This window comes from Eucalyptus grandis, chromosome 8 (genome assembly GCF_016545825.1).
Source record: "Eucalyptus grandis isolate ANBG69807.140 chromosome 8, ASM1654582v1, whole genome shotgun sequence".
NCBI classification, from domain to species: domain Eukaryota; kingdom Viridiplantae; phylum Streptophyta; class Magnoliopsida; order Myrtales; family Myrtaceae; genus Eucalyptus; species Eucalyptus grandis.
This window is the reverse complement of record NC_052619.1, coordinates 36,955,278-37,015,325: the sequence shown is the minus strand read 5'-3', so window position 1 is coordinate 37,015,325 and position 60,048 is coordinate 36,955,278. Positions and strand designations below refer to the sequence as shown.

Genomic DNA, 60,048 nt, shown 5'->3' with positions numbered 1-60,048 from the left:
ATTCTAGGGAGATTGGGTCGGTCATTGGTCATAGAATTCATGGATCAGCACTGTGCGGGTTGGTCCTCGGTCCTGAGAGTTCCAGGTCGGTCCAACCCGAACCAACCCTGATTATATATATCTAATATATTACTTATAATTTTTTATATAGAGAAAACCTTAAAATAAACTGCGTCAACAATATTAAATAACTCTTTAGTGAGGAGTTCAAGTAAATTTACATTGTTCTTTAATAACTTAGATTTTTAATGTTTTTTTACAGCGTCAATAGTCATAATTTACGATGGAGGAAAATGTTTTTAGGAGAAGTCCTCACGGCGTCTAAAAATGCATAAATAGCTCCTTATGGCATCATCCTCTAGTATTTGTTCTCTTCTGTCTTATTTGTCCTCTTAGTCTTCAATTTGCCAAAATCGAAATAAACAATTTCTCCACTTACCACTTGACACTCGCCTCGCTCGTTTTGGGTCACTCATGCCGCTCGCCGCTCAATGCTTGCTTGGCTTGTTACTTCTCAGTCGGCATTCAATGCTTATTATGTTCGATGCTCACCCCACTTGACCCTCACCGCTTGCATTTCTTAGCTGATCTCGCTCATCATCGAACTCATTGGGTTAGTATAGTCCTCAGTTGCCCTTTTAAGGAGTACAAAATAAAAAATTATTGATTGGTCTTGGGTTGACTTTGAAATCGGATCAAACCTATTGGGTTAGTTTGGTCTTCAATCGTTTTTTTTTTTTTTAAGGAGTACAAAAAATACAATAAAAACTTATTGGTTGGTCTTGGGTTGACCCTGAAATCGGACCGAACCCATTGGGTCAGGTCGATTCTCAATCGCTTTTTTAAGTAATACAAAAATGAAATAAAAAATTATCGATTGGTCCCTGGTTGACCTTGGAACCAGACCGAACCCATTAGGTCGATCCAGTCCTCGGTCCTAAGCTCAATAGGGTTGATCCTTGGTCCCAAAAATTGAGGACCAACACTGTGCAGATTGGTCTTAGGGTTAAGGGGCGGACCGGCCCAACCCGGACCATGCACACCCCTAAGTGGTTACCGTTCATCGACTCTCTCTAGGGGGCGAACTTGGTATTGTTCATCGATTCTGGCGTGCGCTCGGCCTAGGAGATACAAGCATCCATCTGCTCCAAATTTTGGAGGGATTCCTCCTAACCCATCGATCTTGCTCCTCACCGAACGAATTGCCCCAACTCTTTTGCTCGGCAGAGATCTAGCTTGCCTTCCCAAGCGTTGTCTGCTAAGTCACTAGATCAGCTGCTGCGGGCCTGCGCGAGTGGCTCCTAGGGTGAAGCTCGGCCTAAAGGAGGGGGTAGGGGTCGTCCACCATCCTCCTCCCTGCTAGTTGGCCTGGAAGGAGTCCTCCTAACCCATCGACTTTTGTTGAGTCGCTGGGGTCAGCTACTGCAAGCTTGCTTGAGTGGCTCCTGGGGTGAAGCTCAGCCTAGGAGGGGGTAGGGGTCGTCCACCACCATCATCCTCCCTGCTGGTTGGCCTGGTATGGACTCTTCCTTCTCGGCTGTGCTATAGAAGACGGAGCGACTATTTTTGCTTGCTGGAGTTATGGCGGCTTCTTCGGTTGAGAAGGCCGTTGGCTTTGGTAGCAGGAAATGCCTCAGCTCCCCTCCTCCTAATGGTGTAGACCACTTGGCTAGAAAGACTCAAGTTCCCCGAACAGGTGGGAGTGCACCGAAGGGTGTGAATAACAAGGGGGGTCATTCCTTTAGGCCTCCTCGGATTGATAGATCAAGGGGCAAGAGTCGATTAAGGGCCTCTTCCAAACGGGCCCCAAGCAAGCATGATCACTCCTCCAAGCCACCCCAATCCCGATCATGGGCAAATGTTGCGTGATTGGCAACAAAGGGCTTTGAGCTCTCTTATGTTCCACCGACTCTTGTGGATGGGAAACCGGTTGTCAATCAAATGAAGGAGGTCCTCTAGGTTGCGGATCCTAAATGGAATGAGTTTCTAGTTTGATACTTTTTTGGGAAAAGACTCCCATTTCAGCTTATGGAGCAAACCTTAAAAAAAAACTTGGGGTCCGAGGCTAGTTGATGTGCTGGCTGACGACCAAGGCTTCAAATCTTTTTGGAACAATGGAAGCCATTAATGGAATTGAAGAAGGACAAACAATCCGTTGTCCTAGTTTGGGTAAGGCTTAAGAACTTGCCCCTTGACCTATGGTCCGCACCTACGATTGGTGCTATTGCTAGCTCTGTGGGGAAACCACTCTTCGTGGATCAACGCACCAAGGAGAAGAGGATTATTTCTTTTGCTCGCGTATGTGTTAAGATTCAAGCAAACCAGCCCAATGTCTCTTCGGTGGAAGTAAATGTCGATGGTGTTCCTAGGGCCATTGCAATTAAATTCGAGTGAAAACTAGTGGAGTGCCAAAAGTGTGGGGTATTTGAGCACAAGTGTGCTACCCCTGCCCCTGCTCGATCCCCTTCATCCCCAACGAATCATCATCGTGCCCCTCCTGCTTTGGAGACGGCCCAACCTTCTGCCTCTGACTCGACAGTGCCTAGTGCCCTTGATTAGGGCTAGAAGAAGGTTAAAAGCAAGAAGAAGAAGAAGAAGAAGACCGTACCTCCGCTTCTTGATACCTCGTCTACCTCGATTGATGATGGGAGGTCCTTGAAGCTGAAGACAATAGTGGTTGAGAAGAGACTGCCTATATCCTACTCTCGAAAGGGCCAAAGAGGACAATTGATCATATCTGAGCCGAATGAAGATGCCCATTCTTTAGACGATGAGGTCTTTCTATTGGAGCATGATGTTCCTAATTTGGATGGTCCGGGAGAGGGGGCTGAGGCCTCCGACCTCATCACTTCCTCGGATGACGACATCCTTTCTCCCTGCACCTCTCCAAAGACGGATGTGGATAGGAGGCTTGCCCTTGTTCCAGACCCACCCCCTTCCTTGATGCACGACCAGCTGCTCGCCTTAGCTCCGGATCCCCCTTCGGAGGCACGGCCTCCTCCATCTGTTACTAGGTGAAGCTCCTCTAAAAGGAGGTAATCTTTCTCCCGTCTCCTTTGTAAATATGTATATAGGGTGTTGGAATACTAGGGGGCTTGTTGCTCCTATTAAACAAGCGGAAGTGAGGAACTTTATTTTGACGAACCGATTATCCTTGGTCGAGTTAGTCAAGACTAAAATACCTCATCATCTCTTTAATACTATTACTGGCAAGTTGATGGTGAACTAGTGCTGGCATGTCAACTTGGAGTTCTCTGATAGAGGCAGGATTTGGATAGGCTAGGATCCTGCTGTGGTTTCTTTGGAGCCTCTTTCGATCTCGGATCAAGCATTTCAAGGGAAAGTTCATTGGTTGGATTCTAGTGAGACCTGTGTTGTCTCTATTATTTATGTTGAGCATTCTTTTACGTCTCGGCATCCGTTGTGGGAGGTTCTAGTGATTAGGAGCTCTTCCCTTCAGGATGTGCCTTGGATTGTCATGGGAGACTTTAATGCGATCAAGGATCCCTCGGATAGGGTGGGTGGCTCTGACCTTTGGTTGCCATCCTTTGACGAGTTTCGACAGTGTCTTGATCAGGCAGAGTTGGAGGACCTCGGGTATATGGGTTTCCGGTTCACATGGTCCACTTCTTCAGGTCCCACACGTAAGAAGAGGAAGATCGATAGAGTTTTGGTGAACTTGTGCTGGAGCTAGGTGTTCTCCTACTCTGAGGCTTCCTTTCTCGCTCTTGGGATCTCAGATCATTCGCCTATGCTGGTTAAGGTGGAGAACCCAGTTCTTCGGAAAAGACCGTTTAAGTTCTTTGATTTCTGGATGCATCGTCTAGACTTTGATTCAATCGTGAAACAGGTGTGGGAGGCTCCGGTGTTGAGAGTGCCTATGTTTAGGCTTGTGTGTAAATTGAAGGCCCTCAAAGGTCGTCTTAAGCAGTTGAATAAGGAGTCATTTGCCAACATCTCTCTTAGAACGTCTGATGCGAGGGAAGCCTTAAAGCAAACCCAAGTGGACCTACTTCAAGATCCTACTAATATAGTTCTTGCGGACCTAAAAAGGGTTCAACACCGGGCCCTATTAGAACTTCGGTCCCAGGAGGAGTCATTCTTTAGGCAGAAAGCTCGTATCAGATGGCTCAAGGATGGTGATCGAAATACCAAGTTCTTTCACAATTATATTAGTAAAAGACAACTGAGGAATAGAATTCTCTCGGTGGTGGATGACTCAGGTAGCCAAATCACTGACCTTCATTTGGTCCAGCAGCATTTTGTGGACTTCTTCTGTGACCTTCTTTTGCCTCAATTGGATCAAATTACCCCAGCGGTGTCAGAGCTTTGGGATGTTATTAGGACCCAATTGAATGATGAACAAGTCCTCCTCCTCGATCGGTCGGTTTCAGACCTTGAGGTGCGAGACACCCTCTTCTCCCTCAGCCGAGGGAAACCGCCCGGACCAGATGGCTTCACGGTGGAGTTCTTCAAGAAGAATTGGGATACAGTGGGTCAACTGGTCACAGAAGATGTAAAAGATTTTTTCATTTCAGGGAGGCTCTTGAAGGAAATCAATAACACCATCCTGGTGCTGGTTCCCAACGCAACTACGGTTGATGATTATAGGTCCATTGCTTGTTGCAATACGATATACAAGATCATTGCTAAAGTGTTGGTGAATAGGGTGTCTATCGTGCTCAAAGCTCTGGTGAGCCCCTACCAAAGTGCATTCGTTAAGGGACGATGAATCAGGGACAATATCCTCTTGGCGGAGGAACTGTTCACTAGTTTTCATGTGGGGCCTCATACCCCAAGGTGTGCGATCAAGGTTGATTTTAGAAAGGCGTATGATACCGTGAATTGACAATTCCTTGAGAATACTCTACTTGCCTTCAAGTTTCCGAATCGGCTAGTTCAACTCATAATGACTTGTGCCAGGACTCCTCGGTTTTCCATTGCGCTAAATGGAGAACTTCATGGCTTCTTTCCTAGTGGGCGGGGCCTTCGTCAGGGGGATCCCATATCTCCTTACTTGTTCACGCTGGTGATGGAGGTGCTTTCTGGGGTTCTTGAGAGGTGCTCGATACAGTCTAAGTTCAAATTCTTCTAAAGGTGTAAACCTACTACCCTTTCACATCTTTTCTTTGCAGATGATGTATTTCTTTTCTGTGAGGGCCACATGCCTTCGATCAAGCTTCTTAAGGAGGGTTTGTAGCAGTTTTCGGGTTGGAGTGGCCTCCTCCCAAATTCGCAAAAAAGCGAAGTGTTCCTCTCTAGTGGCCTTCCATCTCTTCGAGACCATATCTTGAACGAACTTGGCTTCCAAGAGGGTTCACTTCCAGTTCAATACTTGGGTGTTCCAATCATCACTTCAAGGCTTAGGAAAGTGGATTATGCCATTCTGGTTAGGTGTATCACATCTAGAGTGCAATCCTGGACTCTTTGATTCCTATCCTTTGCTGGTTGTCTTCAACTGATTAGGTCAGTTGTCCATGCCATTTAGGCCTACTAGGCTAGTGTTTTCATTCTCCTTGCAGCAGTGCTAGATGAGATGGAGCGGATTCTTAGAAAATTCCTGTGGAAAGGACCTCACTTAGGGAGAGGGGGTGCCAAAGTTTCCTGAGATGACGTCTGCCTTCCTAAGGTGGAGGGGGGCCTAGGTATCCGGAGACTACGCAAGTGCAACAAGGCGGATATGCTTAAGCACATCTGGATCCTATTCTCTAATAAATAATCTTTATGGTGTAGATGGATTCACTCGACCTTCTTAGAAAGGAGAAATTTTTGGGTGGGGAAGAAGCCGACTTTGTGTTCTTGGGCTTGGAAGAAAATTCTACAACTTAGGACAGAATTCCGACTCCGCTTCCATTGGAGGATAGGTGATGGTCTCGACACTTCGTTTTGATTTGACAATTCGCACCCTAGGGGTCCTTTGAACTTAATATTCACAGATTCGCTTATCTATAGATCTGGACTTTCAAGGCAGGCTTCCGTGGCTGACCTTTTTTCTGAGGACGACCATGCTATACGGTCAGTGATTGCAACTTGGGGTTCGCCACTCCCTTCTTTGACTGATGCTAAGGATCGGTTTTGTTGGAGGGAGAATTCCTAGGGAGTGTTCTCGGTGGCCTCGGCTTGGGAGCTTATAAGGCAAAAGAAGGATCAAGTTAGTTGGAATGGTTTCATCTGGAACAATGACATCCTACCGCGATATCAAATTAACCTTTGGCTCATTACCAAGCGAAGGCTGCCTACTCAATCCCTACTCATGGCTCATGGTAGGATCGATGATGCATTCTGCCCTTTCTGTGAAGAGGAACCTAATTCAATTGATTTTTTATTTTTTGGATGTTGCATTACGTCGCGTATTGCTTTCTTTTGGGCGACCAGATGCGGACTCCCTTAGAGTAACAAGCCTTGGGAGGAAATGTTGACTTGGGCTACTACCTTCCTTGTGGGCAAGGAGTTCCATAAATGTATTACTCGCTTTTCCTTTGGTGCACTCTGTCACATCATCTAGAAGAATAGGAATAATATCCTTTTCAGGGGTGAGCCCGTTTCTACCTCGACCATGAAGAAGCACATTCTCAAAGTCGTTCAAGATAAGGCTCTCACCTACAGGAATGTGGACGACTCCACTAGAAATAGAAGATTACAACGGTGTTGGGTGTTAGATCCTTCCATATTCTCCTCTATTGTTTGTACTCCGGCTGGTTAGGCCCTTGGTGTTTTTTGGTCGTGCCAGTGCCTCTTGTGCTGGCTTTGGTCCTTTACTTGCTGCTTGGCCTTTTTTCTATCGGCTTCCTTCCACTCTTAATGAGCATGTTCATTGAGAGTGTAAGTTCTTTGAAGCCGAGGGTTGTATAGCTTTTCCTTCCCCTTTTTATTATATCTCTTACCTTACCACAAAAAAAAACTATACAACCCTCAGCTTCAAAAACTTACACTCCCAATGAACATGCTCATAAAGAGTGGAAGGAAGCCGATAAAAAAAAAAGCCAAGTGGCAAGCACAAGGACCAAAGCCATCACAAGAGGCGCTGGCACACCCAAAAAACACCAAGGGCCTAACTAGCCAGTGTATAAACAACAGAGGAGAAGATGGAAGGATCCAACTCCCAAAACCATTGTAATATTCTATTTCTAATGGAGTCATCCACATTCCTGTAGGTGAGAGCCTTATCTTGAACGACTTTGAGAAAGTGCTTCTTCATGGTCGAGGTAGAAACGGGCTCACCCCTGAAAAGGATATCATTCTTATTCTTCCAGATGATGTGATAGAGTGCACCAAAGGAAAAACGGACAATACATTTTTGGAACTCCTTGCCCACAAGGAAGGTAGTGGCCCAAGTTAGCATTTCCTCCCAAGGCTTGTTACTCCAAGGGAGTCCGCATCTGGTCGCCCAAAAGAAGGCAATACGCAACGTAATGCGACATCCAAAAAAAAAAATGATCAATTGAATTAGGTTCCTCTTCACAGAAAGGGTAGAATGCATCATCGATCCTACCATGAGCCATGAGAAGGGATTAAGTAGGCAGCCTTCACTTGGTAATGAGCCAAAGGTTAAATTGATATCGAGGTAGGATGGCATTGTTCCAGATGAAACCATTCCAACTAACTCGATCCTTCTTTCGCCTTATAAGCTCCCAAGCCGAGGCCACCGAGAACACTCCCGAGGAATTCTCCCTCCAACAAAACCAATCCTTAGCATCAGCCAAAGAAGGGAGCGGCGAATCCCAAGTTGCAATCACTAACCGTATAGCGTGGCCATTCTAAAAAAAAAAAAGTCAGCCACTGAAGCCTGTCTTGAAAGTCCAGATCTATAGATAAGCGAATCTGTGAATATTAAGTTCAAAGGACCCCTGGAGTACCAATTGTTAAACTAGAGCGAAGTGTTGAGACCATCGCTTATCTTCCAATGGAAGTAGAGCCGGAATTCTATCCTGAGTTGTAGAATTTTCTTCCAAGCCCAAAACACAAAGTCGGCTTCTTCCCCACCTAGAAATTCCTCATTTTTAAGAAGGTCGAGTGAATCCATCTACACCATAAAGATTCTTTCTCAGAGAATAGGATCCAGATGTGCTTAAGCATAGCCGCCTTATTGCACTTGCGCAATCTCCGGATACCTAGGCCCCCCTCCACCTTAGGAAGGCAAACGTCCTCTCAGGAAACTTTGGCACCCCCTCTCCCCAAGTGAGATCCTTTCCACAGGAATTGTCTAAGAATTTGCTCTATCTCATCCAGACTGTTGTAGGGAGAATGAAAACACTAGCCTAGTAGGCCTAAATGGCATGGAGAACTGACATAATCAATTGAAGATGACCAGGAAAGGGTGGGAATTGAAGAGTCCAGGATTGCACTCTAGATGTGATGATTGGAACACCTAAGTACCGAACTGGAAGTGACCCCTCCTGGAAGTCAAGCTCATTCAAGATATTGTCCCGAAGAGATGGAAGGCCACCAAAGAGGAACACTTCGTTTTTTCTCGAATTTGGGAGGAGGCCACTCCAACCCGAAAACTATTGCAGACCCTCCTTAAGAAGCTTGATCGAAGGCATGTGGCCCTCGCAGAAAAGAAAGACATCATCTGCGAAGAATAGATGCGAAAGGGTAGTAAGCTTACACCTCCAGAAGAATCTGAACTCAGACTGTATCAAGCACCTCTCAAGAACCCCATAAAGCACCTCCATCACCAACGTGAACAAGTAAGGAGATATGGGATCCCCTTGACGAAGGCCCCGCCACTAGAAAAAAAGCCATGAAGTTCTCCATTCAGCACAATGGAAAAGCAAGGAGTCCTGACACAAGTCATTATGAGTTGAACCAGTCGATTAGGAAACCTGAAGGCAAGTAGAGCATTCTCAAGGAATTGCCAATTCACGGTATCATATGCCTTCCTAAAATCAACCTTGATAGCACACTTTGGGGTACAAGGCTCCACATGAAAACCAGTGAAAATTTCCTGCACCGAGAGGATATTGTCCCTAATTCGTTGTCCCTTAATGAAAGCACTTTGGTAGGGGCTCACCAGATCTTTGAGCACAGCAGACACCCTATTCGCCAACACTTTGGCAATGATCTTGCATACCGTGTTGCAACAAGCAATGGGCTTGTAATCATCAACCATGGTTGCATTGGGAACCTTGGGAACCAGCACCAGGATGGTGTTATTGATTTTCTTAAGGAGCCTCCCTAAAATAAAAAAGTCATTTACGGCTTCCGTGACCAATTAACCCACCGTATCCCAATTCTTCTTGAAGAACTCCACCGTGAAGCCATCTAGTCCGGGCGCTTTCCCTCGGCCAAGGGAGAAGAAGGTGTCTCGCACCTCAAGATCTGAAACCAGCCGATCAAGAAGGAGGACCCGGTCATCAATCAACTGGGTCCTAATAACATCCTGAAGCTCCGACATCGCTGTGGTAATTTGATCTAACTGAGGTGAGAGGAGGTCGCGGAAAAAGTCCACAAAATGCTACTAGACCAAATGAAGGTCAATGATTTGGCTACCTGAGTCATCCACCACCGAGAGAATTATATTCCTCAGTTGTCTTTTACTAACATAATTGTGAAAGAACTTGGTATTTCGATCACCCTCATTGAGCCATCTGATACGACCTTTCTGTTTGAAGAATGACTCCTCTTGGGATCAAAGTTCCAAAAGGGCCCGACGTTGAACCCTTTCCAGGTCCGCAAGAACTACACTAGTAGGATCTTGAAGTAGGTCCACTTGAGTCTGCTTTAAGGCTTCCCTCGCATCGGACATCCTAATAGAGATGTTGGCAAATGAATCCTTGTTCAACTACTTAAGACGACCTTTTAGGGCCTTCAGTTTACACACTAGCCTAAACATAGGCACCCTTGACACCAAAGCCTCCCACACCTATTTCACGATTGAATCAAAGTCTGGATGCTACATCTAAAAATCAAAGAACTTAAACGGCCTTTTCCGAAGAACCAGCTTCTCCACCTTAACCAGCATAGGTGAATTATCTGAGATCCCAGGAGTAAAAATGAAAGCCTCTGAGTAGGAGAACACCTGGCTCTAGCACGAGTTCACCAAAACTTTATCGATCTTCCTCATCTTGCGTGTGGGACCTGAAGAAGTGGACCATGTGAACCGAAAACCCACATACCTGAGGTCCTCCAGCTCCGCCTGATCAAGACATTGCCGAAACTCATCAAAGGATGGCAACCAAAGGTCAGAGCCACCCACCCCATCCGAGGGATCCTTAATTGCATTAAAGTCTCCCATGACAATCAAAGGCACATCCTGAAGGGAAGAGCTCCTAGTCACCAGATCCTCCCACAACGGACACCGAGAAGTAAAAGAATGCCCAGCATAAATGATAGAGACAACATAGGTCGCACTTGAATCCAACCAACAAACTTTCCCATGAAACACTTGATCCGAGACTGAAAGAGGCTCCAAAGAAACCGCAGCAGGATCCCAGCCTATCCAAATCCTGCCTCTATCAGAGAACTCCGAGTTGATGTGCCAGCACCAGTTCACCATCAGTCGATAATAGCATTAAAGAGATGATGAGGTACTTTAGTCTCGACTAACCCAACCAAGGATAATCGATTCGTCAAAATAAAGTTCCTCACTTCCACTTGTTTAAGAGGGGCAACAAGCCCCTTAGTATTCCAACATCCTATATACATATTTATAAAGGAACCGGAAGAAGGATTACCTCCTTTTTTTAGAGGAGCTTCACCTAGTAATAGGCGAAGGAGACCGTGCCTCCGAAGGGGGATCCGGAGTTAAGGCAAGCAACTGGTCTTGCATAGAGGAAGGGGGTGGGTCCGGACCAAGGGCAAGCCTCTTATCCCAGCCGTCTTCAAAAAGGTGCAAGGAGAAAGTATGTCGTCATCTGAGGAAGAGATGAGGTTAGAGACCTCAGCCCCCTCACCCAGACCATCCAAAGCATGAACATCATGCTCCAATAGAAGGACATCACCATCCAAAGAAGGGGCATCTTCATTCATTTTAGATATGATCAACTGGCCTCTATGGCTCTTTCGAGAGTAGGATATAAGCAGTCTCTTCTCAATCGCTATTATCTTCAGCTTCAAGGACCTCCCATCATCAATCGGGGCGGACAAGGTATCGAGAAGAGGAGGTACGGTCTTCTTCTTCTTGCTATTAACCTTCTTATAGCCCTGATCAAGGGCACCAGGCGCTGCCGAGTCAGAGGCGGAAGGTCGGGCCATCTCCAGAGCAAGAGAGGTAAGGTGATGATTCGTCGGGGACGAAGGGGATCGAGCAAGGGCAAGGGTAGCACACTTGTGCCCAAAAACCCCACAGCACTCCACTGGCTTCCACTCAAATTCAATTGCAATGGCCCTAGGAACACCATTGACATTTACTTCCACCGAAGAGACCTTAGGCTGGTTTGCTTGAATCTTAATACATACACGAGCAAAAGAAATCATCATTTTCTCCTCGATGCGTTGATCCACAAAAAGGGGTTTCCCCACAGAGCTAGCAATAACACCAATCGCTAGTGCGGACCAAAGGTCAAGGGGCAAGTTCTTGAGCCTTACCTAAATCAAGACGGCGAATTGTCACTTCTTCAGTTCCATTAATGGCTTCCATTGTTCCAAAAAGAGCGAAACTCTAGCAACAGTGAGGGGACCCTCTTCCAAAATTTTCCTACAAACCAACAGTTAGGAATATGAAAATAATAGAAGTCTTGGTCGTCAGCCAGCACATCAACCAGCCTCGAACCCCAAGTTTTCTTTAAGGTTTGCTCTGTAAGCTAAAATGGGAGCATTTTCCCGACAAAGTATCCAACTAGGAATTTGTTCTATTTAGGATCCGCCGCCTAGAGGACCTCCTTCGTCAAATTGACAACCGGTTTCCCATCCACAAGAGTCGACGGAACATAAGAGAGCTCATAGCCCTTTGCTGCCAACCGTGCAACATTGGCCCATGATCAGGATTGGGGTGGCTTGGAGGACAGATCATGCTTGCTTGGGGCCCATTTGGAAGGAGCCCTTAATCGACTCTTACCCCTTGATCTATCAACCCAAGGAGGCCTAGAGGAATGACCCCCCTCGGCCTTCTCACCCTTCGGTGCACTCTCCTTTGTTCTACGGGGAACTTGAGACTTCCCAGCCAAGTGGTCTGCACCATTAGGAGGAGGGGAGTTGAGGCCCTTCCCGCTACCAGAGCCAACGGCCTTCTCAATCGAAGAAGACACCATAACACTAGCAAGCAGAAACAGCCACTCTGCCTTCTACAGTACAACCGAGAGGGAAGAATCCATACCAGGCCCACCAGTAGGGAAGAGGATGATGGATAACCCCTACCCCCACCTTTAGGCCGAAGATTCGCCCTAGGAGCCACTCGAGCAGGCCCACAACAACCGACCCCAGCAACTCAGTAAACAACCCTCAAGAAGATGAGCTAGATCTCCGCCAAGAAGAAGAGTCGGGCCGATCTGTTCGGTGAGATGCAAAATTGATGGGTTAGGAGGAATCCCTCCAAAATTTGGAGCAGATGGATGCCTGTAGCTCCCGGGCCGAGCGCAAGCCAAAAGCGATGAACGGTACCAAAATCGCCCCCCTAAAGAGAGTCGATGAACAGTAACCACTTCCCCGTATTGTTCTCACACAATAGTCAGAAGTTGATCTCCTATTAAGAGGATATCTAGCCCAATCAGCATTAGAGTAGCCAGTGACACTAAGGGTGCATTTGGTAACGCTCCCGAGAACAAGTATTTCTATTCTTTTATTCCCGAGAGTAGAAATAGAATAGAAATGCGTTTTGTAAGTTTTTTTGTTCTCGGGAACAGATTTGGAACAAAAACAAGAAATAAAAAGAAGCTACTTCTTGTTCTAGGGAACAACTCAAGAAACAAGAATTAAGATTTTTTTTTTTTTTTCCTTTTTCTTCCTTTTCTTTCTCATCCTCCCTTCTTCCCCTAGTCGGTCACCGACCTCGGCGTCGGCCGGCAACCGGCCAGATGAGGCCCGGTGACCTCGTCGGCCACTAGTAAGCCCCCCGAGCCTCGTCGTGGCTGGGGAGGCACCTCACCGGCCCTTCTTTGGTCGGTTTACGACTAGCGACCAACTAGAGGAAGGAAAAGAAAGAAAAAAAAAGTAATAAAATTATCAATAAATTAAAAGAAATTATAAGTCATAAAAATATTTGGGGTCGTACCAAACGAATTTCTTTCCCGGGAACAAAAATTTTATATAGTTACCAAATGTGCTTAAATGCTCAGAAACAAAAAAAAAATGTTTCTGAAAAAAAATTATTTCCCAGAACAGAAACGTCACTGAATGCACCCTAAGATGTCCATTATTCTTGAACATAATCCTTTTACCTGATGCTCCCTTCAAGTACTTAAACAACACATAGCGCTGCCTCCTAATATGTAGTATGAGGAGCACTCATAAATTAACTAACCACGCTAATAACAAAACAAATATCTGGTTGGTTGACAGTGTTAAATAATAGAGCTTACCCTCTAATCTCCAGTACCTACTCGGATCATGAAGTAAGTCCCATGTTCTGCATCAAGTTTCACATTAGGATTTATTGGAGTATCAACAAGCTTAGCTCCAAGAAACCAATCTCACTAAGGATATCTAGAACATATTTCCACCATGATAATGAGATACCATCACGTGAGTAGGCTACCTCAATGCCCAAGAAATATTGCAAACAACCCATATCTTTTATACTGAACTCTGTCTGTAAAAATTGTTTAAACTTTTGTATTCCCACAAAATCACTATCGGTGATAATAATATTGTCCACATACACAACTAGGAGAACACATCCTATAGATTAAGTGGAACTAAACATAGAATGATCCACGGTACAACATCGTAAACCAAACCAAATAACTGAATCAGTGAAATGACCAAATTAGACACGAGGAGACTGTTTCAACCCATGTAATGTCTTGCACAAGCGACAAACAATAATAGACTCCCCCCAAGCAACAAACCTCAGGGGTTGCTCCATATATACCTCCTCTGCCAAGTCACCATGAAGGAAAACATTTTTGATATCAAGCTCATGGAGAGTCCAATCATATCGAATAGCAAGAGATATGAAAACACGAACAGAAAGTATCTTTGCAACAAGAAAAATCGTATCATCATAATCGACTCCATTGGTTTAAGTGTAACCTTTCGCAATCAAATGCACCTTCAGACGCTCAAAAGAACAATCCAAGTTGAAACTTCACTATGAAAACCCAATGACACCCCATAACCTATTTGCCAGCAAGTAACGATGTAAGGTGCCATGTCCTATTATCCTGGAGTGCTTGCATTTCATCCACCATAGCTCGCCGCCAACTTGGATGAGCAAGGGCCTCTATAGTAGTACTTGGCACAAACATGGCAAATAAAGAAGCAACAAATGAGGAATATGTAGAAGAAAGACAATCATAAGATAAAAACTGAAAAAAAAAAAAAAAAAAAGGGTTAAGAGTATGTGTATGACAAGACAAAGCAGTATATGGGGTAAACCGAGAATTGGGTTGACCGACGCAAGAACCCATACCTTTGCGCAATATAATGAGAATATCAGTAGTAAGATCAGGCTTAGAAGAAACTGGCAGATCAAAGGCCGAGGCATTAATTGGTGGAGAATCATGCATGTCCAATGCAGGTGACGATTGTACTACCTCATGTTGAACATAACAACGCCGTTGATAAGTCTTGTCAGTAAACTAAAAATTGGGCAACCCCCTAAGTATACCAAACAAGGAGACAAGTGGTAGAGGGGTTGTGGCTGAGGACAATATATTCTCAGAAGGAGTCACCGATTGGATTGTAGATGAGTAATAAGATTGATCCTCAAAAAAGGTTACATCTGCCAAGACAAACAACCGCCGACTAACCGAACTATAACACTTGTACCCTTTCTGAGTTCGAGAATACTTGAGAAACACACACTTCTTAGCCTATGGATCAAGCTTATCATGACCAAGAGCAAGATGATGCACAAAATAAACACAGCCCAAGACATAGAGTGGTAAAGAAAAAAGTGGACTTATATGATGGAGAGTAGAGAAAGGTATGCCTCCACGAAACACAAAGGATGGGGGCGATTTATGAGATAGCATGCTATAAGAATAGCATGCCCCCATAATGTTTTGGGGAGGTTCATATGGAAAATGAGACACCAAGCAACATCCAAGAGATGGCAATTTTTTCGTTTCGCCACCCCGTTCTACTAGGGAGTCAAACTAGAGGAAGCAGCCATATATTCTTTAGCATTATCGAAGCGCAAACATTTAACAAAAACATGATACTGATTGAGAATTTCAAAGTAAAATATACCAAAACAAGAAAAAAAAACTTCAAGTTGATCGTTTATTAAATATAACCACATTAAGTGGGAGTAATCATCTACGAACGTAACAAAGTAATTATAACCAGACATATCTTTGACATAAGATAGTCCCCAAACATCATAATGGACCAACTCAAAAGGACTTGACACACGACTCCGACATGGGAAGGGAAAGATCATCAATTTGGCAAGCATCGCATTGGATAGGACTCATAAACGATGAAACAGGAGAAAAATGATGAAGTATATCAAGTGGTGGATGATCGATATGACAATGCATTTGAAAGAAATCAAAGGCAGTGCACTTCTAAATGGCAGAAGCAATAAGGTCTTTGTTTAGGTAGTACAGCCCATTAGACTCATGCCCTCCACCAATCGTCTGTCCAATCCTTAGATCTTGAAAGACACAACAAGTGGAGATGAATGTCAAGAAACAATTCAAATATCTAGTTAGGGAACTAATAGAAAGCAAGTTATATGGGAAAGTTGGTAAATGGTAAACAGATGAAAGAGAAAGAGAAGGACCCAAGGTTACATCCCCTTGACTAGTGATATGGGACTATGAATCATTAGCAAATGTAACAGAACCAGGTGACATTAGGGTAATACTATATAATAAGTTAGAGTTACCATTCATATGATTGGTGGCACCCAACTGTAGGACCTAGGAAGTGGGCGCAGAAGAGAGTAAACAAGACGAACTACCCGAAGAAATCTGTGTCAAAGTAGCAGTAGGGGTTAAGGAATCCACCACCTGGTGGGGACGTACTAAGGACTCATACTCGACGCAAGACAACAAGATGGTGCTAGGCAATTATTGTGACTGATTAAGAACCTTTTGCACTAGAGGCTTACACACATTGGCATGAGTAGCCTATGGATGAAGCTAGGGATGTTGAAATATAGCAATAAGCCTCAGTATGGCTAGCTCGTTGATAGTGGTTATAATAACATGAACTTCCAACACCTCTACTGCCATCACAACCATGACTTGGAGAGGAACCAGATCTACCATGACCACGAGAACCACACCCCCAACCTCCATGACCACCAAAAAGATTGAGAAACCATAGCACTTGCTATAGGTGCATAATAGAGTGTAGATGATGAAGTAGGCATGTTTCGAAGGTCCTAAGAGAAGACCTCATCAACTGATGGAAGAGTACTCTGAGAAGTAGTCTAGTGTCACAGAGAAGAATGAGTAAGACCAACCACCCAAAGAAATAACCTTTCATATCTTCCTGACGCTTGGTCAACTCTCTAACGTCATCAGTGACAGGCAAATAAGTGTCCAGTCTCTCGCAAAGAGTGGTAAACATATAATAGTAATCGAATATAGACATGTCTCATGTACGTAGATCAAATAACTCCTCCCAAACATCACATACATGGGTTGTGTTATCTCAATCTAAAAATATAAGAGCACATTTGTCCCAAATGGCTTTTGGCTGATGTACACCACATAGACTGAGGATTAATCTTAGAATCCATAGTATTCCGCAATGTCCGAATGGCAGCATCACCAGAGCACCAATCATCAACCTTTGTTTTGTCTAATTTATCCGAAGGTAGAGGTGAAGTCAAATAACTCAACTGTTTAGTAGCCAACGAATACATCTTGACTGCCATAGACCAAGAAGGGTAATTAGTCCCATCTAACTTGACAGAACTCAACTTCAAATTAGTAAGACCGTATCCATGCTCACGCTAGGTTTAGAGTTCTTAGCCATAACTCAATAATAAATAGAAAATTTAAATCGGCATTAAATAATAAGTCATCCCTTAAGACATTAAACTATTCAAATATCCAAAGTGGCACTAAGCCATCCAAAACAAAGTTCTAGATCAATAACAAAACCTATCAAAATTTCATAATTGCAAACAAACCCACATCACTCTTCATTGAGAAGTGAATTCACTAATCATCATATGAAACAAATCAATCAAACTCTCAAATGATTGCATTCACTGCACTTGCAATCCTTGGCCACATCACCTAGAGAACTTCATAATCTATCGCTTCAAAGTGCTCTGAAAGTCCGACACATTGGATGCTCTTTGAGCAAGGATAGGCAACCATGGCTATGGTTCAAATGATGCCAGATCTCGTCACCAAGCCTTGGCAGCAATGGCTAGAGCGTCATGGATGTCACCATTCGATGACTATGGTTTCTTCGACGATGTGACGATGACCGTCGGTGGTTAGGGTAAAAGGTTTACTATTGTGGCTTTGATACCACATAAATGAAAGAGAAGAAATTGTAATTTTCATAATTACGAATTACATTAATATATATAGTCAGTATTAGGGCTCACTGACAATGAAGAAGACTAAATTACCCTTCAACAAAAGAAGACTAAACTACCCTTTAACAAATACGAACATCGCTATTCTCATTTCAAGATAGTATACCTTCGAAACAATGTACCGTAGGTCGAGGGACTGCAGGAAGATCCCTTATTGATGACCAAACTTGACTAGCAATAGAGGAAGACATCCTTGTCTGAGATTTGCCAAAAACTCATACAAGCAAGCTTGTAGTAACACTTCTTACCAAAGAGCACAATCTTGTACCCTTTCCCGCAAGGACAATTGAGATCGAGAGACAAGCAATTGCCAATGACTCCCATGGCCACAGCTTCGTGATTTTCCTCCTCCTCGGCTTCTTCGCACTTCTCCTGCTGCGCAATCTGCAATTCAAAACGAATTAGAATGACAAATTTTGTCCTAATCTTATTACATCGAATGAACATTAGGGCAGTAATTATCATGCGTAACCATATTTCTCCATATTCATGCGCATCAGACTTCTGTGGTTTCGTTGTTGCCTTGTTCAGCAGGTCCATCGTCCTCACAGGCTTCGCTCATCACATGATCCCACCACTTGTGCATCTCCTTAAGGCGATGCTTCATCCTCTCAGTCTCTGCATTGCTCAAAAAGAAAACCCATCAAAGAAATGACTCCCAAATCACCATATCAGAGCCTGTGAGAAATCACAAACCGCTTCAATTGCTGTTTTACTTGATTTTTATTTGATTTTTGTTTTGTTGTAAGACCCAGATGACCAAAACTAGCATAGTTTGCTCCATGTCCCTACTTGCACAACCAGAAAAAAGGTCTAAATGATATCATTCACCAGATGAACACAAAGACCATTCTCGCGAAATAAGCCTGAGATCATATACAGCAATAAAAAGTGTGATTCACTATTGACATGCATACAACTATGCCGAGAAAAGAATTACTATATCCAGAGTCAGTCAACCAAGAGTACCTAGAATCTTGTAATGGGTATGAACATACCCAAAAAAAAAAGATTTTTTACCCATCAAATCAGAGATAAACATCAAGAGAGTTAGAGAAGCCGACCCTGGAGTCTCGCCTCTTCTCAATAATGCCGTGGTTGCCGCTGGAGCCAGACCCTTGGGAGAACGAATTAATGAAACCCGGGGGTCTCGTATGGGGCAGGCTCAGACACCGTACTCTGTAGTGGCAACTTGGGCGGAAGTGAAGATGAAGAGCTTCCTCTCACCGGCAAAGGACTCGTTGCCTTCACTGAACTCCGAAAACTAGCTTCTCTGGCGATGCAAAGCCCATGTTGTCATGTCACGACCCGAACCTCGAGCACATGCCCATCCCTTAATGGTCGATTATTAAAATTTGCAACATCTCAGATATTGTTGCCGACCCATTCCTTTTATTAAGCATGCGGAAGCAAAATCATAAACTCCAAACAACACATAAATGGGATAGCAAACATAAGGTTATATTTTTACAAACCACACATATTTTACAGCAGTGATTATATACAGAAGAGTCTAACACGACATGGTGTATTTCAAAATGAAGAGCTTCTAGGCTAACTACGATCCGAGCTCCTCGTCTATGGGGCCAAGTCTCTATCTATAACCCTACCAGACTCTTCGATAGATCAAGGTGAGTGGTCACCCATTATCCAAATCAGACGGCAGACCCGTCAGTATCTAGCAGAAACTACTGATGCATCCATACATCACTCCCTATAACCCTCTGCTCCTTGCCTAGCGACCTTCCATCTAGGGAGCTGAAGAATTTAGCCCACAACGGGGTGAGATCACATCTCAACGAGTTCATTCCCTAAATCTCAATTAGGAAAATAGTACACTCTACATGCAACCTAGTCACATTTCTCACAATTCTTTTAACCCTAACATTTCCCTGCACATTAGTATCAATCAAATCATACATAACAGTATCAAGATCATATATCATGTTAATATTTCCACAGATGTATATGTAGGAATGTAAATATTAACACAATAGTACGGGCCTCCTATTACCAGACTAAATTGTTATGGTACGTCCCATACCGCACCACCCAATTCCGTCTCCTAATTAGGTCCCTCAAGTTCAATCATTCATGCATCTCGACAAATTTCAATTCACTGGATATGGTCAACCCAACAAATAATGGTCATCCGGTACAGCCGGGCATCGTCTTACACTATTGAGCATGGCAACGTTTACATCTAGACGGCATTCCAATTAGGAGCATTGATCCAGCATTTACTGCAACCGGTATCCGTTGACTTGGGGCATTCCCAAAGAAGTATCATCTGGCCCCAAAAGGTCGTGACGGATTCTCATGTAGCATATGCATTTATCCAATTTCATAATTCAACAATTAATTGTGCATCTCAACCATATTCTAAATAAGCAAATTTCCAACAAGCATTTTATTAAAAACAATCATACATTACTACCTACTCTAACCAGTAAAAACTGTCCATTTGCGCACTTCCAAGTTTAACACCAGAAATCAACTCAAACGAGTTCGAAAAATTCTCAAATTTGAAAATGTGACAAAGGACATGTAAAAAAACATTTTTCATGAAGACGCCGAGACCCAGATTCTTCTGAATTCGTCCCAGTAATTCACTCAATCTAGCACCAAAACCAAATCCATTTCCAGATGGTCTATTTTCCGAAATCAGCTTATTTTGGGGTCCAAAATAGGTTTGTTTGATCTGAAATTCGAGTATGTTAAACTAGAATATGTAACAAACAACTTTTGTGAAGAAACCGTTTGGAACTTCGAACCCTAAGGGTCAGTAAAGACCCCTAGAATCCCAACAGGTCATGATTTCCTATATAGTCCGACTTTCTATGTAAAGATAACAGAGTTAAAATCTTCTTCTTTAAATTCCCAAAAATCCTGAGAAAAATATATGTTATGATTGAAGAGGTTTAAAACATTTCTTTAGAAGTAAATCACTTCAAAATCGCAACACATCTCAGTCTACAAAAATAGCAAACCGCAAGCATCTAAAAATCAGTTCTGGAGAACAGTCTTTGCCTTTGGCTAAACTATCCTCTAAGGTTTTGAGCTTGTTATTTAAACACAGACTAAGCATTTTCTATGGCTAATCTAACCTTTCTAAACTAATACTAAGCTATATTTAATCCCATCTAAACCTTCTTTAGCTTATTTAAATTCCTAAATAGAGGTACACAGCCCATAATCAAGCCTTAGGAAAACAACTCACCTTACTAAGGAAAACCGGAGCTACCGTTACTAACTAAGCAACAACAGCTACACCGCAATCTCCAAGGACGTCGGAGTGGCTCCGGTCAGCTTGGAATAGAGTTAGGAAGCCCTCGGCTCATGGCTGAGAGGGCTGGCTCCCGACCGGTGGAAGTCGAGTAGTGAAAGAGTTGCAACTGCAAGAGCGTGGCTGCGACGCGGCGGCGTTGGCTTGCTTGCCGATGGGTTGGTTCAAACCCGCTTGTGCTCCGATAGCTGAACAGCAACACAATTGAGAGGTATGGGTTTTTCGATGGTGGGGATGAGCTACAACAGAGGAGGGATGAGCTGAGGTGTTGTGACAACACCAGTGGACAGAGCTGTAGAGCTTCCAACACAAGGAAGCTAGAGTGACGCCAGTCTTGGTGAGTTGTGGGCTTGCTGGTGAGGGTGACTAATCACAAACAAGGGCCAAAGTAGTGAAAAGCGAAACATGAAGGGCAGTTCGGATCATGGATGGTTGCTGCTCTAGCTTTGGCAACACCAAAACAGAGGACTCCTCTGTTCTTTCAGTTGTTGTTTTGTTGCTCAAGGTGAAGCTAAAACAGGGGACCGAAGCAGGGGACTAAAGCGTGCGAAAGAGAAGAAGACGAGGCTTTTTACAGTTGGAAAAGAAAAAGAAAGGGAAGAATGAAAAGAAGGAAGAGAGAGAGAGATATATACGCACGGCAGTAAGGGGGGTACGCGCATAAGAGGGAAGAGAGAGGAGAAAAAGGACCATGGAGGATCCCTTCTCTACTTTCCACAACCTTTTGCTGTTTCTTTTCCATGGAATTTGTGTTCCCAACACTCTAAGGGACCTACCATCCTTGGATGAGCTTATCCCCTTCAAACTAAACCCAAATGAAAGTGAAATAGTGGTGAAATCTCTTAGTCTTAGGCCTTCATACGAATTTACCTCATTTCTAGAAGTTTTTCCTTTTTTTTTTCATTTTACCATTTCATAAACTTAGTTAATAAGAACAATTCCTCATTTATGTCCTTATAATTTCTCCCTCCCACGGTTCCATAATAAAGGCTAAAATCCATTTAAAATATGACCTCTCTCCCATTCCTTTAATTTGCTGCATTTGAATTTTTCACCAACAATTCCCGTCGTCAATAAACCTTGGAAAGATGTAACAATATTCCTAAAAATTAATCGTGACACTTTAGAGTCCTCAATTTCTAAAATTGGAATAAATTTCGTAGTTAAATTCAGTCAGACGTGGTTCTAGCGCGACCTAAACTATGGGATAGTTTTTGAGAATTTTCGGTGCAATTGACCCATGGTAGATTATTTTCGAGCCACAATGTACATCTCCGACTCATTGACGATCCTCGGTTATCATGAAAATCTCAATATTTCATATACGAGCACAGGGTACCAAAACGACAGAAAAATCGATTTAGTGCCGATAAACGAGGATTTTGTAATTAAATGGAACCACCTATGCCTAATTACACACCTCAGTCGAATCGACATGTTTCCGGTCTTTGATAGATTTTCAACTATGTCGCAATGACCATTGCAAACTAACATAGTCGAGCAATCGATTCCTAGTCGAATTCTCAAGCCTGTTGCATTAAAATCCCTTAATGGCTTTCCCAACTAGTCTAGTTATCTCATGAATGATCAGCTCAGAGAATAATACTATAGACATGTCGATGAAAAGCCTGATTTATTCAATTGAAAACAGAAGTAGAAAATCAAACTATCACATGTCAACCCCCAAACTGCCGCGATTCTTGCCATTAGGAGCCCTAAAGACCCCATTAACATTCTCGAGCGCGGCCAGATCAGGGGACGGGAGGGTGATCTCATTGAAGCCTCGAAGGGTGTAGTCGATATCCTCCTGGTCGAGGAGGGAGCAGCAGGGCCGCTTCTTAGTTTTCGGAGCAGACGGGTCGTACGCAATTGGAAATGGAATGAGAAGAGAGAGGGAGGGAGGGAGGGAAAAAGAGGTTTTAAGAGGAAAAGATGTAGCTACTTCTTTTCTTGGCGCCGCATGTTTCTTGGTGGTTAGAGGTAGTTATTTTCGTTTGTTGTTCTTTCAATAAGTGAAACTAGATTTCACAATATAGAAAGTATAAAGAAGGTAATCTATAATCTCTATAAATTTATTTCTTGACTTTTAGTGAGTTCGCGGTAATTTAAGATTGAGCGAGGCTACTTCAGTCCTCATATAGCTCAATGCACACATTTTCTTTAGATTAACAAAACACTTTTACGTTAAAACAAACCCATTTTTCGAAACGGCTGATTTTTCTTGGTTTTTTTCGTAGGGGGCAAACACGAACACCAAAAAAAAAAAAATTGAAAGAAAAACACAAACGAAGAGATCCAACTTTTCTGAAATTCACGATAGAAAGAAAAATTGAAATTGCCAAAAGTTCTATGGTGACAACTTCCAAACCCGCTTTAAAAGCACACTCTGAAAGTTCTTCAAAAGTATATGTATGGGGGCATATTTGGAAAAAGCACTGGAAAATTTTTGAACTTATTGCATTGATATTAATTCAGTCATAAACTTTTTAATTGGTCCAACTTAGTTCTAAAAATTTTCAATCGGTATTAATTCAGTCAATTTAGGTTGGAAATCGTTGATATAGATGTCACTTGTTCTAGTGGCATTATCAACACTGATGTGAACATTTTTTTAATAATATTTTAATGATTTTTTTGTGTTTTCTTTCTTCTTCTTTTTTTCCCTCATTTCGGCCAGCAAGGGCTGCCCTCATTGGATGGGGGTAAGGCAGCCCTTGCCTAAGGCCATCGTGACCTTATCAGATGTGTTATGTAAGACAATCGACGTACACAATAATAGTTGCGACCTAAATTGGTGAAATAAACTGAATTAAAAACAATATAATAAATTTATGACTTTTATTTTTGTACTTCCCTAAGTATATTCATATGCCCAACACGATATAGCGACTAGATGGTTGGTTGTAATTTATATGGCCTTACGACCTGTACCACGATGATACTGTCCAAGAAATATTTGTTCCCACGATGTTTTGGGGTCCCAAGGCAGTGTCGTCGCAAGAACGAGATCATTGTTCGTTCCGAAATCGAAGGGTTGCACTTCCCTCCGATCTCTTGTGGGACCTTACTTATTAACAAAATTAAAATTAAAAGTGAGCGACGAGAAGAGCTCATGATTATGACCTCATTAATGAAAGCCCCGATTAGGAAGGAACTCGAAATGGTGAGGGAATATGGTTCAACAGACTCGTTGATTATTGGCGTAAATTGTAATGCCATTTTGATACGACAGGCTAACATAAACCGTGCCATCTAGGCTTTGCCCTTTCGGATGTTGGAAAGATGCCATCCACGGCCCGAACAGACAGTGACTCAAAATTGATGTAAGGCGAATTTGACAAAAGGGCCGTTCAAAAAAACAAATTGGAGAGCCGCCCCTCACGCTTGCGGAGCCCGTCGCCACAGCTCAAGACCGCCATAGGGAGGAACTCGCTGAAGAGGTCGAGGGAGAGGGCGGAGGCAGCGGAGGGAGGAGGAGGGAAGTTGGTCTTGGCATTCGAGCCGCAGAGGCTGCCAGCGGCGTCGTCTTTGGCGAGGGCAGCCTCCTCGGGGTGCCGAAGGTGCCGAGTCGGAGCGGCATCTTCTTCAAGGGGTCACGTATCTCCACCACATGGTGGCCTCACGGCCTCTTTGCAGATGACGCCATACTGCCCCTCCTAAGGCGGCGACCGCGGCTACGGCTGCAACAGCAGCGGCGACGGTGATGAGGTTAATGACGAGGAAGGTGCATATAAAGAAAAAGCAGGGTGGGACACACTTGCTGTCCACGCCCGTGATCTTCTGCTGGGACGACAACGCCGTTGGTTTTGTAACACAAAGCACAATCAAAAGTACAAAACATCGTCAAAAGAAGCGCGAGATCCATTTGTTTGCCATTTCCACGACTTCGTTTCCCTAGTGATCTAGTTACTTATACCCGAGCCGACTCCACCCGCTTCCCTCGCCACGGTGCCGAGCACCACGAGTTATAGCAGGTATGGACCTCTTCTTTGTCTGGCCGTATCTACTTGAGCTAAATGGATCAAGACAGTTTGCTTCTTGTGTTCATTTTATTGTGTATTGTTTGACTATGATAGTCGTTTACTGGCAATCTAAATTTGGCATGATTTTCTTTTGTTAAAGTAATATTTCCTTCATTTTCACACATATATTTGAATAACAAAATGAATCATCATAATAAAGTTAGAGGTTGTATGCTTAAAGAGTAGATATGTGACTTTTTCAAACCAAAATCATCGTTTGAATACCGAATTTGTTTTCCGTAATGATGAGCACAGATCGAGATCTTTGACTATCGCTATGATTTTGCCTTTCAATAATGTGCACCTAAACTCGGCGTCCTCAACACCATCATCATTCATAGTAATGAGGTTGAACAAATATAGATCTAACACTTGTGAGAGTGAAACCTTCATAAAGCTCTTCTGGTCTCCTTTGAAACTAGATTTGTGCATCAATGAAACATGAGAGAAGTGAAACCCAAAATAACAAGTGCAAAAATCCCTAAATATGGACTATATCAAGGTAGAAATCTCACGAGAGAGAGGGGAGAGAGAGAGAGAGAGAGAGAGAGAGAGAGAGAGAGAGAGGCTTCTAGATCTAGAGTAGATCAAAAAGGAAAAATTCCTCAAAATGGGAAAAAAAGAACAAATTGAAAAGAGAACATAGAATCGAATTAGTCAAAGAAAAAGAAAAAAGAGTAACATGTAAGTATAAACCACCGAGCGGAGTACAAATAAGCAAACACATTCGAGTCTCTTGCGAGGTCAATTATTGCAGCCGTTTTGCCGATCGAATCTTCTGTCTTGCAGTAGGAGGAAACTACTCCTTTTCAAAAAAATTTCAATCTTCCAAGCCTCTTATTTGTTTTACCATTAGGCGTCTTTTAACTTTTGGATATGATCAAAGGCATTTATCTAAATTGGCACTAGGAATGAATTGAGAAATTACTCTGTCAATGCCAATGGGATTATTGAATTGAAGTCAATTTAAAACCTATTGTTTCTCGAGAGGTAAAGCCTCAGTTGTTTTACCACTTTAACCAATAAAATATCATGAATTATCACCTTTGCTTTTAGCAATTTGAAGAAGTCAATTGAGTATATGTTGTGGATCCCACATTATTTATGTTGGGGCTATTTCGTCAATGAATATGTCCCGCACAATCTTAAACTAACACGACCGGTTTTTAAGTTTTACAAGAGTAAGTAAGCTGCAATCAGAGTAATATATTACATCTCTATATTTGGAATTTTGCTCTTTAAATTTAAGGGATACATCACATAGTAGCAACATATGATATAACCTATTAATCGAAAGCGAGATGCATATACACGTGATGTCAAGTAGGATGAGATTCACGACATGAGGTAGTGATGATTGTTTGATTACACTACGCCATCGTCGCTTTTTCCAATGGATTAGTAAAGATACAAGTTGTAAAGATGTGGTAAATATAAACTTCTAATTACGAGCATGTTGGGAGAAAAAAAAAGACTTCAATTATGGGCCATGCAAATTTCTAATTGGATCAAACTATCATCCAAGTATGGTGTACAGATTATAAACACCTAAAAGTGCAACACACCCAGCTCATTTAAAAAAAAAAGTTTAATCTTTTTTTTTTCCAGTAATTTCTTTATTGACAATTAGCATGTATTTGACTATACAGTCATTCTTTTAAAATCATTCAGGAATTTCACATTTCTCTCTAAATGAAATGAAATTTCCGCATAGGCTATATAACTTCAATCATTACCGTCAATTTCTAGTTGCCCAAAAGATCTTTTATGTCTTTCAAAATTTCATAAGTATTTTTGAATATGTCAGACAACATGCAAATAGAAGCTATTCCTTGTAGTTTTGAAAATCAAGGAAAAAGCCATAAAAAAAAACCACAAACTTTACTCAGAGCGACACATTTATCCTAAATTATTTTTTATGATACAAAAAAACCCAAACTTTGCCCTTTGTGACATATTTACTCTAAACTTTTTTCAATGACACCAAAAACCCCAAATTTTTTTTTTCCGAAGTAAATGTGTTACATAAATATAAACTTGGTGTTTTTTAGTGTTACCAAAAAAAAAAATTAGAGTAAATGTGTCACGTTGTACAAATTTGGAATAAATGTGTCACATAAGTACAAGTTTGTGGTTTTTTGCATCATAAAAAAAGTTTGGTAATGTGTTATGGAGGGTAAAGTTTGAAATTTTTGGTGCTTTTTATCTTAAAAAATTATTAGTGTATCTCTTGGAAATTTCAACAATGGAGAAATGGACGGATGAAGAGTGTACGATGGGACGAATACTGTTACCAAACAAAAACAAGAGGAATCGTTAGACGTGCTGAAAATCGAATGCTCACGATGGCCTTAAAACCCACGTCCAAATACCATACCCTCGAGTTCGCCCAATCTAGTGACTAGTGAAATGGCACTTGAGTTTTTTTTTTTTTTCTATATTAATATCATGCTCGTATTTTCTTCAAATGTTTAACAGATAATATATAATTTTAAAAACAAAAAATATTTTTGTTGTCCACGAAAATATTGATTTATAAATTGTTCTTGGTAATAAAAATATTTTTCGCTAAATAATTTTTCAACTGATATAAACAAATATTTTTAGAGAAATGTTCTTCAAATCGTCTACTTTCTACAAAGCAAGTGGATTTTTAGTGTCGAAATCTAAAATATCCCTCAAAATAAAAAGAAAATACGAGAGTAATTATAAGTGAATATACGTGTGCACATTTGTATCTCTCTAAAGTCTCAAATTTTTTTTCTAAAAAAAAAAAAAAAAAAAAGAGTCTAACATGTTTTGCATTGAAAAATATAATCCGATCACAAGAAATCTCAGGATTTAAAAAAAAAAAAAGCAAAAGAAGAAAAGAAGAAAAAGAATGAAAAAAAGAAGAAGCCCATAAAAGAAGTATATTGAAAGTCATAAAATTTATCAATAAAATGCAATTTAATCCTCAAATTTTTTCAAAAAATATAATAAAATCTTAAAGGGTTAATACCTGAAAAACCCCAAACCTGGGTACATTTATGACAAATTTATCCCAAACTATTTTTTTTACCACTAAAAACCCCAAACTTGTATATTTTTGACAAATTTACCTTAAACTGATATACTTGTGACAAATTTACTCTCTGTTAGTTTTTATTAAATTTTATTATCAAATTATTAAGTTAAATGACACGTGACAGTTGATTAATATATCAATTTTGGATTTTATGCTCCATTTGTCACAGTTTACAATTTTTGTGATTTTTTTTGTATTAATCCAATTTAACGAAGGGTATATTTGTCACAAATTTATCAGTTTAGAGTTTTTTACGGTTGAATAAATTAGTTTTGGGTAAATTTGTTATAAATGTACCAGTTTAGAGTTTTTTATGGTTAGTCGGGGTAAATTTATTATAGGTGTACAAGTTTGGAGTTTTTCATAGTCAAAAAAATAATTTAGAGTAAATTTGTCATAGATGTACCAGTTTGAGATTTTTTAGGGTATTAACCCAATCTTAAAACCCGTTATAAAAAGTGCATTCGTTAGAAAAACTTTGCATTTTTTTTTAAATTTTAAGATTCAATTACATTTTCGCAACAAGTTAAACTTGTTTGTACTTTTTGAAAGTTTTTGAGATCTAGTTATATTTTTATGATAAATTTTAAGACTTAAATCACTTGTTAAAAATTTTATGATTCAATAATACTTTCGTAATAAGTTGTCGGACTTCTAACGTATTTACAAAAAAAAAAATAATAATAATAATAATCGATGAAATTTCATGAACCGGAAGTCCGGACGAGCCCCAGGTGCAAAAGCCCCAGTCCACGACGGACTTCAAAAGCGCAGTCCGTCCAAAAGCAAGCCAAGCAAAGCAACGCGCCTCAATTCGAAATTCAAAAACTCTCTCTCTCTCTCTCTCTAAAAAACCAATCATTTCTCTCTCTTCTTTCCCTGCGTCATTCTCCTCTCGAGAATCTCCTCACATCTTCGATTTCCTCCCTCGCTCCACCATGGCCCAGACGCTCCCCCTCCAGACCAGCAACATCGCCAACACCGCCGCCGCCGCCGCTCCGGCGGCGGGGCGCAAGGGCAAGACGGTGGAGGAGACCTACCAGAAGAAGTCCCAGCTGGAGCACATCCTCCTCCGCCCCGACACCTACATCGGCTCCGTCGAGAAGCACACCCAGTCGCTCTGGATCTACGACGTCGGCGGCGACGGCGGCGACGGCGGCGGCGGCGGCGGCGGCGAGATGGTCCACCGCCCCATCACCTACGTCCCGGGCCTCTACAAGATCTTCGACGAGATCCTCGTCAACGCCGCCGACAACAAGCAGCGCGACCCCAGGATGGACTCCCTGAAAGTCACCATCGACGCCGACCGGAACCTCATCAGCGTCTACAACAACGGGGACGGCGTCCCCGTGGAGATGCACCGGGAGGAGCACGTCTACGTGCCGGAGCTCATCTTCGGCCACCTCCTCACCAGCAGCAACTACGACGACAATGTGAAGAAGACGACCGGGGGGAGGAACGGGTACGGCGCTAAGCTGACGAACATATTCTCGACGGAGTTTGTCATCGAGACGGCCGATGGCAAGAACGGCCTCAAGTACAAGCAGGTATAGACGGCTGATGTTCTTCGATGCGCCTGTGTTGCCATTTTTCTCTGGATTTCATGATTTGGGATTTCTTCAAGTTTGTTTCTTGATGTTAGTCTTGCACATTGCTCTGGTGGGAAGGTAACTGTCTCTGTTTAAGCTGTGCTCTTTTTTGGCATTGGAGTTCAGCTGCCCTTGTTTGGTCAGAATGGTGCTTTTTTTTTTTTTTCCGGACGTCATGTAGTAGTTTTTGCTCAAGGTTGTTGCTACTTTTTTAGGATAGTAAACACACTCATTTTGGTCTATAGTGGAATAATGTTCTCACCATTTTTATTGGGTTAGTGGAATCGATTTGGTTGAGCTTTTGTAATGATCAGTTCCAATGATTTAAAGGTTTTCTCGAAGAACATGGGAGTGAAAGGTGCACCTGATATCAAGGCTTGCAAGGCAGGTGAAAACTGGACCAAGGTCTCGTTCAAACCCGACTTGGCAAAGTTTAACATGACCCACCTTGAAGATGATGTGGTTGCTTTGATGAAAAAGCGAGTGATTGATATGGCTGGGTGTCTTGGAAAGACAGTAAAGGTTGAGCTGAATGGGAAAAGGGTTCCTGTCAAAACATTTGCTGAATATGTCGGCCTCTATTTAAAATCTGCCTCTAAAAATAGACCAGAATGTCCCCTCCCAAGGTTCTCTTCCTTTTCTTTTTGTCCGATTATAATCATTTTGTAGTTTGGGATGGTATTCTGATAGCCAAATTTACTGATTGGATCAGGATTGAGGAGACTGTGAATGACAGGTGGGAAGTCTGTGTAAGCCTAAGTGACGGACAGTTTCAACAGGTACTTTGAATACCTTCTTCTGGTAACAGCAAATATAGAGCTAGTACTACTGAATGAATTTGACATCGTGAATTCTTCAACAGGTCAGCTTTGCGAATGCGATAGCTACTATCAAGGGAGGAACACATGTTGATTATGTGACCAATCAGATTGCCAACCATGTTATGAGTGTTGTGAACAAGAAGAATAAGAATGCCAACCTCAAAGCCCATAACGTTAAAAGTCATCTATGGGTTTTTGTCAATGCCCTCATTGACAATCCTGCATTTGACTCTCAAACCAAGGAAACTTTGACACTTCGTCAGAGCAGCTTTGGATCCAAGTGTGAACTATCTGACAAGTTCCTACAGAAAGGTCGGACACTCTTTAGTGAATTTAATGAAACTGATCAATTGATTTCTAGGCAAATTTTGCTTATGCTTGCTATAATGCAGTGGTAAAGTCTGGAATTGTTGAGTCTCTCCTTTCATGGGCAAATTTCAAGCTGAGCAAAGACCTAAAGAAAACTGATGGGTCAAAGAGAGAGAACCTCCGTGGGATTCCCAAGCTTGAGGATGCTAATGACGCTGGAGGTAGAAACTCTGATAAATGTACCCTGATTTTGACAGAAGGAGATTCAGCAAAGGCCCTTGCAGTAAGTGCTGGTAGCTTTTGGATGTGACGCATGGAAACCACCTTAATTTTTGTGGCTGAACATTTTCCAAGAGTTGGCTAACCAAACTGCGTTGATGCAGATGGCTGGGCTTTCTGTTGTTGGTCGAGATCGTTATGGAGTGTTTCCTTTGAGAGGTAAATTACTCAACGTGAGGGAAGCCAGCCATAGTCAAATAATGGAAAACAAAGAGATACAATACATCAAGCAGATTCTTGGGTTGCAGCAAAATAAGGATTATGACAGTGTCAAATCTTTAAGATATGGTCATTTGATGATAATGACAGACCAGGTTTCACTCTTCTATGGATTTTGTTTTGTATAATTTTTCTGTCAAGCATGTGCCACTATTGTAAATGCTTTTCATAGTATTGTGAATAAGTATATATTGCTTTTTGGATGTGCATTTGCAGGATCATGATGGTTCCCACATTAAAGGCCTTTTAATTAACTTCGTTCATTCATTCTGGCCATCCTTGCTCAAAGTTCCATCTTTCCTAGTTGAATTCATCACTCCAATTGTCAAGGTGGGGATTTTTAAATTAAGTTGATCATCTAAACCGTTTTTGGTAGATGGAAAAAAAGCTTTAAGCCTTCTCTAATTGTGACTACAGGCTACTCATAAAAATGGAAGAGAATTAAGTTTCTATACAATGCCAGAATATGAGTCCTGGAAGGAAAGTTTGGGGGGCAGTGGAAGTGGGTGGTCAATCAAGTACTATAAGGTTTGTCTACATCATTGAAGTATAACTCAGTTACTGTCTGTTATGAATAACATTGTTGAATGATCCCTGCAGGGGTTGGGAACAAGCACCTCAAAAGAGGGGAAGCAATATTTCCAAAATCTTGACATGCACAAGAAGGATTTTGTATGGGTTGATGACCAAGATGGGGATGCAATTGAGTTGGCTTTTAGCAAGAAGAAGATCGAAGCAAGGAAGACTTGGCTTCGTCAGTTCGAGGTTGGAAGTGCTGTTGGAATTATAAGAACATGAAGTACTTGTTGCATTTTTAGATGTGACTTAATGGAATTATGAATTTGTTTCCTGCAGCCTGGTACTTATCTTGATCAGAAGGAGAAGCTCATCAAGTACAGTGACTTTGTTAATAAGGAGCTGATATTGTTTTCTATGGCTGATCTTCAAAGATCAATTCCTTCCATGGTTGATGGCCTCAAGCCAGGTCAAAGGAAAATTCTATTCTGCTCATTTAAAAGGAATTTCATCAAAGAAGCAAAGGTTGCCCAGTTTTCTGGTTATGTATCTGAACATTCAGCGTACCATCATGGTGAGCAAAGTCTTGCTAGTACCATCATTGGAATGGCACAGGATTATGTAGGCAGCAACAACATTAACCTTCTCATGCCAAATGGCCAATTTGGGACTCGCAACATGGTGAGAGTATTTCATATATCACTGAAGATAATCAGTTTGTCTGCAATTTCTTTTCTTTTCTTTTCTTTTTCTTTTTTTTTTTTTTTACTTACATGAAAATGTTACTTTGGTAGGGAGGAAAAGATCATGCAAGCCCTAGGTACGTATACACGAAGCTTTCGCCAACTACGCGGTTCCTCTTCCCGAAGGATGATGACAACCTCCTGAGCTACTTAAATGAAGATGGGCAATCTATTGAACCAACTTGGTAATTACTCATTATAGGACCCCTGTTATTCATTTAACCCAAACGAAAGTGTTAGCTAATACTGGTCTTGTTATGCAGGTACATGCCTATCTTACCTATGGTTCTCGTCAATGGTAGTGAAGGAATTGGAACTGGATGGAGTTCTTACATCCCCAACTACAATCCAAGAGATATTATTGCCAACTTGAGACGTTTGTTGAATGGTGAAATGATGGAGCCCATGGATCCTTGGTATCGCGGATTTAGAGGGACCATTGAGAAAACAGCTACGAAGGAAGCCGGCATTACTTACACTGTTTGTGGGATAATCGAGGAAGTCAATGATACCACACTGAGGATCACAGAGCTTCCAATACGTCGATGGACTCAGGATTACAGGGAGTTTTTGGAATCATTATCAACTGGAGAGAAAGATAAAGCAAAGGATCCTTTTGTCAAGGTAATGAGCTCTCAAGCAACCCAACCTCGTGCATCACATCTTGTCTTTGAATTTTTCGCTAAAATTTCAATTGCCAATTGCAGGAATTTAGGCAGTACAGTGATGATGTAACCGTACATTTTGAAGTTATGTTGACAGAGGAGAACATGATGATAGCAAAGCAAGAGGGTTTACTGAAGAAATTTAAACTGACCTCATCGATCAGCACGAGTAACATGCACCTGTTTGACCCAAACGGAGTGATTAAGAAATATGACAGCCCCGAACAAAGTATGCTAATCTTTCTGCTTAGCTCACGATCAGCCATGTTTTAGTAGGATTGTAACTTATATATGGTATTCAAATCAATGTCTCATTTTAAATTAATCATCTTTCTTTCTGCAGTTCTAGAGGAGTTTTTCCACTTAAGGCTTGAGTGTTATGAGAAAAGAAAGGTAATCCCAGTGAAAGCGAGGAAATGTCTTCAGTTATTTACTTGTGCTCCAAGGCTTTTCATATGTGACCTGGTTGCAAATAGCATATTATGAGTACTTTTCTATTTCTCCCTTGCAGAAAATTTTGCTGGAAAACTTGGAGTTGAAGTTAGTGATGTTGGACAATAAGGTTAGGTTTATTCTTGGTGTTGTCCATGGAGAGATCATTGTGAGCAATCGAAAGAGAGCAGATTTGTTCCAAGAGCTGCAAGCAAAAGGCTTTACACCATTTAGGAAGGAGACTAAAACAATTGAAACAGCAGTGGCCGGGTCAACGGATGATTCAGAAGAAACAGAAGAGAACTCAGAGCCCACCACCAAAGGAGTGAAAGCCAGTGACTATGAGTATCTGCTCTCCATGGCAATTGGCACACTTACCCTCGAGAAAGTTCAGGAATTATGTGCTGATAAGGACAAGCTTGTTGACGAGGTTGATGCCCTGAGAAAAGCAACTCCAGAGAATTTGTGGTTGGAAGATCTTGCTGCTCTAGAGGAAAAACTTGATGTATGGTTTTTGATGCCCTCTTGACATTACTCCAATTTTTTTTCTGTTTTGACTAATGCTCTCCGCTGTGCTATGCAGGAGCAAGAAAAAATGGATGCCCAAGCAGAGGAAACGAGAAAGGCAAGAAGCAAAGCAAATGGAGTCGGCACAAAAGTTTCTAGACAGGCACCAAAAAAGCCTCGCAAGAATGACACTAAAGCTAACAATCCAGAAGCTCAAGCAGAAGTCACTCAAGGATCAACCGTCACATTGGAAGCAGGTTATTATGGAATTCATGTTATAACTTGAAACTGTTTGCATTATTATTGTCATATGGAGTCACTGACAGTAGATGTGTCTCTTTTTCAGGAAATGCTGCTGATGTTGCAAAACCAAAACGTGGTGCCGGTGCTAGGAAAGCTCCGGCTCCAAAGGTGTGTTTGGTTTCTTCCTTCTAAGTAAAATCAAGGCAAGTGTCTTGGACAACATTCACATCTCTGTTTTCATTTATACAGCCTAGCAAGAGTGCCTCAGTTTCAGATGATGACGAGGATTTCGAGATGCTTGACTTAAAAGAACGACTTGCTGCATATAACCTTGAATCTTCACCAGACAATTCATCAGGTAAAAGGTTTCGCCAAAGTGACTTTTGTTTGTTCGATTTAAAAGTCAATTCCATTTGTAAAGATACTGGGTACATTAGATAGTGAAGATTAAGGAGCATCTGTTGCATTGGGATCATGTGCCACATTTGCTCAAAGTTTAACACATTTCCATGCAATGCAGCTCTAGAGGACAAAGTGCCTGAAATACCAGTCAAGGTGAAAGAACCCAGTAAAAGGGCTGCCACAAGGAAGAAGCCCTCGGTCATTCTCTCCGAGATTTCGGAGGAAGAAAATAGTAATGACAGTGGAGATGATGACTACGAGACAGTGGACTCTGAAGCAGAGGTGGCAAAGAAGAAAGGAGGCAGAAAACCATCTGCTGCTGCGAAGAAATCAAAGCCACCTGCAGCAACAAAGAAAGGTCAAGCCAACAGGCAGCAGGCTCGGGGAACGTCCCAACGGCTCTTGACTGAGATGTTAAAGCCAGCTGAAAGCACTGGAGTTTCGCCAGAAAAGAAAGTACGAAAGATGAGGGCATCTCCTTTCAATAAGAAAAGCAGTTCTCTACTGGGAAAGGAAGGTAAGGCAGGCAGTTCCACAAGTGAGGAAGTGTCATCCAATCCTATGTCTAATGATGGTGAAGACGTGGTTGAGGTGGCCCCGCCGAAACGAAGGCCTCAGAGGGTGAACCGAAAGCAGACGACATATGTCTTGAGTGATTCTGAAAGTGAGAAGCCGACGGATGATTCTGACTTTGAAGAAAATGATGATTAGTTGATGTTAATGTAGCTTTTCCATGAATGGACAATGCTGTATACTTTCGAAACTCGGAAAGATGCAAAGTCATTCATTGGTTTTCAGTTGTTTGTGATCATCTCGTTCTTTCTCGGAGATGTTTCATGTAATCCCGTAGTCGTTTTTGTGTCGAATATCATGTGTTTGCGATGGGCATTTCCCCTTTTGACAGAATGGTTCCTTGCGGATGTGATGTTTGACTGAATTTATGATGGAATTAAATCCTAGTTTACCAAAGAAAATGGATTCTGCTCTCAGCTTGATGTATTGGTCTCAGCGAAAGCTTGAAGGGAAATGCAGATCCATGTATGATACGAGGATCGCATGGCTCAATAGGACATGTCGCACATTAATTCCACGGAATTGGAAGTTGATTATTCTCAAGTACTCATCTGAGAAAAAATTGTGAAGTTGCTAACCATCATCTTTTGAAAATTATTTGGGTATCGCTTCTTTCATAAAGGAAATTACCATTTATGCCAAAAAATTTATTAGTTGCGAAACTTAAAGATTATTCTTGTAATTTTAGCATAGAAATGAGATTGTTTGCTAAGCATAGAAATGAGAAGTACAATATGCATAGGCACTATATTAGGTGAAAGACGATGTTAGAATCTTAGCCTTATTATTTCAATGGTGGAGTTTTGGGGGGCATGCTACCTTTTTATGGAATTTGATGATCTCAGAACATGTGTGAAGTTGTTTGGTTTTTACTGGGCTTGGTTCTCTCACAACCACCCTCGTGGCCAGTGTATTTTTGGGTTGGGTTTGGGGGCATTTAGCGTATACATCGCTGTATGGTTCACCACAGGGTATGCACATAAACTCTAGGGTCCCTCTTCATTTTACATCAGCTCTCTTAATTCTTTTTATGACTATAGCCTTTCTATTATCAGATAAATGCATTTATCCATTGCTTTGTTGGGGTTCGGTGGATCACATTGTTGTATGATCTGAAGTAGCTACCTGCTAAAAAAGATGTGCAGACTGAGGAATTCCTTGATTACATCGCTGTATGGTTAACCATAGGAGTCGAACGGTTTGAAGAGCTAGAGTTGGGTCCATTGTTGCGACATCCCCTCATGTTACATTATTTTTCTGTGAAGCCCGATACCACCGCGGTGTTTAAGATAACTAGCGAGGAGATAATTTCTTATCTCTGTGACTTTTTGGATACTTCTTTCAAAAAAGATATGCAAACTGAGGAATTCCTTGATTTCATTAGTAAGAAGCGATCCATCTCAAGCAAAGAAAATCTTGCTGTACAAATTCAAAATTTGGGGTATGTAATGCGTGCAATGTTCTTCTGTTAGCATAATTTTATCATTTCAGAGAGGTTTTCTAAACAACAACAATTAGCTATCGTCATTTTCATATGATGGAGCTTGCTTCCTGATTATGAAGACAATTGGAAAATTGCTATCTAAATCGGAAACAAGCAGAAAATCTAGTGTAAAAATTTATATAATGTGACATGTTGACATAGCGTTATACATAGCAACGTATACTAATATAATTTAGAACCCTTAGCTATTAAGAAAATTGATAACGCTCCCGATTCTTGATGGCTCACCGTCAAAATAGATAGGGGGAAATAAGAGTTTCCAAATAGATAGCATATTCGACGGAGAAATCGTTGTACGGATAATCTTTGTAGGGATAATCTTTGTAAGTATTATCCTCCGGATTGAACAGAATCAGCTGGTCTCTATTTATCAAAAAAATGATTTTTCCGCTCCTTGTGCACACAAGGGGGATAGAAACATTCGGATCAACACTGAACCGATTTGTCCAATTAACACTGAACCAATTTGTCCAATCAACACTGAACCATTTTGTCCATGATCCTCCTCTCCCATACTCATCTGTTATCCATGTGTGGACGTGGTTACCATAGCTGCTATATATGAACAGACTAGTCCCGTGAATCCCGAGATTCATGCATGGCCGGGATTGTCCATCCGTTTCGACTTTAGGAGCCAAAAGCACCTGGTGGAATTTCTCTTCCGACAAATCAAGTGACAAAATCCCAGTCTCGTCCCATAACCCATAGACGTGCCAGTGTAAGGCCCCCTTCCAATAAACTCCGTTGCCACCAACATCGAAACCGATTTCTTCGAGTTCTTCGCTCGGGAAATATATCCTTCTCCAAGAACCGGACTTAAGCGAAAATATTGCCGCCCCCCAAAAATGATCAAAAAGTTCTTGGATGCCCTCTACTATTTTGTAGTCATCAGATCGAGGGTCATATCCGATTCCATAGAATGACTCATTGTTACGGTCAAGCAAATCACAATCTTCCTCGAAATCGGAAAAGGGCAACTCCCTATATTCCCTGGTGGTCGGGTTATATATGAGAAAAATGCCAGAGACAAGAAAACAAACCAGGCCATCACAGGACCCCTTGATCTGCCACCAATTGGTGTTATTGCCGTCAGATTTGATCGTTTTAATCTTATGCGGTACCGCCACACAACCCTCATTGGCGTCGAAGGTTTTGAAATCTATGGTCTCGTCGTCGCCGATGAAAATTCTCTGCCTAGGAATTAAATCCCCTGCCTTGAGCCTCTGCAGATGCAACTTGGCGAAGCCTGGCTCAGAGATTAGAGACCGCCACCGTTTGCAGACCAATTTAAATCGCACCAACGACTCGGCCGGAACCCTCAAGAGTATGTCGATGAGAATCTCTTCGGGCAAACTTTCAGCCATTAGTTTCGGCAAATAGCCACAGCAGCCTGTTCATCGGCAAGGTTTTGAGCAAAGTGTTCAGTAAAAGCCACGCAACAACAACAATAATTTAAGAGTCAAAAGAGGCGTTTTTACTGGGGGATCTCGGTTGAGGTCAATTGGGTCGGCTATTGGCCGTAGGCGTGGCTTTCTCGAGAGCTCACGAGGCCGTCGACGGAGCCGGGCGGTGGCGGCCGCCGGGAGGGGGGTCGCCGGCGTACGCGGCGGTCGCGCGGTGGAGTCCGGCAGCTCGGCGGAGGTGGTAAGGCGGAGGAAGCGAGAGAGAGCGAGCGGGCGTGTGGGGTTGCGTTTCCCGAACCCTAGAAATTGGCGCCTGTTAAATATGATTTCCGAGATATTGATATATATTCAACGTAATCTCTAATTTATATAGAATATTTAAAAGTTCAAAATCAAATTAAACAAGTTAAAAGTTCATAATTGACATTACACATTGGACTAAAGTTTAGAGACTATGTTAAATGAATTAAAAGTTCAGGAATAATATTGTACATTGAATTTAAAGTTCTGAATTCATTTGTGTAACTTTTCTTTTGTAAAAATTAAAGTTTTCTCAAGTAGCATATGAAACAATGATTTTACTCATATCTACCTTAAACATGAAGCTAAAGCAAAATAAATTACTACCAATGTCTAAGGGCGGTCAAGGCTTTTAGCTCCATCAAAATATTGGCTATATCCCAAAATGATCGTGATTATCTAAAGTTAAGGGAACGTTTAAACCTTAAATTTATCACTTTAAATGATTGATACATTGGTCAATTTTAATAAATGGCTAATATGGGTTTTACCTACTTTCTTTTCAATTTTTTTATTCTTGTTTCCTTCTGTGTTTTTTCCTTTTCTTTTTCCTTAATTTCTCTTTGCCATCTTCTTGTTCTACCGTGAGCATACTTAAAACCTAGGCTTGCAATAGCTAGCCATCCGCTCTGTTGTGTGGCCTCCATCTCCATCATGCCTTTGTGAGCCTCATAATGCCATCGCCTATGTCAACCCGAGGTCATTGACCTTCGTTCGAGGATGGGGATAACATTTTGTTATTGTAACTTATTTTTTCATAACTTTATAAAAATAGAGTTATTTTACCTATTTTAGGCAACAAATAATACAATATTTATAAGAAAATATTTGGATTTCCTTCTGATTATTCGAATTTTCCTTTTTTATACATAATAATGAGATATGGAGAAGATAAGAAAAAATAACAAAAATCAAGAATTCAAATAAAAAAGCAATGGAAGATGGATATCAAATTATGGAATCCATGATTTTATTCCTTAAGATACGTTTGGTCGTCTGGATTTCTAACTAGGATGTGATTGAATATGATAGGATATGAAATTTTAGAATTTTTTTATGTCATATCCACTGTTTGGTGAATCACAATATTAAACTCAAATATATTTACATCATATTATATACATTTTTTTTTTAAATATAAACGGCATATCATTGTGAATGAACCTAAAGTTTATAAACGGAGATGGTGAAAATCTCCGTGATACTATTCCTTAATTTATTTTTATCTTTTTATCTTTTTCCTCTTTTTTAAAATTATTTTCTTTATTATTTATCTTTTCCCCTTTTACCATTCTTCAATAAAATTTTATCAAATCGTAAACTGTACCAACATACCTAAAATATATAATCAATATAAATATTTAATTGATAGATTGAATGTTTATTATAAGATAGAATTAAAGTTAAATATATGATTTAAAATAAGATTAAATTAAAAAAATTATTTTTTATCTTTTATTTCTTAAATTAGAATTCAAATATTATTTATATTGAAATATAATTTTACTTTTTGTTAATTTAAGAAATTTGTTATTTGAGAAAAATAACTTTCCTATTATGGATATTAGAAATCTTATCCACATTTATTTCACTTTTCCCATGGGATAATTTTATCCGGCTTATATCCCCTTATATCTAACTTTATCCAAACCAAGCACCAAATGTAAAATAGGATAAATCATATTCTCTTCCGAATTTTATCCTGACTGCCAAATAGATATCAAATCAAATTCTCTTATTTACTACGATTTTGTGCGCAATTGCTTGGAGATAAGGATATTGGATATATTCTATAAATATGAGAACATTGAGAGCCAGAGAGCAATTATGTTTTTGTTAGATCGTTTTTCATTATTCTGAGAGTTTTTCAAGTATTTTGAAGAGAAGACAAAAGTGATGACAGAATTTTTATTCTTTGATTTGAGATGCTAGATTTGACTTATATTTTTATTTATTATTCTACTATGTTCTAATTTTCTTTTGTTAAGGTTACGATGTAGCCTAACCATTATGATGTGAATTTCACGATTTTTACATTTTGCAATTGATTTCATTCATGCGAGTTATATATTATTGTGCATAATGCTTTTGAGTGACTAGTCACCACTTGAATAATCTGATGTGCATGTTTGAGATCGAAAAGTAATAATATGCAATTGCTCAATATAATATATAACCATAAATTAAACGTAAATAGAGATATACTGCATTATTTGTGTAACTTTCGGTGATAAGGTGATATAAAAAACTAAGTCGAGAATATTCATAGTTTTAATACATTTATGTTTATTTTAATTCACATAGAGATATATTGAATTTATAAACTAAGTATGTTTGATATACTTAGAGATAAAGATAATAAATAGATTAGGAAATTTCGCTATCACATGTTTGATTTGTTCTTGTACTCATAACAATCTGAAATTCATATTTATCTAATTGATTTATCTAATTGATTTACTGCACTTAGTTTCCAAATTTTATTTTTAATTTATTCTCAATTATATTTTGATATGTTAGATAAATTTTAGAATTAATCTATTTTAGTATTTAATTAGTTTATTAATTATCAATCTCCGTGGGACGATACTCTTTCTTATTATTATATTACTTGCTCGACACGTTCACTTACGTTTAGAATTTTACGAACAAATTTTTGGCGCCGTTGTCGAGGATCGTTTGTTTAATACTAATTAATATTGATACTAGATAATTATAAGTTTAATTTAGCTTTCGTTTTGTTTTATTTTTCAGGGTATATATCGGTTTATGACACGTAGCCAACAAGGGAAACTTGCTGAGCTTGATCTAGAAATCGAGTGTACATTCAAAAGGCAACTGAGAGAACAGAGAAATTATGCTAAGAAGATGGCAAATTGGGAGAATGAAAATCCACATAGACTCTTAAGAGATTATGTTGCGCCAACAGTTCAAGGCACCACATCAAATATCAGAAGACTTGCAATTCAAGTAACAACTTTGAGATCAAGCCGTCATTCATTCAAATACTTCAACAATCGGTGCAATTTAGTGGGCTACCAAGCGATGATCCAAACGCTCACATTGATGCTTTTCTTGAAATCTGTGACACTCTTGGGAGGCAACCTAGGCTCACTCAATGGGTTGGAAATTTTCATGTTATATTAGGAGGGACTTTGGGAGAAACTCTACCATAAAGTAATTAAAAAAAAAAAAAAAAAAAGGAAAAAAAAGGAAAAGAAAGAAGGAATTTTACGATCAAATTTGAGTTTAAAATTATCAGAAAATGATCTTGAAGGAGTGAAATTAAATAGTGACATTGGCTTTAATTAGATCCTAAAATTAAACGTGTTGATGGGTGATTTGAGTTTAAAATTACCGTTATCTCACCTTTAGCCCAGCCTTATATTACAAACCGAGAAAAATCCTATTGATTTTTAGTTGGATAATTAGCTTACATTAGTGGAGAGAGGAATGAAAAGCAAACCTATGAGATTTGGTCATAATTATTGAGAGTTTTTTAAATTGCATGTTAATGTGAATTTATCTGGGTTGCCATATAATTCGAAAAAGATGAGAACTCTCACATACACACTTGGATTACATAGTTAAAATAGGTCTTTAACTTATAAATCAATTTCAATATTTGGATGAAATTTGTATTTTTCTTTGAATTGTGATTTTTCTAATAGGAAATTTCTTCTTTTGAAGTGAAAACATAAAATCAAGGAACGGTAGAATGGAAGGACAATAGTTTTGGGAAGCAACTTGAAAAGAGGGGAAAGTCAAGCAAGCACGGGTCTTTTGACGGGCCATTTGAATCTTTCGCAGGCATGCATTTAAAACTGATGATGTTGGAGCTTAGGGGGACCTTTTCACCTGGCCATCGTGGAAGGTTTCTTTTCTTTTCTTTTTTTCAGGGTAATCAACAGCACGTCAACGTGTCGGATTTCAAACTAATTTGAGTTGACTTTTGTTTGTTCGACTTAAAAGTCAATTCCATTTGTAAAGATACTGGGTACATTAGATAGTGAAGATTAAGGAGCATCTGCTGCATTGGGATCATGTGCCACATTTGCCCGAAGTTTAACACATTTCCATGCAATGCAGCTATAGAGGACAAAGTGCCTGAAATACCAGTCAAGGTGAAAGAACCCAGTAAAAGGGCTGCCACAAGGAAGAAGCCCTCGGTCATTTTCTCCGAGATTTCAGAGGAAGAAATTAGTAATGACAGTGGAGATGATGACTACGAGATAGTGGACTCTGAAGCAGAGGTGGCAAAGAAGAAAGGAGGCAGAAAACCATCTGCTGCTGCGAAGAAATCAACGCCACCTGCAGCAACGAAGAAAGGTCAAGCCAACAGGCAGCAGGCTCGGGGAACGACCCAACGGCTCTTGACCGAGATGTTAAAGCCAGCTGAAAAGCACTGGAGTTTCGCCAGAAAAGAAAGTACGAAAGATGAGAGCATCTCCTTTCAATAAGAAAAGCAGTTCTCTACTGGGAAAGGAAGGTAAGGCAGACAGTTCCACAAGTGAGGAAATGTCATCCAATCCTATGTCTAATGATGGTGAAGACGTGGTTGAGGTGGCCCCTCCGAAACGAAGGCCTCAGAGGGTGAACCGAAAGCAGACGACATATGTCTTGAGTGATTCTGAAAGTGAGAAGCCGACGGATGATTCTGACTTTCAAGAAAATGATGATTAGTTGATGTTAACGTAGCTTTTCCATGAATGGACAATGCTGTATACTTTCGAAACTCGGAAAGATGCAAAGTCATTCATTGGTTCCCAGTTGTTTGTGATCATCTCGTTCTTTCTCGGAGATGTTTCATGTAATCCCGTAGTCGTTTTTTTGTCGAACATCATGTGTTTGCGATGGGCATTTCCCCTTAACAGAATGGTTCCTTGCGGATGCGATGTTTGACTGAATTTATGATGGAATTACTTCCTAGTTTATCAAAGAAAATGGATTCTGCTCTCAGCTTGATGTATTGGTCTCAGCGAAAGCTTGAAGGGAAATGCAGATCCATGTATGATCTGAGGATCGCATGGCTCAATAGGACATGTCGCACATAAATTCCATGGAATTGGAAGGTGATTATTCTCAAGTACTCATCTGAGAAAAAATTGTGAAGTTGCTAACTATCATCTTTTGAAAATTATTTGGGTATCGTTTCTTTCATGAAGGAAATTACCATTTATGCCAAAAAGTTTATTAGTTGTTGCGAAACTTAAAGATTATTCTTGTAATTTTAGCATAGAAATGAGATTGTTTGCTAAGCATAGAAATGAGAAGTACAATATGCAAAGGCACTACATCAAGTGAAAGACGATGTTAGAATCTTAGCCTTATTATTTCAATGGTGGAGTTTTGGGGGGAATGCTACCTTTTTATGGAATTCGATGATCTCAGAACATGTGTGAAGTTGTTTGGAGTTTTGGGGGAATGCTACCATGAAGCAAATCTCTCTCTCTCTCTCTCTCTCTCTCTCTCTCTCTCTCTCTCTGCATGTGCGACCGAGATCGTGGCCACAGTGTTTTTGGGTTGGGTTGGGTACTATGCACATAAACTCTAGGGTGCCTAGCGAGGAGATAATTTCTTATCTCTCTAACTTTTTGGATACTTCTTTCAAAAAAGATGTGCAGCCTGAGAAATTCCTTGATTTCATTGGTAAGAAGCAATCCGTCTCAAGCAAAGAAAATCTTGCCGTACGAATTCAAATTTTGGGGTATGTAATGCGTGCAATGTTCTTCTGTTATGCATAATTTTATCATTTCAGAGAGGTTTTCTAGACAACAACAATTAGCTATCGTCATTTTCATATGATGGAGCTCGCTTCATGATTATGAAGACAATTGGAAAATTGCTATCTAAATTGGAAACAAGTAGAAAATCTAGTGTAAAAATTTATATAATGCGACATGTTGACATAGCGTTATACATATCAATGTATACTAATATCATTTAGAACCCTTAGCTATTAAGAAAATCCTCGCATCACATGACAACGCTCCAGATTCTTGATGGCTCACCGTCAAGATAGATAGGGGGAAATAAGAGTTTCCAAATACATAGCATATTCGATGAAGAAGTAGAAATCGCTGTACGGATAATCTTTGTAAGTATTATCCTCTGGATTGAATAGAATCAGCTGCTCTCTATTTATCAAAAAAACGATTTTTCCGCTCGTTGTGCACACGAGGGGGATAGAAACCTTAGGAACAGCTAGGCAATCAACACCGAACCAATTTGTCCAATCAACACTGAACCATTTTGTCCATGATCCTCCTCTCCCATACTCATCCGTTATCCATGTGTGGATGTGGTTACCATAGCTGCTATACATGAACAGACTAGTCCCATGAATCCCGAGTTTCAGGCATCCCTGGGATTGTCCATCCCTTTCGACTTCAGGAGCCGAAAGCACCTGGTGGAATTTCTCCTCCGACAAATCAAGTGACAAAATCCCAGTCTCGCCCCACGACCCATAGACGTGCCAGTGTAAGGCCCCCTTCCAATAAACTCCGTTGTCACGAACATTGAAACCGATTTCTTCGATTTCTTCGATCGGGAAATATATCCTTCTCCAAGAACCGGACTTAAGCGAAAATATTGCCGCCCCCCAAAATCGATCGAAATATTCGTGGATGCCCTCCACTATTTTGTAGTCATCAGATCGAGGGTCATATCCGAGTCCATAGAATGACTCATTATTACGGTCAAGAAGCTCACAATCTTCCTCGAAATCGGAAGAGGGCAACTCCCTATATTCCCTGGTGGTCGGGTTATATATGAGAAAAATGCCAGAGACAAGAAAACAAACCAGGCCATCACAGGACCCCACGATCTGCCAATAGCTGTCAGGTTTGATCGTTTTGATGTTATGTGGTACCGCCACACGACCCTCATTGGCGTCGAGGGTTTTGAAATCTATGGTCTGGTAGCCGCCAATGAGAATTCTCTGCCTAGGAATTAAATCCCCTGCCTTGAGCCTCTGCAGATGCGACTTGGCGAAGCCCGGGTCAGAGATTAGAGACCGCCACCGTTTGCAGACCAATTTGAATCGCACCAACGACTCGGCCGGAACCCTCAAGAGTATGTCGATGAGAACATCTTCGGGTATACTTTCGGCCATTAGTTTCGGCAAATAGCTGAGCGACAGCAGCCTGTTCGTCGGCAAGGTTTTGAGTTAACAAGTGTTCAGTAAAAGCCACGCAACGACAACGATAATTCAAGAGTCAAAAGAGGCGTTTTTTTACTCGGGAGGATCTCGGTTGAGGTCGATTGGGTCGGCTATTGGCCGTAGGCACTAGGCGTGGCTTTCTCGAGAGCTCACGAGGCCGTCGACGGAGCCGGGCGGAAGGGGGGGCTCGCCGGCGTACGCGGCGGTCGCGCGGCGGAGTCCGGCAGCTGGGCGGAGGAGGCAAGGCGGAGGGAAGCGAGAGAGAGCGAGCGGGCGTGTGGGGTTGCGTTTCCCAAACCCTAGAAATCGGCACGTGTGAATTGCTTTTATATGTGCTGTCTTACCGACTAAAAAGAAAAGAAGACCTCCAAAAATCTCAAATTTTACCAAAGTAACAAATTTATCCCAAACTTTTTTTTTGTTACATGAAAATCCCCAACTTTGCAAACTGTGATACATTTACTCTATTAAAAGTACTTCCGTCTTATTTTTTGAGTTTTTCCTTTTCTTTTTGTCTTCTTATTCTCTCTTCCCTCCGCCAGCCATGGCGGAGGGAAGCTGGCGTCCGGCCAGGATTGCCCTCGTCGGTGTCAGGCAAGAGTCGCCCTCGCTTGGGCTAGCTAGGGCCGCCCTCACCGACGTCGGGCGAGGGCCTGGCAAGGGGTCCCGACGCTGGACTCGCCCTCACTTGTGTTGGGTGATAATGGCTTTCGCCAGATCCCTCACCTGACGTCAGCGAGGGTGAACCTCGTCGGACGCTGGCTTCTCTATGCCAACTCCGCCATGGCCAGCGAAGGGAAGAAAGAAGAATAAAAAGAAAAATTAAAGTAAAAAGACCAAAATGCTCTATAGTTTAAGGTAAATGTGTTATACGAATGAAAATTCAGAGTTTTTTGTGTTACAAAAAGTTTTGGGTAAATATGTCACGGTTAGCCAATTTCAAAGTTTTTCATATCACAAAACAAGTTTTGGATAAATTTGTCACTTTATGCAAAGTTTGTGATTTTTTCCACAAAAAAAAAAAAAAAAAAACATTATGTTATCTCGCCCTATGAATTTCGCATAATATCCTTGGCAGAACATTAATTCCAGCACCATATTTCACCTGTCTGTCTTCTCTGTCTTCACTAAGAAAGGGTTCCATCTTCTTCTTTTTTGGTAAAAAGAAAGGGTTCCATCTTTGCTAATAGGTAAAACCGATCCAAATCATCAATCACTGAACTTTTTAATTTGTTTAATATAATTTCTAAGGTATTGATAAATATTCAACATAATCTCTAATTTATATAAAATATTTAAAAGTTCAAAATCAAATCAAACAAGTTAAAAGTCCATATTTGACATTGTACATTAAACTAAAGTTTAAAGATCAGGTTAAATATGAATTAAAAATTCAGGAATAATATTGTACATTGAATTCAAAGTTCAAAGTTAATTTGTGTAACTTTTCTTTTGTAAAAATTGAAATTTTCTCAAGTAGCATATGAAATAATGATTTTACTCATATCTACCTTAAAACATGAAGCTAAAGCAAAATAAATTACTACGAGTGTCTAAAGGCGGTCAAGGCTTTTAGCTCCATCAAAATTTTGGCTATATCCCAAAATGACCGTGATTATCTAAAGTTAAGGGAACGTTTAAACCTTAAATTTATCACTTTAAGTGATTGATACATTGGTCAGTTTTAATAAATGGTTAATATGGGTTTTACCTACTTTCTTTTCAATTTTTTTCTTCTTGCTTCCTTAATTTCTCTTTGCCATCTTCTTGGTTCTACTGTGAGCACACATAAAACCTAAGCTTGCAGTAGCTAGCCATCCGCTTTGTCGTGTGGCCTCCATCTCCATCACGCCTTCGTGAGCCTCGCAACGCCATCACCTATGCCAGCCCGAGGTCATTGACCATCGTTCGAGGACGAGGATAACATTTTGTTCTTGTAGCTTATTTTTCTAACAGGAAATTTCTCCTTTTGAAGTGAAAACATAAAATCTTCGTTAAAAAAGAAGAAGGTGAAAACATAAAATCAAGGAACGGTAGAATGGAAGGACAAAAGTTTTGGGAAGCAGCATGAGAAGAGGGGAAAGTCGAGCAAGTGCGGGTCTTCTGTTATGCATAATTTTATCATTTCAGAGAGGTTTTCTAAACAACAACAATTAGCTATAGTCATTTTCATATGATGGAGCTCACTTCCTGATTATGAAGACAATCGGAAAATTGCTATCTAAATTCGAAACAAGCAGAAAATCTAGTGTAAAAATTTATATCATGCGACGTATTGACATTGTGTTATACATATCGAGAAAATATTAGGTACCCTAAAGGGACCACGTCATTTGTGCTCTGATCCATTCACGGGTCGACACCTGTCCGCTGGCAGGTCCACGTCGGCTCCCTCTTCTTTCCCACGTTCTCTAGAGAGGACCTTTTTAAAACTCTCTTTTACTTTTCTTGTCCCTCCGTTACTGACGTTCTCTCTGCTCTTTCTCCCTCATCATTTCATCTTTTGTTTTTTTGTTTTTCCTTCCTCAAAGCATAGAAAGTTGTTCCATCTCTCCCTCTTCGCTTGCTCCCTGTTTCTTTGCCCAAGGTGTCTCTCTTTGCTCCTTAGAATATTTAAATGTTTTTTTTATAAGGAAGAATATTTAAATATTAAATCATCCATCCATCTAATTTTAAACTTTTAAAAATGTTTGCAGTGATCTCACAAAATTTTATATATTATCGAACAAGAGATCATGAGTACAAATTTTTGTAGGCCCCATTTGCTTCCCAATTAAATATATATCTACACTTAGTACTAGATTTAAAAAAAAAAATCAGACTAAATATAAGGGTGATTAATAAATTATTTAATTATTAAACCACATTTTTATCTAACTCCTTAAGTTTTTAAAATAATTGGCAGTGATTCCATAAAATTTTAGAGCTCCCAACTTCACCGAGCCAAGTTACCGCACATTGCGCTTCATGTTCTCGGGAAAGATGGTGAGAGAGAGGAAGGCTCGTGCTTACGATTTTTGTGAGGTGGGCAAGTGTTTTTCCGGATTAGGTATGAGTTTATGAATATTTCTGCAACTTGAAGCAGCTTTTGAGTTCCCCTTCTGTTTCATTACTTCAATATTCTCGAGATTTGTCTACAGAGGTAACAAACCCTAGAAAAGAAATTTCATTGAGTTTTCGTTTCGACTTGTTTTAATTCCTAATGAACCGTAAAAGCTCAGCGATTTCGCTTGTGAATTTTCCCCGTAAATTCGGCCATCTTGCCGTGCGCATCTTTATTTGCTGAGCGTGTTAATGGAGGGCAAGCATTTCCTAATTTGTGGTGTGGTGCATCAAGGAGGAGTAATTGAGGAGAGAGGGTAGCGCATGGAAGAAAGAGGTAATGGAGGAGAGAAGAATCTGAAAAGTGACCCTTAACGTGGAGAAGTGACCTAGCAAGTACCGGTACTCTTCAGGAATTTTTATGTCATGTTGGAAATTTCGACACGTGTCCAACACTCTTCAACACTCGTTAATACTCATTTAACAAGTGTTGTCAATTCTCCCAACACTCTTCGATACGTAAGTCCGGAATTCTTACATACGAGTTCAAAATTCCAACAAGCATGAGTTAATTTTAAAATTTTTTAATAAATGAGAAGTCAATATATATATATATATATATATAAATTGAAAAATATTAAAAATAATAAATGGGAAAAGAAGAAAAATCTAATTTTCTTTTCTCTTTCTAACTCTCACTTCTGTAACATAAATTGAGCCTCCAAATTTATTTTTTTCTCTTATCATCCAACACACATGCAAGTTCAGAATATGAATTACATTTTTTTCATCTTCACTGGTTTTGCTCATGAGCACAACCGCCCTCCGGGCATACCCACCCAACCTTCTGTGCGTGCGACGTTTGCACCCTATAAATATGATTATATATCCACGAAATAAGAGGAGAAAATATTACGGTCATTGAAAAAGTAAAAATTTCTTTCCCTCAATTCGCTCAACTTCTGCGCATCAATCCGGAATTTCAAATGAAATTGGCTCCAAGCTCAAAACCGCCTTTTTAAAAAATATCCCTTCACGGCTAGTTTATCCATTCCTGATTTATTGCCAATTTTTTTTTATTACAATTATTTTTTAAAGAACAAATTTCAATTGGATGTTATTATTTCACAAACACGATCAAAGCTCAACGTAAACATGATATCTTTATGTGACGAATGTCACGACCTACCCTTAAGGGGTTTTAATTCCAAACAATAGATTTAGAGATAATTGTTCAAGTGACAATAATCAAGGTGCATCATATAAAGAGGGCTCAAACTCATCATTTTTAATGTTCGTCCAAGAGGCCCATCAATCAAGAACGTCAATTCTTCCAAACTTATACCTTGCGTGATAGGAATTCATTTTTTTTTCTTTAAACAACCTAAAATAGTAACTAGGATTCGCCACTAGCTTCATTTTTGGAGGTTGGCTAGATCACCCATTCAAGGATCATGAGTGCTTCCTTGATTTCTAGGAAACTATAGATTGAAGGTTTAGGGGCTTAGATTATGCTAATAATTCTATTAACGCATTTTTGGTACCTAAATTGGTTGGGTTGTACCTAAATGACTATGCATTTGTTATTTTCCATTTTTGTGCAAGAATCATCTAAAGTATCACTAAGGGGGTGCATGACAAACCAGAATTTCTGTTCCAGAAACAATTTTTCTATTCCGACTGTTTTCGGAATAGAAACCGCTTGATAAACCTATTCCGTTTTTCTATTTCTGGAATAGATTTTTGTTCCAGAAATATAAATTTTCTATTTCTCTATTTCTGGAACAGAAATCAGAAATAATTTCTCCATGAAATTTTCTACTAAGATGAATATGCTTAGAAAAAGTATTGCCAATAAGATGGCAAGAGATCATAATATGCCGGAGATTCCATGAGATCGTATTTTCAACTTTTGTAATGTATTTCTATTATTTTGTATTTGGGGATTTCCAATCTTTGCTTTTGTAATGTGATACTGTATTTGATGATTCCTATCTCAATTCTTGTAACATGATATTCTACTTGAGGATTTCCCTTATTTGTAATGGTCCTTTATGACAAGCTCTATTACACTTCGTAAAATTCGCCGATTTTGTAAAATTTGCCACAAATTACCCAATACACTTCTTTGTGTTTCTTTCTAAAATGATTGCTCGATATCATAAACCGTGGCGGTGATCGACATGACATACTAGCATGAAGGGGATTAGAATTTGGTTGCCCACCTTCATTCTACTAGAGTTTTGGGAACCTTCTATCATGCTCAAAAGTAATGCATATTGATTTCTTTTTTCTATTGTATGGAGACTATTGGTAAGTATATTGTTTGACCGTAATTGCCTATCTAGGTGGATGCTAAAGAATTTTGTGTGAAAATTTAGAAAATTTGATATAACAACTCTTACTTTGTATTTTTTTTTTTTTTCAAAAAAGGGAGACTTTACTAAAAAAAAAAAAAAAAAACTTTATTTTGTATTTGGGTCAATGGGTTCATAAGCATATGAAATTTGTAAGAATGGACATCTCATTTGCTCCAAAAAAAAAAAATTGTTTTAAGAAATAGAAATTTTATACTGTTATCAAACGAATTTCTATTTCTAAAACAAAATTTTTGTATCGTTATCAAACAGATTTTTTTTGCTTAGAAACTCGTCTAGAAATAGAAATAGAAAAATCTATTTCTGTTCTAGAAACTATTTCTGGAACAGAATGGTTGTCATGCGCGCCCTAAGTGATCACACATTGATGGTTCTTTTTCTCCACTAATTCTAGTCACAATGATTAAAGAACGAAGCAAACAATCAAAGAAATTGCATTTACATGAAGTAAACACTCAAAAAGAAATAAAAGATATGATAGAAAGACCCACAACTCGTCATGTTTATTACAAACTTGATCTAAAAACTCAATACATGGTCGGGATCAAATGGGTACAATGAAAGAGGATCGGAAGCAAAAACATGGAGGGAAAGAAAGAAAATTGCAAAAAGAAGGCAGATTAAAAAGGCATGACACCTTCCATTTGCAAGAAAAAATTAAAGCACACAAAATACTCTAAATGTATACTTCAAGAACGGATAAATTCATTCAAGAAAAGTAATACTAGGTTCATATGAGAACAATCCATAGAGCCCACATTGGCACCATATATCTTCTTAACACTAGGAGAAGTTACAATACAAATAGGAAAATGAAACTATACAAAAGTTGAAACTTAGAAATTAGACGTGGACTCTTACTACATATAGCGTGAAAGCATGTCGACCAACCATTTTGCGACAAACTAGTTGACCAACTTAATCTCCGGGGACGAGTTTCTCCATAAAAGGGCGTATCCCAATGAGCATAATTTATGTTTTTTGTTGGTGTTTTCTCCCATTCAAAATAGGTGGGAAACACACAACACGACGTACCAGGTGCTTTTCTTTCTGACTGAAAGTGCAAACTATAGTGCCTTTGGTACTGCCTTTGGCATGTTGGTTCCTGGTCCCTCCCTCATGTCAATCTCTTCTGCGCTCACTTTTTTCCAATCAAAACATTGAATCAGCAAGCCAAACGTCCACCCCATGACCCGCTGAGCCAAGGGGGCACCAGGGCATGCCCTCCGTCCCGGCCCAAAAGGCAAATATCAGCTTATGTTGCTTTTCACTGCCTTTGCCCTCGAATCTTCTGGGCTTGAAGCACAATGGATCCTCCCACAACTCAGGATCTCTATGAATGGCCCATGCATTCACCGCCACAATAGTGTCACGTGGAACAAAGTATCCTCCTATGGTGCAACCATCCGATGATTCATGTGGGAGGAGAAGTGGCGCCGTCAGGTTTAGTCGAAGGGTCTCAAAGATAATGCATTGAAGGTAAGGTAGCTTCGAAACATCCAATTCTTCCAACAGATTGTCGAAGCCAATAACACAATCAATCTTGTTTTGGGTCTTCCTTAACTTTTCAAGGGTTGTTTAATAAATTTGTCATTATCCGTTCTAATGTAAGTGATGATGTGTCTGTTCTAGCAATAAACAAAACCTGCACGTGTGTAAGAAGTTATTGTTTAAATCAACTTTTCAAGTTGAGATAATAAGACTTCAAGTGGCACTAATACTTCCAATAAGACTATCTAAAAGAAAACAAAAGGGCATTGTACTTATAATAGTAAGAGGGAAAAGAAAAATAAAGCATTGTTGAGGAAATTTCCTAAATTGATTTTGAAGATTAACAAAACATTTCCTTAAGTGTTCAACAATTCTAATGAAAGAATTTCCAGGTGATATTCTTGGAGCAATTTGGTTGATAAAGAAGTTCTGATGAAAACTCCGATATGTATCATCAGACTTAGAGAACAAGACTTAAAGAATTATCAAGACGTTGTGGTTGCCTATGATGAAGATTGTGTTATGTTATGATAATCAAGGACTATGGTTGAAAGTCTAATGGGATGTGATCAGACGTTATAAATTAGAACCAGAGTTGTGGTTTAATTATTTCCTTACTTTTGTGTTTTGTCAAATGGCTAGGAAGAAGATAATATCATCGTGCAATGGCTAGTAGCGATTGGTTGGATTTCCTGCCTTATATATAGGAGTTCCAAAGGAAAGTGTCTTTTGAAGATTTGGATTTCCAGGAATGTTAGACTTGGGGTGAAACATTCTTTCCAAGATTGAAGCACTTGACTTATGGAAACTCAAACTGCTGTATGGGCGGCATAAATTATGGGAAGTATCAACTTCGGCGATCCTGAAACCATTAGGAGGGGTATAAGAGAAGATCTTGAAGCTGAAGGAATCAGAAATCGCATTCACGAGAAGTGAAGCTTTTAATTCCAAAGTATGAAGACTGTTTTGTGATCTTTTACATTCGTCTTGTGAGCATCATTATGTAATCATTTAGAGGTTGAGAGTGTATGAGGAGTTATACACACGAGCTTGAGTGTTGAGAGCTAAGACCTTATAACCTCTAATCGGTTCTTTTAAGTGGATTCTGGCTAATTGGTTGTAATGCGGGAGAGTAGACATAGGCTTGCAAAAGCCAAACCACTATAATCTTGAGTGTGCAATTCTCTATCCCTTACTCTGTTTATTAATTGTGGTAGAATTGTACGCTGGTAAGATCTGACCACTTCATCAGAAGTTGTCTCATTGCAATATCTATTTAAATTACTTCATTACCGCAGAATCACCTATTCATCCCTCTAGATGATATTTTAGCCATAACAATTGGTATCAAAGCTTGATTACTCTTAATTAAAGTGCTTTACTACTTCTGAGTTAATGATCTACCTATGGCTAGCAATACTACACCAGGTCTTATGGAAGGATAGAGTGATACAAAACCTCCTTACATTGATGGAAAATATTATAACATTTGGAAGAACAAGATGAAAGCATTCATCAAATCCAAGGATCTCTTAGAGTGGGACATTGTTCTGAAGGGCATAATCCTGACACTTCTTCATCCAAAGAAGAAGGCAAAAAACCTAAAGTCTCAACCTCATCAAATGCAAACATAAAAAAAAAAAAAGAGAAGCACTAGATGCTAAAGCTGTTTATTCGTTATATTGCACATTATCTCCGTCTGAATATAATCGAATTTCTTCATGTGAATTAGCGAAAAAAATTTGGGATAGGTTGCAGGTGACATACGAAGGAACTAATAGGGTTAAGGAGACGAAAATAATATTCTTCTCCAACAATATGAAGCCTTCAAAATGAAATCGAAAGAATCCATAATTGACATGTTCAGCAAATTTACTGACATTGTCAACGGATTGGCATATCAAGGGCAACCTGTATCAAATCCTATTAAAGTGAACAAGATTATTCGAGGACTGTCAAAAGAATGGAACAATATTAAGAAGTCCATTTGAGAAATTCAAAGGATATCACCTCTCTTCGTGGATGAACTCGTGGGAACACTCCAATTCTATGAAGAAGAACGTTTGAATGACGAAGATCCTACAAGAAGAAATTGATTACCTTAAAGTCTAATATTGATTATGATGTTTCAGATTCAGAAGTTGAAGAAGATGGCGATGAGTAGATGGAGTTACTAATCAAAAGATTTCAACACCATACGAGAAAGAGAAGAAACTCCAAAGGGAAGAAGCCAACAAAGAAATCCGGAGGAAGAAACTTTTATGATGGAGACGACAATGAAGGTAAGGATGTAATATGTTTTGAGTGCAGGAAAAAGGGTCACATAAAACCCAATTGTCCTTATTCAAGAAAAGGAAATGGAAATTTGAAAAGAAGAAGAAAGCTCTAAAGGCTGAGACGTGGAGCGATATGGAATTTGATTCTAGCGATGATGAGCAATGAAATCTATGCTTAATGGCGAACATTTAATCTAAAGAAGATGAGATAACTAGTTTAGATCTTATTCTCGATGATGATGATCTTTTTAAAGAGTTATGCGTGGAACATAAGAAAGCGTTGAAGAAAATTTCCGAGTTGAAAAAGGAAGTCTCTAAATTGAGATAGCAAAATATTATGAATGAGAAAAAGATCAGTGAGCTGGAAAAGGAGAATTCTTCTATCATGCAAAAAGAAGTTGATTCCTATAAGGAAGAAATCTCAAAAGTTTGTAAGAAATTTTCTCTTAGCTCGAAAACATTTGAGCATGTTCTCTCTATACAAATGCCATAGTACAACAAATCTGGCCTAGGCTTTGAAAATGCAAGTGAGATCAAGAATGACTTTTCAAAGGTCAAGGAAAGATTAAAGCGCTGACCACCGATCCAACATTATCGAAATCATTTTGGTAAGCAATTTGTCGAGCCTATTGGATTTCAATATTATAATTGCTCAAATTGTGGTGATCCTAATCACTTTAAGCAAGAACATCCATTTGATTGGAGGAAATCCAAGTCAATCAACTGGAGATTTGATGCTTCCAGTAACCAGAAAGGACTCAAACAAATTTGGGTACCAATGAATAGATGAATTGCTCTTTTTGCAGGAATAAAGAAAGAGAAAAATTGGTAAGGAAATGTATGTTTATAAATTCTCATTATTTGATATAATATTTCTACCTTCATATCGTGCTTGATTTATATGATGTGTTCTATCATTGGTTATGATTGAAATATCCACATGATTGTTGTTTAGAAATAATTCATTTTTTAATAAACTGATTCTACGCTCATATTTTTATGGTGTTGCGAAATGAGAATTTTTTGATTATGCATATTAATCACGTGATGATCTTTATATGCCATTAGATTATACAAAGTTTCCTATTTTGTGACTAACAAAAGGAAAGGATCCACATACATGGATACCAAGAAGGGATGAATTTATTGTAGGCAGTTGTACAAAAAAAATTGATTGTGATTTATGCAAATCATGATGCAATCAAAGAAGGATTTCGAGTGAGATTTTTTTTTTTAAAGAAGGTATATTATGCACATGTACATTGGAATATGAATTTGTAATATTTGTTGCCAAATTTATAAGATCTTGCATAGATTTAACGCTTTTATTAGTTACATTCTATTTGCGAAATATGTTAATATTATATTGATATCTATTTGCAATTGAGTTTTATGGTGAAGGAAGAGTATTTTCAATCTTAAAAGATATTATTGCGAATACTTGCTATCTTTTGGAAGTATATCTTATAATTGGAAAGATTGATCCACAAATCAAAGGAATGTATGTACGTGATATTCTCTATATTTTGCAAAGATTTTTTTTACAAGAAATTGCAAGTGGCAAAAGAATCTTCCCATAGAAAGTTTCAAAGGTTCTGATCTGAAAAATTGTTAAGATTTCGCACCATTTTCAAAGGATCAAAAAATTCTTTTATTTGAGTAAAATTTGTGCAAATTATTAAAGGAGGAGAAAGGAATGTACATTAAAGGCAAAAAATCGCAATCATTTCAAAAGGGCATCAAATTGAGGGGGAGCGTAAATCATGTGTGAGAAAATCCTTATTAAGTCAATTTAATTTTTGCCTCCTCTTGATTATGGAAGAAAATGTAATGTATGTTTGAATTTGCTAAGTTCTACATGATCCGGTTAGTATATTTCCTATTTCCACTTACCTTTTGTCACTATAAATCTCATATTTTCATTATCATTTTATTATGAGAAAAATGTATGTGAAATTTACACATTGCATTCATAATCATTTAGAAATATTTGCTGATGTATGTGGTATTTGATTTTACAAGAACATGAGATATATTGCATATATTTTATATTCATCGTAGCATCTATAAGATATTGTTTCGGAAAATTATGTTTCATGCCAAATATGTTTTGAAGATTGTGTGTGAAGATGAACTGAATCGCGTGTTCTTTATGTGATACTCTGTCCATTATTATTGTTTCTTTTGTGATGCTGAAAAAAAGGGGAAGGAAATGAAAGAAAAGCTGAACGCTAAATGCAACATGAAGATTTTGAAGATCTTTCATGATCTTGCTTAGGGGGAGCTATATGGAAACATGAAGTTTTTCTTTCAATTTATTTATATCGTGAACTTCCTTAATCAGAGCAAATAATTTGTTCACAAATCTTATGCATTCTGATTAGCTTGACTTTCTATAAGAAATATGTGCTTATCTCTACAAAATCAGCAAAATTCTTGTAGAATTCACATTGTGCCTTATATAAAATCTTGTTTTCAATGAAGCTATTTGATTTATAAATCTTTTCAAAATATTTTATTAAGTTCTACTTGGAATGTTTTGTCATCATAAGAAATGAGGAGATTGTTGAGGAAATTTCCTAAATTGATTGTGAAGATTGACAAAACGTTTCCATAAGTGTTTAATGATTCTAATGAAAGAATTTCCAGGTGATATTCTTGGAGCAATTTGGTTGATCAAGAAGTTCTGATGGAAACTCTGATATGTATCATCAGACGTTACTCATCAGATTCAAAGAACCAGACTTAAAGACTTATCAAGATGTTGTGGTTGCCTATGATGAAGAATGTGTTATGTTATGATAATCAAGGACCACAGTTGAAAGTCTGATGGGATGTGATCAGACGTTATAAATCATAACCAAAGTTGTGGTTTAATTATTTCCTCCCTTATGTGTTCTATCAAACGACTAGAAAGAAGTTAATATTCTTGTGCAACAACTAGTAGCAATTGGTTGGATTTCCTATCTTTTGAAGATTTAGATTTCTTGGAATGTTAGACTTCGGGCAAAACATTCTTTCCAAAATTGAAGCACTTGACTTATGGAAACCCAAACTGCTGTATCGGCAGCAGAAATTATGGGAAGTATCAACCTCGGCGATCCCGAAGCCATTAGATCTTCTCAACTAGATCTAGGCCAACGGGTAGATTGGCTAGATAAGTCCTCCTAGAGATATGTCCAACGGTTAGCTTGGACTAGGAGGAGTATAAGAAAATATCTCGAAGCTAAAGGAATTAGAATTCGCATTCACAAGCATTGAAGTAATTCCAAAGTTTGAAGAGTGTTTTATGATTTTTTTTATATTCATCTCTATGAGCATCATTGTGTAACCATTTAGAGGTTGAGAGTGTGTGAGGAGTTATACACATGAGCTTGAGTGTTGAGAACTCAGACCTTGTAACCTCTGATCGGTTCTTATAAGTGGATTCCAGCCAATTGGTTGTAGCGTGGGAGAGTGAACGTAGGCTTGCAAAAGCAGAACCACAATAATCTTGAGTGTGCAATTCTCTATCACTTACTCTATTTATTAATTGTGGTAGAATTGTACATCGGTAAGATCAAACCACTTAATCGGAAGTTGTCTTATTGCAATATCTATTTAAATTACTTTGTTTCCACAAAATCACCTATTCACCCCCTTGTAGGTGATATTTTAGCCATGACAAACATGACATGTAATTTCTCAGAGACCCGCTAGTAATGAAAATATCGTTTCCCACGAATTAGTTTATGTACTTAATTTCTTTCTAATGATGAGACTACTTTGGATCAATGCCGTTCCAAAAGGGAACTTTTGATATTGTGACTAATAATATCGTAGTAGATAATCACTACAAATAATTGGTACATGGCCGTCTAAGTGCATAAAATTATACCTATTCAGGGAAAAAATCTGAAAAGAAAGGATATGAATCCTAATAAGTTGTTGCCGTGTCTCAACTTGATATTTAGATTGACATTTGCACCAATAGTCCTAAAAGTTGTGCCCAATATGCAATCAATAATTAAGCATTTAAAAAGTGAAATCAAATCCAATTTGAAAAACTACAATAAATAAAAAAAACCCAACCGAACCCACAAAATCAAAAAACTTAGGACCTTTCATCTAAATCTACGTGAGACATCATTATCTTCAACGAATAACACATAAAGGGATTGCTCTAAGTGGTAGACTGAGAGTGAATGGCCCAGCATCCCCAACCACAAACATTAGCCCAATCACGAAGTTAGTCTCGAGGAAAATTGGCAGTACTAGTTGTGAAAGCTAGTACAAGCACCTAGAAGGGGTGAATATGTGCGAAAACAAATTTTCCAGAGTGAATGATTTTATTTTTAAAACAACTCTGTTCAACAATAGATTATGAAAAGGAAATGAGACTCTAATAATCAAATAGAATTACCATCAAAGTAAAAGAGCTTAGGGAAGATAATAAGAACACAAGATTTATAGTAGTTCGGCTTAATCCAAGCCTACGTCCACTCTTCCGCACTGACAGCCCACCGGCTGGATTTCACTATGAATCAAAAGAGTTGTTACGATATAGCTCTTCCTTGATTCCACAGTGTAGAGACTCTGCTACACTTCCTCAAGGTCTCACAAAGGTATAAACTCTCTTTTGATTACAAGATTTCGCTCAACAATTGAATTGACTAAGAACAAAGAGCTTCAGACTTTGGAATTCTTCTATCGCACACACACTCGAATAACTGGAATGTCTTCATTATATACTCGTTCATGCCATCACACCCGTTGGCACTTATCAAATGAGTTTTTCCAATCTACCCGTTGGACAGAATCAATTAGGGAGATTTCGAGTTATTTAAGGAATATGACGATAGTCCACCAATCCCGCTCGCCCATACAATCAGGATCTAGGTTTCCATAAGTAGAACATTCCAAGTATACTTTGCCAATCAGCGGATCCAAAATCCTTAAATCAATCTCAATTTGAATAATGGATTCTGACATGCTATATCCAGCCAAGATCTTCTTCAATCGATAGAATCAAATCCTTAACAAAATACTCAGTTCTGGATAAGCCTTCTTCGACGGTCTAGAGACTGTCAATGAGGATAGACTTTAAGTCTTGAGTCTGGCAGTCCGGTGGTCTTCAAACTTTGATGAAAGAGTCTGCAAGTCTTCAGATTAGACTGATGGAAACGTTTTGTCAACTTCAAAACACTAAAGGAAGTTTTCTCCAACAAT

The 60,048-nt window shown here is 39.6% G+C and overlaps 2 protein-coding genes and 1 long non-coding RNA gene across 4 annotated transcripts; 1 reads left to right on the top strand and 2 right to left on the bottom strand.

The window, feature by feature from the left end:
- Positions 1 to 17,549: 17,549 nt before the first annotated feature.
- Positions 17,550 to 21,446, bottom strand: LOC108954910. Its single transcript, XR_001980931.2, has 4 exons — positions 20,832 to 21,446; positions 18,676 to 18,944; positions 18,084 to 18,229; positions 17,550 to 17,995 (listed from the first exon to the last, which is right to left on the bottom strand). It is a non-coding gene; the product is annotated as an uncharacterized LOC108954910 (long non-coding RNA).
- Positions 21,447 to 28,855: 7,409 nt separating this feature from the next.
- On the top strand, positions 28,856 to 35,685 carry LOC104414311 (DNA topoisomerase 2). Its single transcript, XM_010025376.3, has 19 exons — positions 28,856 to 29,533; positions 29,906 to 30,201; positions 30,288 to 30,354; positions 30,438 to 30,708; positions 30,789 to 30,988; positions 31,089 to 31,298; positions 31,420 to 31,533; positions 31,621 to 31,731; positions 31,804 to 31,968; positions 32,059 to 32,400; positions 32,514 to 32,647; positions 32,726 to 33,086; positions 33,170 to 33,356; positions 33,471 to 33,520; positions 33,639 to 34,064; positions 34,143 to 34,323; positions 34,413 to 34,477; positions 34,559 to 34,667; positions 34,830 to 35,685. The coding sequence occupies exons 1-19, from the start codon at positions 28,925 to 28,927 to the stop codon at positions 35,420 to 35,422; spliced, it is 4,491 nt and encodes a 1,496-aa protein (XP_010023678.2). The 5' UTR covers positions 28,856 to 28,924; the 3' UTR covers positions 35,423 to 35,685.
- Positions 35,686 to 36,867: 1,182 nt separating this feature from the next.
- Positions 36,868 to 45,939, bottom strand: LOC104414308 (F-box/kelch-repeat protein At3g06240). 2 transcript variants are annotated; one of them, XM_010025375.3, is made up of 3 exons: positions 45,730 to 45,939; positions 45,294 to 45,636; positions 36,868 to 37,828 (listed from the first exon to the last, which is right to left on the bottom strand). In XM_010025375.3, exons 2-3 carry the CDS (start codon positions 45,603 to 45,605, stop codon positions 37,019 to 37,021), a joined length of 1,122 nt encoding a protein of 373 aa, XP_010023677.2. In that variant the 5' UTR covers positions 45,606 to 45,636; positions 45,730 to 45,939; the 3' UTR covers positions 36,868 to 37,018. The 2 variants fall into 2 exon arrangements, with proteins under 2 accessions (XP_010023677.2, XP_039154741.1); XM_039298807.1 differs by lacking the exons at positions 45,294 to 45,636; positions 45,730 to 45,939 and adding an exon at positions 38,267 to 38,483 and having other exon boundaries at positions 36,868 to 38,178.
- Between the last annotated feature and the right edge of the window lie 14,109 nt (positions 45,940 to 60,048).

Coding starts and splice junctions, on each gene's coding strand:
- LOC104414308 (XM_039298807.1), bottom strand. CDS start 38,152: ATGGCTGAAAGTTTGCCCGAAGAGATTCTCATCGACATACTCTTGAGG.
- LOC104414311 (XM_010025376.3), top strand. CDS start 28,925: ATGGCCCAGACGCTCCCCCTCCAGACCAGCAACATCGCCAACACCGCC. Junction 33,087..33,169: donor CAAAGGATCCTTTTGTCAAG/GTAATGAGCTCT, acceptor TGCCAATTGCAG/GAATTTAGGCAGTACAGTGA. Junction 33,357..33,470: donor ATATGACAGCCCCGAACAAA/GTATGCTAATCT, acceptor TTCTTTCTGCAG/TTCTAGAGGAGTTTTTCCAC.